General features: G+C 42.6%; 1 protein-coding gene across 1 annotated transcript; it reads left to right on the top strand.

Annotated features, from left to right (window-relative positions):
• The first annotated feature begins 14,430 nt into the window (after positions 1–14,430).
• KCTD8 (potassium channel tetramerization domain containing 8) lies at positions 14,431–57,246 on the top strand. The gene is made up of 2 exons (XM_028744733.2): positions 14,431–16,163; positions 55,995–57,246. Exons 1-2 carry the CDS (start codon positions 15,257–15,259, stop codon positions 56,453–56,455), a joined length of 1,368 nt encoding a protein of 455 aa, XP_028600566.2. The 5' UTR covers positions 14,431–15,256; the 3' UTR covers positions 56,456–57,246.
• The last annotated feature ends 14,843 nt before the right edge of the window (positions 57,247–72,089 follow it).

The following is a 72,089-nucleotide window of genomic DNA, read 5'->3' as shown; positions in this document are numbered from 1 at the left end:
GGAAGGTAATGGAGTTTCCATGTGCTCTGGTTTCTGTCATGGTATTCTGTTGCGCCAGAAGCATTTTAGTCATGCTGGCCACATGACCCAGGAAGCTGTCTGTTGACAAACGCCGCCTGCCTCAGCCTGAAGCAAGATGAGCGTTACAGCTCCATAGTCGACTTTGACTGGACTTTACCATCCAGGGGTCCTTTACCTTTTGACCCATATAGCTACCTTGAAGGTCCTGGCATGGCTGTACATGTGAAATGCATATGGACCTAAATCTGACATTGTCATGGATAAAAGGTCCGTACGTTGCCCTCCGCACATTTCTCCAAACTCCTTGGACTTGAAAAGGATGTGTGCAAACAGAGAGATGTGCAAACTGGGATGACTAATGCAACCTTTTACTGGTGTGAATGAAGACTGCTGCAGACATGACACATTGCCTTCTAATAAAATTTATGTTTAACCTAATGTGTGAAGTGACTAGTTTTTCAGACTGTGAGATCAAGCAGTTGTGTCAAACAAAAGAAAACAAACTTTCCTATTTACCAGTAGTTTTTTGGGGGGGGAGCGGAAGGAATGCAAAGGTCAGGAGGGTAGCAACACAAGGACAGGTTTTTTCTGCAGTGGCTCCCCATTTGTGGAATGCTCTCCCTAGGGAGGTTTGCCTGGGGCTTAAAAATATATTATGAAATATATCATGCAACATTCCATTTCAACCAGGCCTTGGGCTGATTTAATATTCTAGGGCTTTTTTTAACGTGTCTTTTATTGTTTTAATTATTTACTTGTGTTTTTATCTTGCATTTTATTCTGTGAACCGCTCTGAGTTCTTGTGATGAAGGACAGTATAAAAACTTAATTAATTAATTAATTAATTAATAATATTTGCTATGGACCAGAACACTTTTACTGTAATATCAACTCACCTTAATCTTAGGCAAGTTCAAATATAAGTTTTCACAGCCAATTGCCAATTGCCATAACTATATAGTTGAATATATTGAAAAGCCCATTTTCCTTTTATCTTAAAAGTGCTTCGCTAGTTTATCATCTCATTTAAACTTGCTAAGGGTAGGATTTTACTGTGTAGCCAGAGTGTCCTTTGTTACCTGTTCTCCTGGATCTGCGCTCAATGTAGCAAGTTCTGGGTAATTGTATGAAGATGTCCCCTCTTTTGTTTTGTGCAGATGCCATGACATTCATGTGAAAGGATGGCTTTTTAAGGCAGCTCTGGCTGAAGAGCTCAGGCAAAGTGGGCCAATTAGGACTCTCGGATTACATATCCCTGGAAACTCATTACTTCAGTTTCATTTAGCAGATCTTTGGGTTGATATCAGTGTATAAAGTATCCCCTGTTGGAAGCTGTTTCAGATGCCATAGCTTCCAGGGTTCAGGGCTATTTCTTTGTTCAGCTCAAGCTTGTTTATTTGGTCTTTTGAGAGACTATCTAGGTGGCTGAATAATGAGAGCCTTCCAGGTAGAAGGAAGCTTGATTGTTTCCCCCTTATTAAGCAGCTGCACTCCCAGCTGGGTTGTTTATAACAAATGAAAATGATGCCTTGACTTCCCAATCTTTGCATGATGACCAAGGTTGGCACCAAAACCGGCTTCCAGACGTCACAAAAGACGAATGCTGGCGGCTGTCTGAACTCTGGATCATAAAAGACCACGGATGCCATAATATAGCATAATGATACATCTCTAATCAGACTATTCAGTGCTACCAAAGGATCTCTTAAAAGTGAATCATAACTTGCTCATTTGAATTCAAATGAAGCCCGTCTTAGACAAATCACTTCCGTGTGAGAACATATTTGCAACAGACCATAGAAACAATGCCATTATTTCAGAAACACAGATGATAGTCAACAGCGGGGTGTTCACTGAACTATGAGGGGAATATGTCACGCTCTATAAAAGAAAACAAATACAGAGGAGCAAACCATTACTAATGTGCATCATTTGGTAACTTTGAGCCCCATTGGTTTCAACAAAGGTTCAACCTTTCTCAGATGGGGTAGCACTCCCTGCGAGGACTCAGGTTCACAGCTGGACCTGAGGAATTCTGGAATTCTATAGATGGTAGCTACCTTGAGCATCTCACTGAGGAAAGGTGGGGTAAATGTGCATTCCCACAGACACCTACTTGGAAGTAAGTTTATATTGTGATATTTTCAGCATCAGGTGAAGAACCTCCCCCCTGATGTTTTAAGACTAAATATTTTCAGAGCCTTTATTGGCTTTATATATTTATTTAGTTTTGTACTGTGGTTGGTTTTATTCTGGTTTTGTTTTTTTGAGCTTTTGTTGATTCTTTTTATGGGGTTCGTTGGTTTTGGGGTGTTTTTTTTTAAAGGTTTTTCTCATTCATTGTTCAGAAGACATTGTGAACTAAGTGGCATACAAAGTGGGAGGAAATAAGTGAATAGGTTCCACTGAAGTCAATTTGACTTACAGTGGTACCTCGGGTTAAGTACTTAATTCGTTCCGGAGGTCCGTTCTTAACCTGAAACTGTTCTTAACCTGAAGCACCACTTTAGCTAATGGGGCCTCCTGCTGCCGTCGCGCCGCCGGAGCACGATTTCTGTTCTCATCCTGAAGCAAAGTTCTTAACCCGAGGTAATATTTCTGGGTTAGCGGAGTCTGTAACCTGAAGCGTATGTAACCTGAAGCGTATGTAACCCGAGATACCACTGTATTTCTGAGGAAACACAGGTTATAAGGCTGAAATCTGAAGCACACTTTAACTGCATCTGTCTCCTTTTAAGTGTTGGACTTGCTTTTCTAACACACTTGTGTGATGCAGAAATGTTGACATTAATAGTAGTTTGTACTCTAGACTTATGACGAGTGTGCGCACGTGGTTTTCTACCTTTCACAACAATATTGTAGTATTTGTGGTCTTAAGAGTAGCTTAAACCCTACACCTTGTTCCCACTTTTCATGGGGGTATGCATTTCACTCGAGAAATCAGTCAACAATCCCTGTTTTGTCAAGGCAGATATGTGGGACTGATTATTTCAAACTCTTCCAGCTGAGTTGATTTCTACAAAGCTGGGACGTTTTGCAGGTGAGATTTTCATTTGTTTCTCTCTTGTGAATACATTCCACTTTCTTTTCTGAGTATTCCTTTTGTATTTCAGTCAATATGAGGCAGCAAGTAATCAGGAGACTGAAAGGCTGTTTTCTCTTTCCCTCTTCCTCTCAATATCTACATCTTTTGTGCTTCTGCGGCACCTTTTATATATGGGTTCAGATACATTTTCTGCTCAAGAGCCCATTTAAAGTCCTATGTGGCCTTGGCTATACAAGAATTCTTATGCAGGTCACTGGAAGCAGTGAAACACAAGCTTATCCTATCTTTGTCTTTCTCTCTTCATGGTAATCTATTTACGTCTCATGTTTCTGAGCTAAAATGAAAACTAACACGAAGAGGCACAAATCTTTATTCACACAAACGTGTGTGTTTAGCCTCAATTGTAATGATTGTCATTAAAATATAAAACACCCACAGTGAGGTCCAAGGAACATGCCATGTGGGTCATGCATGGCTTTAAGTGTTCTCAGTACTGTTTGCTCTATGGGGTGGGAAGGAATAAGGAGCTCATCTTAGGTCCAAACTATATGGTACCAGTATAGTTAAGGTCCGCATAGTTAAAGCTATGGTTTTCCCAGTAGTGATGTATGGAAGAGAGCTGGACCATAAAGAAGGCTGATCGCCGAAGAATTGATGCTTTTGAATTATGTTGCTGGAGGAGACTCTTGAGAGTCCCACGGACTGCAAGAAGATCAAATGCATCCATTCTTAAGGAAATCAGCCCTGAGTGCTCACTGGAAGGACAGATCGTGAAGCTGAGGCTCCAATACTTTGGCCACCTCATGAGAAGAGAAGACTCCCTGGAAAAGACCCTGATGTTGGGAAAGATGGAGGGCACAAGGAGAAGGGGCAACAGAGGACGAGATGGTTGGACAGTGTTCTTGAAGCTACAAACATGAGTCTGACCAAACTGCGGGAGGCAGTGGAAGACAGAAGTGCCTGGCGTGCTCTGGTCCAGGGGGTCACGAAGAGTCGGACATGACTAAATGACTAAACAACAACAACAATATGGTACCAGAGGCATAGGAAGGTCAGGTGGTACCTGGTGCAGAAAATTTCTTGTCACCACCCTCCCACATTTTATTTTATTTGGCCTGCAAAATTGGTTTTATGTTATTTTCTTACAAAGGAATAATAATATGTAATAATAATAAAAAACTTTTATTTATATCCCACCCTCCCCAGCCAAAGTTGGGCTCAGGGCGGCTAACATCTGATACATAACATTGGTATAAAATCAAACAATAATTAAATTACCTCCTAAAAACATGTCAAAATCAAATTAAAGTCTAATTATAGATGGCTTTCCGCAGGGTTAGGGTTGGGAACAGTAAGTGCTCCACTGAATTGAAATTTCAGCCTTCACGACATAGGGAAACGGCCAAGTAAACAGCTATTTTCGTGGAGGAGGGTCAAGATATTAACTGATATGCATGAAATTTCATGTATAGCTATATAATCCCTAGTGTAGGAAGATAAGACCTTTGGAACAGGCATTTTCAAAAAAAAAAAAAAGTTTTTTATGAACTGCCCTAGTAGGGCAGTAATTGTCCCTTGATAATTGGTCACCCCCCTCCATGATGGAACCTGGGGCGGACCGCCCCCCCTTCCTACGCCCCTGTATGGTACATGCAAATGTATGTGATGGTGGGGCTGGTGGGCTCTTTTGAATGGAAAAACTGTTGCCAGAGCATGAAATTTGAAATGGAGGAATTGTGGGAAGAGGCTGCAACACTTTCCCTACTTTGCATCTCCCCCCCACACACACACTCAGAGTCCAAAATGCAATATACAGTCAGATTTAAAATATTATGGGTGCGTGTGTGTGCAGCAATTTGGAGTGCGGAAATAACAGGCTGGGAAATGGTGAGGCCCTCCCTCCCACCTGCCCCCTCTCTGCTGCTGATCCCAGTCCTTGGAAGTGGCTTGTATTGGTCAAGATGGTCTGTCATTCTGCAGCTCGTCAGCGTATTTGCATGTAGCCCAAAGTTTTGTCAAGGCCAATAGCTAGCATCGTAAATCCGTTGAGGGAACAGCAAGATCAGGACAGTGTAGCATGTCGTTTGGGGCATCCTTTATTTACAGCCATTTACCGGCTTATCATCTTCAACTGGATTTCACCCTCCATGATATCCATCCTCCCATTTGATCGGCCCATTTGACTGGGGTGGCTGCATCAGGTTGCCTTTTAATTGTGGCTCTTCCATCTTAATTTATTTCTCCCGTCTGAAACCTTAGACCGAAGTAATCTCTGCATTCTGCCCTCCATGCATGTTTTGTTTGTAGGGGGTATGTCGCTCGCTCGACAATTACTCTTGCTCAGATTAGGATGAAACCTGAGCCGAAATGCAGCTCCGTGCCATATCTGTGTGCAGCCACACGGAGCCAGCTTCATTCTTGCCAGTTAATACTAGCACATCCATCACCAGGTGAAGAAATGCTCCCATTTACTGCTGTGACACCTCCGACCTTTTCATATGCCTTTCTCATTTATGCACTCATTTCACAGTTCAGCTGCTCTCTTTGAAGAAAGCGGGATACAAAATGCTCCCATGCCACGAAGTCCCTTTCAAATCCGGCCCATTACCGAATCAGCAATTATCACTTTCTCCACTGTCTTCCCTAGCAAAGAGCAAGGAAGCTGATGCTCACTCAATGTGATTAAGGCCCAAGATATAGTCAAACTTGGTGCTCAAATGCCACCACATTCAGCGGGGGACTGCTTGTGACACTGCACAGATGTGCAATTTTAATGGATGCTCCTGAATATGCATGGTTGGTTGGGTGGGTGGATCCCACACGTAGTAATAATAATAATAATAATAATAATAATAATAATAAAACAACAACACCACATTTTTCGCTCTATAAGACGCACCAGACCACAAGACGCACCTAGTTTTTGGAGGAGAAACACAAGAAAAAAAATATTCTGAATCCCAGAAGCCAGAACAGCAAGAGGGATCGCTGCACAGTGAAAGCAGTAATCCCTCTTGCTGTTCTGGCTTCTGTGATAGCTGTGGAGTCTGCATTCACTCCATAAGATGCACACACATTTCCCCTTACTTTTTAGGAGGGAAAAAGTGAGTCTTATAGAGCAAAAAATACGGTAATTTTATTTATACTCAGATCATCTGGCTGGGTTTCCCCAGCACCCTGGGTGGCTCCCAACAGAATATTAAAAACACGATAAAACATCAAACATTAAAAACTTCCCCAAACAGGGCTGCTTTCAGATGTCTTCTAAAAGTCAGATCATTGTTGCTGCAAAACATCCAGAGAAGTCTTGATTGACCGTCAGGCGTTAAAAGCTTAAAAATGTGCTACCAGAGTGCATTTTCACCAAATATCAATCTATAAAGTGTTGTGAGTTTGAAGTTGGTTGCTCTGGATGACCTCCTCGGATCCTTCCCATCACTGACTTTAAGATTTCTGTGAATGAGTCCTCTATCAGTGTAGGTTCCTGGGGATACCTGATCAGAGCACTGGAGTTCTTAATAACTGGTGACTGGGAGTGGCCACCAAGGCCATATAACACTGGTCCTGAAAGACCTACATTGGCTCCCGGTATGTTTCTGAGCACAATTCAAAGTGTTGGTGCTGACCTTTAAAGCCCTAAACAGCCTTGGCCCTGCATACCTGAAGGAGTGTCTCTACCCACATCGTTCAGCCTGGACACTGAGGTCCAGCTCCGAGGGCCTTCTGGCAGTTCCCTCACTGTGAGAAGTGAGGTTACAGGGAACCAGGCAGAGGGCCTTCTGGACAGTGGCATCCGCCCTGTGGAACGCCCTCTCACCAGATGCCAAGGAAATCAACAACTATCTGAGTTTTAGAAGACATCTGAAGGCAGCCCTGTTTAGGGAAGTTTTTAATGTTTGATCTTTTATTGTGTTTTTAATATCCTGTTGGAAGCCGCCCAGAGTGGCTGGGGAGGCCCGGCCAGATGGGCGGGATATAAATAATAAGTTGTTGTTGTTTGTTAGGCTTTGTTAGGGAAATTCATTGTTGATTTTCTATAGTTGGCCCACAAGGACTAGGGAATGGGCAGAGAGACTGGGTGGAATTTCACTTAGACTTATTCACAGTAGACCTATTGAAATTAATGGACCTAACTTAGACTTGTTCAGTGCCTAGCCTTGTATTTCAATGGGTCTGTTCTGAGTAAAACTTAGTTAAATATCATTCATGGTTCAGGAAAGGAGGATGGCTCATCTCCTCACTGAGGGATGTGGTTATCCAGGGAAAGGACTGCATAGGAGGCAGCGAAGAACCTTAGGTGCCACTAGCAATGGGAGCCACAGAGAGGTTACCCAACTGCGTCCAACCCAGCAAGAGAGGTTATTGCCCTTAGGCATGACCAAGATGGTACATTGCCTGATTGCTTTATCCATCAAACAATTGATCTGATCCTTTCACTGAGCTAGGATTCCCTAAATATTTTTTCCCCATCAGCATTTTAATTATTCGTCTAATTTGTCCAACCCTTCGCCCCCGCCCTGCTTTTTTTAGTTTACTAAATTTATCCCGCTTTTCCTTGAGACATATTGTCAACTGACCTTTTGCCACTTGTCTTATTTCATTAGGTCTTACTTATAGCTTTCGTCAACACGACTTTGTCTTGTGCTATTCTGACTTCATTCAGAACGTTATTTCACATCCACCTCACTCATAACATTATTGTCCTCCTCCAAAGCATCATTGCTGAGGTAATGTGTATGTGTTATTTGCTTCGCTTTGCACACTCTAAAGTGTTGATAACTGTCAGGGAACTGCCATCAGTGCCGGAGGGAGAGAGGAAGCTCCAAGGGGATCCCAGAGAGTGCCCCGGGAGTGGGAGGGGCAGCCCATCTTCTGGGGAAGGGAATCAGCGTAGCTCCAGTGGAGAAGGGGGGCAGATGGGGGAATCGGCGAGGCAGTCCCATGACTCCTTGCCGGGGACCAGCGGGGAGAGGAAGGGTCCTCCGCTGCCTACGCCCTCCTTGCGCAGAAGGCTTCCGTGCAGGGAGAGTAGGAGGAGACTGGGCGTCAAAGAACTTCTTTGCTGGAAGAAGTTTAAGAAACGCCCACTGACGGATTCTGCCAGCGATTGAGACAGCCACAGGTGAGTGGCTGTCCAGACAGGAAAGGTTCACTCAGGCAACCCCGCCAGGTGTTGGGACAGGCTTACGCACGAGCAACCCCTAGAACCATTACAATAACGTTGATAATAATAATTCCAGTAAATTAAATGATGTGGTTGATATCACAACTAGTCTAGTCCATTCAATCCAAACAAATGGGATTTCTTATTCTACAGTATATACAGCCACTCCCAGTATCTAATGAGTAAACTCATCTACAATCTTTTTCTGGCTGTAATCTGATCTTGCACAGACCCTTTATCATTTAATAGCCAAATTTATGTAATCTTCTAGCATGTTTTAAGTATAACCATACTACTTTTCTTTTTATTTCAAATCAGCTGCAACTTCTTTTCATTTTTTTTATGTAGCATTTTAACAGTGTTCTGTTACAGAGCTTGGAATCTTGGATATTAATGTTTATAAACCCCATATGAATCAATTATACGGCACGTTTTCACTTTTAAGATTGCATTTCCTTTTAATGTCTCCTTCACAAGCTCTTTTACATTTCCATTATTTTTATGTATCTATTTATAGAGATGCCACTCCATAAAGATTTGAGGATCCTTGGGGGGGGGGGGAGTCCTACTATGCCAATACATAGGTAAACAGCCTTATTTATCATGGAACGAGTTAGCTTTCTAAAAATGAAGTGATCTCATAGTGCAGGAAAAACGCTGAGCCGCTCATTGATTGATGTGGGTTCTAAAAATACATTTCCCCCCACTAAACATGCCAAACTTTGAAAGGTTGGCAAGAATCAAAGAAGTCATTCAGAACACAGAGCGAGAGAGCATTGTTGGGTGATTGGAAGTGTTTCTCGCATATTTTATCCTCACCTATGAATGGTTTCCCACTCCTTTTTTTTTTTAATAAAAAAAAATCCTTTGGAAATCAGTTCTCATGATTCCTTGGGGGAAGACCAATGCTGGATTTACATATAAGCTAAACAAGCTATAGCTTAGGGTCCTACTTTCTTGGGGGCTCCCCCACCAAATAAAGGAAAAAAACAACTGGATGTACATTTCCAAAATATGATAAAAAACAAATATAATAAACCTACGTACAGCAACAGTGTTTTGTGCTGTGTTGTATAGGCTCCTATGATGTAAGTAATGGGTACCGCCTGCTAGCCTGTTAGGTCCATAAATTACCATATAGCATATATTCAACACAAAAAAACAGTGACAATTTGTTATTCACAAAGGACAGCTGGACATATAAAGGGCCCCATTACCTTCAGTAGCTTAGGGCCTCATCAAACCTAAATCCGGCCCTGGGGAAGACATGTGCTTTAAATGTCAGTTCCCAGCCCATGATGTCCATACACGCTGACCAGGCTTGCATTCCTGTGGAGGTCACTTTGGTGCTGCTAATTAATTGCTTTTGCTAATAATTTTATTGGATTACAAAAGTACATAAAGGGTCCCATCGTGACCGACTCTGGGGTTGCAGCGCTCATCTCGCTTTATTGGCCAAGGGAGCCGGGGTACAGCTTCCGGGTCATGTGGCCAGCATGACTAAGCCGCTTCTGGCGAACCAGAGCAGCACACAGAAATGCCGTTTACCTTCCCGCTGGAGCGGTACCTATTTATCTACTTGCACTTTGACATGCTTTCGAAATGCTAGGTTGGCAGGAGCAGGGACCGAGCAATGGGAGCTCACCCCATCGTGGGGATTCAAACCGCCGACCTTCTGATCGGCAAGTCCTAGGCTCTGTGGTTTAACCCACAGCACCACCCGCGTCCCACAAAAGTACATACATCGCCTCTATTTTCAGATGATAAAGTCCTTTCTACGGATCAGTTCTATTCGGTGTGACACTTTAATGTGCAGCGGTTTGACTCCACCTCCAGAGCCGCACTCCGTAGTCTCTTGAGACTGATGGATGCCAGCGATTCCTTCCAACTTAAGATGTTAGGGACTGAAGCTGGAATGTGCAATATAACAAGCTTCTTTCACCTCCTCCCTATGCCAGGAGGACCACTGATCCCAAGGAAGGACACATACATGCAGACAGAAGTCACTAGACCCTGACATCTCCAGTTGAATTAGGGAGTGAGGAATCCATGACCTTCTAGATATCGCAAGACTACAACTCCCAGCATTCCTGACCACTGGCAATGCTGGTTGTGACCTATGGAAGCTGGAGTCCATGACATCGGAATAATGACAGGTTCCTCACCACTGAGTTACAAATCTCAGGCGAAGACAAAAGATCCTGCGGTGCAATCGCAAGTTATTATTGAGCTAAATTGACCAATAGTTTGACTCATTCCGAGTGTCATGTTCACAAGACTCTAGGGGTAAATCTCCTCTTGCAAATTTCTCTGAATTGCCTTTTCCTGTCATGTTTTTGATGCCAGTTTCCTCACTGGCAACCATGGACTGGATGGTAAAGTTAGATTTGCATTATTATGAGGAAGACGCCACTGAATTTTGCATTTACATATGTTAGCTTATTAAGCTGCTCCGTAGAGCTTGTCACCTTTAACCTTATTCATGTATTACAGCACTAACGTTAATTTATCCTTATGATGCATTTGGGAGACTGCTGCTTTTAAATGCAGCACCTTGCAATATGAAGGTGTTTTACATTCTGATTACATTGCTTCACTGCAGTATTACGATGGGGGGGGGGAGGAGTCATTGCTTATGATTCCTTTTCATACATAACTGTACTTGGGCAAAACCTATTGTGTTTATAATACCCATTTTTTACAAAACATTTGTGTGTGTGTGTGTGTGTGTGTGTGTAAGAGAGAGAAAGAGAGTATACATATAAATATAAACACATAATCTTCGAAAGGGCAGTTCTCATTGGTATCATTCTTAATAATGGGGTCTTCCTGCCAATAGCATTTCACTATGAAGCAGTCTGGTGGACAGTTGCCTATTTCCCCTTCTTGGGCAAGGGTCTTGACTGGGTGATCAGGGACTAGATCCAGGCACTCTGGGAGGAAACAGGTTTTCTAAATCCATTTCAATTGGTGTAGAGGTGGAGGTTTTGGCACAGAAACTGCTTTGGTAACCCTGTACGATGACCTCTGTCAGAAGAGAGGAGAAATATGTCCCTGTTAATTCTCTTTGACCTCCTAGATGCTTTCAATACCATCACCCATGGTATCCTTCTGGAGCAGCTATCCAAATTGGGAGTGGGTGGCACTGCTTTGCAGTGGTTCTGGTCCTTCTTGGATTATACCATTTCCAGAGAGTGATGCTTTCAACCCCATGGAGCCTAGAATGTGGAATTCCTCAGGAGTTTTGGGGTACATTGCCAGCATTATGCTGACGACACACAGCCTCCTTGGACTGGATGAGAGTCAACAAACTGAAGTGCAATCCAGTTAAGAATGAGGCACTGTTAGTGGCGGGTTCCCTAAACTGGATGGATGGAAGGCTGCCTGCTCTACACTCCCTCTGAAGGAGCAGGTGCATAGCTTGGGGGTCCTTCTGGATCCTTTGCTCTCGCTTGAGGCTTCCACCAGCTCTGACTAGTGGCCACGTTGTGCCCCTATCTGGAAATGGATAGCCTAACTTCTGTTGTCTATGTTCTGGCAAACCTCTAGGTTAGATTACTGCAATGCATTGTATGTAGGGCTGCCGCTGGAGATAGTTCATAAACTTTGGATAGCGAAGAATTTGGTGGCCAAGTTGCTCATCAGCGCAAGATGGTTTGTGCATATTACAGCAGTCCTGGCCCAACTGCTATGGCTGCCAATTAGTTTCCTGGCCCAATTCAAAGTGCCGGTTTTGACCTATAAAACTTTACACCGATATAGCTGACTCTTGCAGTAACAGTAGCCGTATAATACCTTATCTTGCACATAAGTGAATGGGAATACCGTATTTTTCGCCCTATAGGACACACTTTTCCCCCTCCAAAAATGAAGGGGAAATGTGTGTGCGTCCTATGGGGCGAATGCAGGCTTTCGCTGAAGCCTGTAGAGCGAGAGGGCTCCCGCTGGGCTCCCGCTGCTTGCGGAGAGTTGCCTGCATGCCGAAGCCTGCGCGCGCTCAGCTCAGCGCGTCCAGGCTTCGCGCACCTCTCCGCAAGCAGCGGGAGGGCTTGCAGAGAGCTGGCAGTTTGGGGGCTGGGGTCGGGGGAAGCTCGAGCTTCCCCCGCCCCAGCCCCGCGCCTGGGGGAAAAAATAATTCCCCCCCTTTATTTCCCCCCCAAAAAACTAGGTGCGCCTTATGGGACGGTGCGTCCTATAGGGCGAAAAATACGGTAATTTGTGCTCCATTGTTGCATGGAGTGTGGACAGTACAGGAAAGAGTAAATTATTTCTGTTTTAGAATGCAGCTATAAATGCAAGGCACCCAGAGCCAAGGCAGATAAATGGCTGAGAAAGCTATAGAATGCAGCTTTGTGGAAAATATGATAATAGATTCTGCAAGTATAGCCCCCTGTGGAGAAATATACAACCTGAATAATATATTTTTGAGGAAAGAAAAGGTTTTGAATGGGGATATGTTGATACTTGGAAGCCATTGAAGATTCTACTACGTGCAAACTCAAGATAACTCAACATAAACTGGAACTTAAAGTTCTAAAAGCAATGGTTCTACACCACCTCAAAGGGTATAAAAGCACCCAGTAATGCAATATCTCCCTTGAGTATTGATATATTGCAATGAAATTTGATATACACTTTTACATTTTTTTGGTTTGCAGTTCCGTCTTCAGCTTGAACTCCACACCTATATTTAAAAGAAGGGGAAGGAATATGCAGAAGATACCACAGTGTGATATCTGCCTTGATGAATGAGCTATCAGAATTAAAGTTGCCATGAAGTCAGTATAAAAGTTTTCACTTCAAGTTTGGATATCACGTCAATCATGCTTTTGGGTCAGGAAAACTGTAAAACATTTTAAAACAGTACTTTCCCTTGAACACTGAAAAATACCAGTGAAACTTCCAATGTATATAATTGCAACATAATCAAATGAAAGTCTGACTTCATTCCTCTAGCACCTCCCTGCTTCTATTTTCCAGTGTGGGGAAAATATGCAAAAATCGGTGTAATGTTATTATACGAGATTTAGCCTATACTTTAATTGCCACAGAAATAAAACTTAGCTACCTCTGCATCCTTATTGGTTTTGTGTTGCAACTGTGCCCAACTCTCTCAATGAACTTCCATTGATGTATTCAGTCACTTGGTTCTCATGCATCAGCTAGTTCTAGTCTGGCCATTAAGATTTATATACTGATTCGTTCATTAACATAACCCAACGGAAGGCAACTTTTTATTCCATGGACAGAAACTGTTCCAGTGTCTGCAAGTATGAGGCCTGTACTTGCAGGGCTATATATGTGCTGAGAATCTAATATGGTAATATGTATCACTTTCTCAAAGATGCATTTGTACTTTGCACAACGCTCCTCCGATGTCCTTCCATGACGTCGTCGTCATTGTCAACTCCTAGACACTGGCAAAATTCTATTGTGGCTGAAGGGAGGTATTAATGTTTCAATTTCAGTTCAAATTTCCTGCCAATAACTGAATGGGATTCCTCCTCCCCAAAACTAGAAAATGCCAACACTGCATGACTATTGAGGGCAAGTATCTGCACAGAATTGCACCCAACATTAAATACCACTTGATGCCCCAGCTCTGGTCGGAAACCTTAATTTAATAGTTCTTCTTCCTTGCAAAGTGCTCTAAATACTGTATACCAGTTGCATCCTAAGCGGTGCGTTTAACCCTCCCCTCGCCGGCCACTTTCACGCCCTGAAACATTTCCCCCAGCTGCTATTGGCTAAACCCTGGTCCCAAGCATGGGCAGAGTCAAAACACTCAGGGGCGCGCGCGCATGCGCACTAAGAGGTTGCCATCCTAAACCTTGCATTCTTATTATCCCGGGGCTCAGCGGACCTTATATTTCCGTATAAACCTGATTAGATTCGCAATGTGTTTCTACTTCACCTCTCCAATATCCTCTCACTCATAAACCGAGAGTTGGGGAGCCTAAACAAGACCCCAAAGCCACCTCTCTCCCCTTCCCAGCGCCCCGCTCCTTCATCCCAGCAACGAACCGCGCCTGCCCAGTCCTCCCGCCACTCCGCGCTTCCCGAGAAACACGACAGCTGTTCCGTTCGCAACGTCCCGGCAGCTTCTTTCGCGTGTCTTTTTTGCAGGCTGGGCTTGACGTCAGCGCGCTTTTCTCGAGTTGCCGTCGCGGCGGGTTGGGAGTTGGTGAGGCAGAGAGCGAGAGAGCGAGCGGACGACGCTGTTGCCTCACCAGAAGCTGCTTCCCGCGCTGCGCTCTCTCCCCCCCCCCCCCGCCCCGCGCTGCTGCTCGGTCCGGAAGGCGCCGCTGGTGGCACGCCGCTGCGCCAGAACCCGCGGAGTGGTGCATTTAGCTGACGGCAGAGGAGCGGGAGGAGTCCTCCTCCTCCTGCTCCTCCTCAGAGGGAGCCGAGGCGCCGGCAAGAGGGGAGAGCGGGGCGCGGGATGTCCAGGAGCGAGGCGCTCCCTCCTGAGGAGAAGATTCTCCTCAAGAGAAGATTCGAGCCCTCTAAGTGGGAAGTGGGGGGATAAAGGGGTCTTCTTCCTCCTCCACCACTCCTTCAGCGCTGAACGAAACGGGACTTGTCTTGTGGGGAGCCAACGAAGGAACCCGCTTCTCTCAGAAAAAGCCGCTTCTCCAAGAAAGGCGTCCCGCGGCAGGCGGCAAAACACCCTGTGAGGAGCAAAAAGGCGGGATAAGCGGACGAGCGCTCGAGAAGCCCCTTTCGTGAGAGGGAATCGCCCGAGGCGCATAGAGAGAGTTGGGGGGAGGCGCGCGCGCGCGCAATCGGGGTTGTGCCACCGAGTGGCCTCTTGGCCAACTGAGGAGAAAGCAGCCCGGCCGCTCGGGCGCGGGAAGGGGGAGACGAGCGCGCACGTGGCCACGGAGGAAGGCGAGTGGGTTGGGCGAGCCCGCCCGCCTTCCGCGGCTGCTGCGCGCGCGGCGTCCGGAGGCACTCGCGGAGCGGCGGGCGCCGCCGTCCCTTCCCGCTCTGCGCGCGGCTCGCTGAGGTAAAGCGCCTCAGCCATGGCCCTCAAGGACGGCGGAGGGGTGAGCGGCGGCGGCGGCGGCGGCGCCACCATCCTGCCCATCAGCGACATGGTGTCGTCGTGCTCCTCTCCGTCGGCGCCGGGGTCGGTGGGCGCCTTCCCTGAGGTGGTGGAGCTGAACGTGGGCGGGCAGGTGTACGTGACCAAGCACGCGACGCTGCTGAGCGTGCCGGACAGCACCTTGGCGCGCATGTTCTCGCCGCGGCGGAGCGCCCCGCGGGAGCTGCCCCGGGACAGCCGCGCGCGCTTCTTCATCGACCGCGACGGCTTCCTCTTCAGGTACGTGCTGGATTACCTGCGCGACAAGCAGCTGGCGCTGCCCGAGCACTTCCCGGAGAAGGAGCGGCTGCTCCGCGAAGCCGAGTACTTCCAGCTGGCCGAGCTGGTCAAGCTGCTGTCGCCCAAGGTGGCCAAGCAGAGCTCGCTCAACGACGAGGGCTGCCAGAGCGACCTGGAGGAGGCCAACTCGCCCGGCAGCGGCGGCGAGCTCCTGGTGGCGCAGCACCAGCAGCAGCAGCGCAGCGCCGGGGAGAAGCGCGCCGGCTTCATCACCGTGGGCTACCGCGGCTCCTACACCACGGTGCGCGAGAACCAGGCCGACGCCAAGTTCCGCCGCGTGGCGCGCATCATGGTGTGCGGCCGCATCGCCCTGGCCAAGGAGATCTTCGGCGAGACGCTCAACGAGAGCCGAGACCCGGACCGCCCGCCCGAGAAGTACACGTCGCGCTTCTACCTGAAGTTCACCTACCTGGAGCAGGCCTTCGACCGCCTCTCCGAAGCCGGCTTCCACATGGTGGCTTGCAACTCCACCGGCACCGCCGCCTTAATCAACCAGTACCGAGAGGACAAGATCTGGAGCAGCTACACCGAGTACATCTTCTACAGTAAGTCCCCGATGCTCTTCCTTCCCCGGTGGGGAGAAGCTGGAGGTGGAGGCTTAACGCTTAATAATAAAATTATTATTATTATTACTATTACTATTATTATTATTATTATTATTATTATTATTATTATTATTATGACTTGCCTGGAGAGCTCAGTTGGTTAGAGCATGGTGCTGATCCCGCCAAGGTTGCAGTTTTGATCCCCTTATGGGGCAGCTGTGTTTTCCTGCATTGCAGGGGGTCGGACTAGATGATGCTTAGAGCCCCTTCCGACTCTACAATTGTTGTTGTTCAGTCGTGTCCGACTCTTCGTGACCCCATGGACCAGAGCATGCCAGGCACTCCTGTCTTCCACTGCCTCCCGCAGTTTGGTCAAACTCATGCTGGTAGCTTCGAGAACACTGTCCAACCATCTCGTCCTCTGTCGTCCCCTTCTCCTTGTGCCCTCCATCTTTCCCAACATCAGGGTCTTTTCCAGGGAGTCTTCTCTTCTCATGAGGTGGCCAAAGCATTGGAGCCTCAGCTTCACGATCTGTCCTTCCAGTGAGCACTCAGGGCTGATTTCCTTAAGAATGGATAGGTTTGATCTTCTTGCAGTCCATGGGACTCTCAAGAGTCTCCTCCAGCACCATAATTCAAAAGCATCAATTCTTTGGCAATCAGCCTTCTTTATGGTCCAGCTCTCACTTCCATATATCACTACTGGGAAAACCATAGCTTTAACACTCTACAATTATATGACTCTGTTTATACCTTGCCCATCTGGCTGGGTTTCCCCAGCCACTCCAGGGTTCACAAAAGTGATTTATAAACTTTTTTTGGAAGGCTCCACAGTGAGAGATGGAGCTAAATCGGCGTCTAAACATGTGCAGAGTGTATTTTAGTCTCCCTCCTAAAGGACAAGGGGCAAGGATGGAAGAACAGAGGGAACCTGGCAGCTTTCCATGCAGTCCTGCATTCTCCTTCGAAGAGTTTCCAACCAGATGCTGCTGGGAACCCCCAAAGCCCTGTGTATCTAGTCAGGCTCGATCCCTGACAGTGCTGGCTTTAGTTGCTGGGATATGGAGGTTAGGGTGTTGCTAGGTAATTGAAAATATTTCCTTTATTTCATCACTTTAAAGATGTAGTTGGTCCCCTTTAGAATTCTGCATTAATTTGCCCAGTGCTGCGGGCACTCATGTGTAGAAATGTCTCATTGCAAAGAATCTCGTCTTGTAAAGCCCACTTAGGCTCATACATACTGCAAAGGAAGAGAAATTTCCATGTGGAAAGTAGCTAAATAAGTTACAACTTATCCATTAACTACCACTGCACCAAGTATACAACAAATCTTTATCCCTATACGTAGTATTTAAATGTGTGTGGCAGGAAAAAGAAGAGCCCCTAAGCCCTCAGTTTCTAATGTGTAATCTATTTCGACTTGAAACAGAACATAGTCCTGGAAACCCAGCCAGATGAGTGGGGTATAAATCCTAAAATTATTATTATTATTATTATTATTATTATTATTATTATTATTATTATTAACACTTTTTGAACAAATTCATTGAGATTTGCATGCCATTTATACATTGGGCACCTGTGCAGTGAAATACCAGTAGGAGGGCAAATTTGACTTTTTCAGGATGGGAAGGCTCTTCCCAGATAAGTTTAAGAACTCCTGACATTGTCTCATCCCAAGGCAGATGCACAAATTCATGTTCATCACCCACCTGCTCGCTATTCTTGGTAACTCAAAACCAAATATGTGAACTGTTTTCCTGGGAAAGTATTGCTTAACTTGAAACTGGGTGATACAAAAAAGTTCCATATGTGGTGATGTATACCACCACTTTGTACTTGAGTGTGTGAATATGCCTGTGTGAAGTGGAACTCAACCCGTATTTTTAGTCCTCCAATAAGTTGTCTTGACCTGATGCAAGTTGTTATCGATCATTTTACTTTGAACCAGTAACTTAAATCAAGAGGATCAAGTTGAAACTTACTGTGGTGGCACCAAGTCACTAATGGCTTATTAATATTATGGTTGTTGCAATTGTCAGTCTTTGGAAATGGGTGAATGGGTTCTTATATTTAAGGTTTTAATATTTTTCCATGCAAAAAGTTTGGAGCTCCCCTTTCCTGCCTATCGAAACTATTTGAAGCCCCCCAAAACCACAGCCTTTCTCCTTTTTTAAAGAAAGGTTTAGAGAGTGATGCTGTTTGACTTTGAAGGTTTCACAGAGTTTGTTGAAGGAAGCTTTGCACAAGATTAAAGCAGGCCATGCTAGAAGTAAGGAAGGGTTTTTAATATTTCATCACTACATTTCCTTCCATTCTCATTAACTACAAAGTAAACAGACTCCATCTGGACACATTTCAGTGGAGGACAGAACAGCAAGAAGAGTCTCAGTTTTCCAAAGGCTACTGAAAAGATAAACCTCAAAAAGAAAAAAAAGCAAGAAGCTTCTCAGTAGGAAAAATTCTTTAAATAACTCTCTCTTAGGTTTGGTGTGCATAAGTGTACTGTACAAACTTCAAGACATTTGGAAATGAAAAAAATAAACTGTAGCTGCATACTGCTAGACGGCATCCTTAAATCTCACAAAGTACATGTTGTGTTGAACGATAAGTAGGAAGTGATTTGAACTAAAGAAAAGCATAACTGGATTCCATACGCGAACGTCTGTTTGGCAGATTTTTCCTTCCCAAGTCTCAGTAAGCTTTAGGTCTTTTTAAAAATGTTTGAAAGGGTTTGAGTTAAGTCCTGTATATGAGAGACAGAGTGCAGTGAGTGTAATTTTTCCTATTCACTTGCTTTTGTGGAGTTGCCTGTCTGTTTATGCTTTAGCAAAGGAGGGAACTACGGATAGAGGAAATTGGAGCACTCTAGTGCAGTGGCTTTGTGACTAGGAAATGACTGCAATTTAGCACTTTTAAACAAATCAAACAAAATATAATGGGAAGTCATTTATGGATTTTCACTGATTGGCATATTAAGCAGCAGCTGAGGACAACTCATGCACCCATTAGGCTTTTTGAAATTGCTGCCAGCTTCCTACCTGTGACCATGTGCAGGAGAAAACATCTTGCAGGTCATTACACATCTGCCCCTTTTTTGCAGTGATATTGAAAAGGCTCCTCACATTCCATGTGGTGGCAGCTGCTGGGTGCAGTGATTTGAGGAGACCACCTTGAGCTTGGTGGTCATGCGAATCGACTTTGAGGGCCAAACTAGACACAAAGTTAATTGTATGAATGTAGTTAACATGCACTTAAAAATATTAGTATGTAAACAGCAGTCACAGAGAACTTGAGGTAGCATTGCAACCACAGGGAGTGGACAGGGAGAGTTTAACTCTTTCACGGTTCCCACAAAATACCCCCAGCTGCTACTTGTACTGGAAGGTAAAGGGACCCCTGACCATTAGGTCCAGTCGTGGCCGACTCTGGGGTTGCGGCGCTCATCTAGCTTTATTGGCCGAGAGAGCCAGCGTACAGCTTCCGGGGTCATGTGGCCAGCATGACTAAGCCGCTTCTGGCGAACCAGAGCAGCGCACGGAAACGCCGTTTACCTTCCCGCCGGAGCGGTACCTATTTATCTACTTGCACTTTGACGTGCTTTCGAACTGCTAGGTTGGCAGGAGCTGGGACCGAGCAATGGGAGCTCACCCTGTTGTGGGGATTCGAACCGCCGACCTACTGATTGGCAAGTCCTAGGCTCTGTGGTTTAACCCACAGCGCCACCCTGTCCCTGTACTGGAAGAGAAGCCTCAATTTTTGCCACTCCAGCACTAAGCATACCACTTACAGTCATGCAGCTCACAGCTCATTCTATTCTGCGCCCCTTCACCCTTCTTTTCTTGTCAGTGCCCTCCCTACCCCAGCCCACTTTTATCTTTCTAGTCTGTGCCCCTCCTTGTGGTTCATTTTGACCTTTAACCCCATTTCTTCCACTTTGGTGTCCCCGGTCAAATCCTGGGCTGCTTTCTGCCCTCCACCTATCTGGTTCCATCTCCTTGATGTCCAAAGGGTTCCCTGCAAATATGGACTACAAACATTAAACGAGCAGACTCTCCCTGGTACATCCAGTTATTATCAGTTTGGTTTGTGTCTCATGAAAACAGCTCCAGAGAGGTAGGCCAATGGAAGATGGTGGCATGATGGTGCTATTTGGTTTTGCCACTTGTTCCCAAAATCTGCATGCTTACAAATAAGTCTCCAAATCTATTATTCCAGCTTTTCTTATAGGTGTAAAAATAACTATCAGAATAATGTTTGTGTTGCAGAGTCCTGTTGAACACTGAGTGTGCAATTACTAAGTTTTTTCTCCACTTTGACTTCTGCTCTAACAGACTATCTAGACTTAATTACTCTCTTCCTTGCTACCTCCTGTATCAGGAACAGTATTTACAAGGACTCCTACCTGCCATATTAAGCTACTTGTAAATCCTGGCAAGACAGAGACTCTGTGTGTGATTGGTTCTTGCATCTGAGAACTTGGCCAACAGCCTGCCCTGGAGGGAATTGTACTCACTATGAAGGAGTAGGCAGGCAGCCTGGGTTTGCTCCTGGATCCAGCTTTGTAACGGAGGCCCAAGAGATTTCAGTGAGGCTGGTTTACTAGCTTCAGTTGGTACCACAGCTGTAATCATTCCTGAATCAGGAAAGGTTAACCACAGTAATTCAGACATTGGTAACTTGAAGACTGGATTACTGAAGTGCAGTCTGTTGTTGTTGTTGTTGTTGTTGTTGTTGTTGTTGTTGTTTTATTTATACCCCGCCCATCTGGCTGGGTTTCTCCAGCCACTCTGGGCGGCTTCCAACAGATTATTAAAATACAATAACCTATTAAGCATTAAAAGCTTCCCTAAACAGAACTGCCTTCAGATGTCTTCTATGAGTCTGGTAGTTGTTTTCCTCTTTGACATCTGGTGGGAGGGCGTTCCACAGGGCCAGTGCCACTACCAAGAAGGCCCTCTGCCTGGTTCCCTGTAACTTGGCTTCTCGCAGTGATGGAACCACCAGAAGGCCCTCGGCACTGTACCTCAGTGTCCGGGCAGAACGATGCGGGTGGAGACGCTCCTTCAGAATGTTCTACTGATTTTATCTGTGTTTTGTTGATAATTTATTTCCCCCCCCCCCCCAGTATTTTTATTCATTTTCAAATTTGTGGCTACTGTTCTATTTATTAAAATGGTTCAGTTTTATTTTGTATAGCACTTTGAGTTGAGGGAGGTGGTGCTCTGTAAGTCTTTCTAAATAAATACATGTATCTTCATGTCGATGGGGAAAGCCCTGCTGGGTAGCTCACTGATATCAGAGGCTCTTTTGGTGGGAACATTGGACATAGCCATCTTTGTTGTGGTGCCCTGGGTTTGGGTTACCCTCCTCAACAGATTGGTCTTATGCTTCTGCTTATGGCATTCTGTTCTGCGCTGGAGACTTAAAAAAATAAAAATCCAACGGGGTTTTGGATATGTGGCTTTGTTGACCCTAATACAGTGGTACCTCAGGTTAAATACTTAATTCATTCTGGAGGTCCGTTCTTAACCTGAAACTGTTCTTAACCTGAAGCACCACTTTAGCTAAAGGGGCCTCCTGCTGCCGCCGTGCCGCTGGAGCCCGATTTCTGTTCTTATCCTGAAGCAAAGTTCTTAACCTGAAGCACTGTTTCTGGGTTAGCAGAGTCTGTAACCTGAAGCGTATGTAACCTGAAGCATATGTAACCCGAGGTACCACTGTATTATGTTGTGTACCCAGAGTCCTTCTGCTGTAATATTTGTATCTCTTTGCTTTTTGTTTCTTTGATTATTTTTGTACTTTGGGGTTGTCTTAGACTTGTGAACCACCTTGAGTGTCTCATATTGAGGCAGAAGTTTGGGGTAGAAATGGTTTTAATAAATAAAATTCTCCCAGCAACTATAGTGCCTTTGGTTATACCACTCTGTGTTTCATGGGCAGTTGTTTTAAACTCAGCCTCTGTCTATGACTAGCAACCTTTTGGATGCTATGCTGGAGTCTGCAGGGGACGGGACACATATCTAACACTGAGGCACCTTACTGAACCAGACTTGCTTAGTTTCAGTTGCAGGCCTGCATTATGTGCAGTGAAACCATTATCTGGGTTACATGCTCTGCATTAATGTGTCAGTTAAGGACATAAGAAGAGCTTGCTGCCAATGTCCCATCTAATTCAGCACCCCATTCTCACAGTTGTTGACACAGCTCTTCAGCTAATGTGTTTACAAGGTCAGGGTTTCTTTTTTTAATGGTGAGAGGGGTGGTCAAATTCAGTTTGCTTCTCCACAAAATATTGTTTGCACATGGCTGTTAATGTCCTTCTTCATTTGAAAAACCCAGTGGATCTTAAGGGATTTCACATTTAACACGTGAAAGATTCTGGGGCTATCTGTTCTGTGCTACTGTGCTAAGCTTAGGTTTATTCTTGCAATAAATGCATTAAAAATATAACTTTTTTAAAAAAAATCTGTCCAAATAATGTTGCTTAGTTTTCCATCTGGAGTTACAATTCTCTGCTCCCTCTGCATTGGTGGTTGCGGAAATTGTCACAGCCAAGCAAAAGTATTTTATCGTCAGCCCTTTTGGGACATGAGCTCATCATATTCTTTTCTTAATATATACCTATAAAACATATGACACCTGTCCCAAAACTGTTGGAGGGCAGACTGTAAACGTAAATGCATCACTGGAAGAGATGAAATATTTTCTTTCTGAATCTGTTGACTTTATAATACCGCTGACTATCCTGAAGAAGTGAAGCACATTGATAGCACATTGATTATTGGATGTAACTTAAAGTTTGTTTAAAAATTAAAAGGGAAAGTGCCAGGACAGACTTTTCATAAGTCTACCTTTATCAAACAGTAGCATCAAAACTGTTCTATAATCACAAAGTTTGTTGGGTTTTTTTAATAACCTGATATTAAGGGGCAAACCCTCTGAAGGTGGCCAGCAAAAATATAATCAAACAACCATATAAAAAAAAAAGTTCAAGTTACCTGCAAACAAGTTGTAAAACAAGTTACTTGTGCATGGCTTAGAGACAACTGCATTTAAGCAGTATATAAATGATCGAAATAAATAATAAATAAAACAGCAGCAATTAAAACATGAAAGCCAGCATAAAGCCATAAGTCAAATGCCAAATCAAATAAAAGAGTGTTTACAATCCAATTAAAAGTCATTAGTGAGAGTGCCATAAGAACTCCCTCTCCAGGTAACTATGAGGCCACTACTGAAAAGTCCTTGTCCATGGTACCTGCCAACCTGATAGCACTTAGCATTGGGGACAGGACCTCTGAGTTCATCTCCAGGCCTGTGCTAGAGGCAATCCTTCTGGACCCCAACTATTTAAGGCCATTAAGAACTAAACTAGCAGTTGAAAGTGAGCCCAGAAGCAAACACAGAACCATTGCAACTGGTACATAAGTATCACATAGTTCAAACTTTCATCTGCCACAAGCATCTTAGCTGCTGCAATCTGTACCAGTGGAAGTTTTCAAATTCACTTTCATGGTCTAAAGTATTATAGGAATCTAGCATGGATGTAACCAGGGTGTGTATGACTGAAGCTAATAGTTAATCGTAAAAAGTTCTGAAGATACATATCTGAACTTTGCTCTATCCTCTGCATCTTACTACTTAGGAGAGTTGCTTTCTTACAGTATGTTTTGTGAAAAAAGTATTCAGCTGTTTGGACTGCTCTTGCATTCATTCTAGAATAGGAGCCTTCAACTTGTTCAGACCAGGAACCTTCCCTAAGACAAAATATGCAGCATAGGCACTATTTTGTACCATACTTGCCTCAGGGCTCAGCCACACTTCCACTTGTCTCATGCTTAGAAAGCATGGGTGTGAGTGGTTTTATGCTGGACCCACACTTTCTAGGCATGAAAAACCAAAACCCGATTGATGTTTGTTCTGATAGAGCTTGTGAGGCAAGCAAAGTCTAGGTGAGCCCTCAGTTCCTCTGCTCTCTTCTTCTGTTCTTTCCAACGCTCTCCTCTCTCTGTATTCTTTCATTCTCTTTCTTTTATGGCAACTCACCCTGGGAGGTGGGGAAGCGAATGTGAAACTCCCCTAGGTTGCATCATGTCCATGTTGTATTCCTGATCCACTTATTTAAAACCAGTGTTCTAGACATTCATGGACATTCTTCAGGCTTGCAGGATCTACTTTTTTTTACTAGAAGCCAGGTGCAGAACAGTGTTGAAGGAGGCAGAGCCAGATGCAAAATGGCACCTCAACTCATGAGCCATGTATTGAACCATGTGTTCCTCCAAATCAGGGATTCTAACTGCCCAAATTGGGTGGGCCAGTTTTGCAGCTTATTTACCTAGGGGCTGCCTCTGTTGTGTGCAATTTGAATACAAATTGCCTTTCTGAGGGGATAGGCACTTCGGTTAGGGAGTTATGGTGAATGAAAATAGTTTTGAGTCTCCTTGGAAACTAGAGTTGTTAGACACAAACTACAGATCATTGCCCCTTTCCATTTATATTGTGAGCTTTGGGGAAACGCAACATTTTGAATAGGCAACTTGCTCAAGACTGCCTGGCACTTCTGGAAGTCTGAAGCGGCCCTGAGGCTTCAGGAGCAGCCTAATTTTGTTTGGGGTGCCTCAGTGCACACCTGCTTAGCACCTTGGAAGACCCCCAAAATCTCTCTGAAGTGGCTTGATTCAGCTCAGGGGTTTGTATGAGCACAATGCACATTCTAATGCATACACTTACAGCCCTCACCTAAGGTGACTATAGACAAGTAAAGATGGGGAGGTTGGTTTGTTGATTAAATGTGTGCCAAAATGGAGGCAATAAAGTTTGCCTTGTACTATTCTGTGGTTTTTGTTGGTTGGTCCACTCTTAATTACTGATTCACTCTGTTGCTACAGAGTAAAGCATTAGTTCTACCTAACTCTTCATACAATAGTGCAGCATTTTGTCAAAGTTTCTAGTTTTGTTTTACGGTTCATATTTTGACTGTCAAAAGTCAAGTCATATCAATAACATATAGGTTACCAGTTATCAATATAGTGGTACCTCGGGTTAAGAACTTAATTCGTTCTGGAGGTCCGTTCTTAACCTGAAACTGTTCTTAACCTGAGGTACCACTTTAGCTAATGGGGTCTAAACCACTGAGCCTAGGGCTTGCCGATCAGAAGGTCGGCGGTTCAAATCCCCGTGATGGGGTGAGCTCCCGTTGCTCGGTCCCTGCTCCTGCCAACCTAGCAGTTTGAAAGCCCGTCAAAGTGCAAGTAGATAAATAGGTACCGCTCCAGCGGGAAGGTTTCTGTGTGCTGCTCTGGTTCACCAGAAGCAGCTTAGTCATGCTGGCCACATGACCCGGAAGCTGTATGCCGGCTCCCTTGGCCAGTAAAGCAAGATGAGTGCCGCAACCCCAGAGTCGTCCGCGACTGGACCTAACGGTCAGGGGTCCCTTTACCTTTTAACAATATGTCACTATAACAGCACAAAGTCTCATTTCTTGGCTCCAAGCCACAGAAGAATATGGGGCTTCTCTCATCACCCTCTGCCAGAGGGCAATAACTCATTTGACATGTCAAGGGTGGTGTTGATCCCATTACTATTCCACTGTTAATACAGTACTGGATACCTTCAGACAGCAAAACATTGCCATGGGTTTATCACTTCTGGTTTTACACACAGGAGGAAGTAACGCTGAATACTATAACTGTTGTCACTACAATTCAGAAGTGGAAACAAAGTAAAATCTTAGTGCATCTTTTCAAAATTATCTGCAGGGCAAAATATCATGCACATTTCTAGTGCTGGATAAAAAAAAGTATTTCAAATACCTAGGTGTCACTGTTCCCCCTTTTGAGTTCTGAAAATTACTGTGATTAGGTTTCTTGGAAATACACAGCTTTTTCTGGCAATTACAGCTTTTTCACTTAATATGTCCCATGTAGCAATCTTGAAGAGTGCGTGACAGAAGCCTAGTAGATGGAAGCAAGCAGCAAATATTAAATTCTACCAGCTCAAATTCTCAAAATAACATCAAGTAATTTAACTTTTTTTAAAAAAGTGCTGGAAACTAGTTTTGTTTTCAAATAATGCTAGTGGGGCTAGGCAGAGCTTATCCAAAAACATTTTGTTGTTGCTTTCAGAATGACAAAATAAAATGGTTAAATGTTACAAAGAGTTTTACATAATTTTCAGGGTAGATATTTCATTGTGGCACAGCTCTCTTTGAATTAATGAAGGGGTCAAATGCGAGCCCATGGCTGAATACCTGAATTACTCTCCTGAGACACATCCATTTGCCTTATTCTCCACTCGGCAGTGGTTAGGGTTTGAGTTGTGCCCCAAGACAAATGCTTCTATTGACTATGAGATAGAAAATATGTAAAAAAATAATAATGTAGCAGTATTTACATCAAAGAAAGTAATATGACCATGATTTCCATCCTTTTAAAGCCCCCTTCATTTCAAATGCTAATTGATCTTCTAATGATCTTAAATGACATTTAAAACTTAGATTTTGCCTGATGTGGATCTTGAAAATACATTAACTACCAGCTTATTTTGGTATGGATATGAGTTAGATAATCATTTATGTGGAGACTGTACTCCTTCCATCATTTAAAATACATGGTTGGATGTGATTATCATTATTGCTTTTTTTGGGAACATACATTCTGCCCATGCTCAGAAGCAGTCTTGTTTTAATATTTCGCATGTTTAGAACGTGAGGTGCCTCTTACTTAGATGGCAACGTATTTGGATTATTTTCATTAGAGCTAAAATGCAAATCAATTAATAAAACTTTCAGTTTAACATGTTGTGTTAAAAGCTGTTCATGTTCTGTCAAGCTCCAAAATGCTGCAAAATTACAGCTGTTAAAGATTACACCTTTAACAGACATGCTATTTAGGCAATATAGATATGATATGGTTTGGTACCCTATCCTATGGTTAGTTGCGGCTTCACCAGTACCTTGGAAGGTGGCTGGCTGTCAGGGACAGAGTGGTGGACCTAACCCTTCAACCTTGCCTCTCCTACACTGCCAAGTTTCACATCAAACATTTTCTAGGTATAAACTATAGAACCTTCTTCTCTCCCCCCCCCCCCCCGGAGTTTCTCATAATAATGGCAGAATGCAGTTCTGCTTACTATTCTTAACACAGGACCACAAGTGTGGCCCTATAATATTTAGTTTTTCACATGCACACTGGGCATTTTAGACTTGAAGGATGAAAGAATGCCTCGCATCCAGCAAAAGAGGTCTGATTGTGTGAACTAACTCCTTGCTTCCTCAAGAAAAGATGAACACACTAAACAAGGCAGAGCGTGCAGCCCCAATTTTGTGTGGTTGTCTGCTCTTCGTTGACACTTTGTTGACATAATTCATGAGGGAGACTCTTCCTGAGTGAAAATAGTGCTAGTATTACCCTTCCTGGTGCTGCTCAATTTTTTTTTTAAAAAAATGTCAGCACCAGTTTTTCTCTCCCATCTTCTCCCTGCTATCTGAGTCTCCTACCTTATAGACCAAGTGGGCAGCAAAGAAGAGGAGAGATCTTTAATTCCCTCTCACAATAGCTCCGCCTATTGGCGGCTGATACCTGGCAGTGTAGAGTAAACACAGGATGGAATTATCTGTAGCTTGTGCTATATTTGTTCTACACTTGCTCTCCCATTTCATTTAGGCAATAGGGGCAAGCTGCACTTGCTCATAGCTGTCAACTTTTCCCTTTTCTTGCGAGGAATCCTATTCGGAATAAGGGAATTTCCCTTAAAAAAAGGGAAAAGTTGACAGCTATGCACTTGCTTGCTGCTGCGAAGTTGGAGTATATCGCAAGTGTCACAACAATTATGTAGTTCAGAATGGTGTTTGGGCAGCCGTGCCAACTTCAGGTACAAAGCTTGTCTGGAACTATACAAAGTGCAACCATCAACACATGAAATCTGGTGCCTTTTATGTGTGTAAAAATTTCAGTTCCAAGTACACTTATTAGGGAGTAAGCCAGCCAGACTTCTGTGACTTACTTCCTTGTAATTACCATCTAATTGCCCTGCATATATTTGAATTAATATACATATCTGGCAACATTCTCTTAGTAAAATGTTTTACTACCTATTCTGTTCCTAGCCTGCAAACTTTCACGGCAAAAAAATATATCTCTGGACCTAAATCTTATTTTTAAAAATTGTACTATGCTTAACAGAACAAAACCTACTTGCACTACTGCTAAAAAAAAGTAACCTAGAAGACCAGGAGAGGGATTTTAGCATCATAGTAATGAGCTCTTTAGAATGTTCTGAATAGATGGGATGCACTTATTGATACTGCTCTATAAAGATGTCTGAATTTATGCTGTGATGCTTCCTTTAGTGGAAAAGCTACAGGGCTTATATCATCATTGTAAAAGAGGTCTTTGCTCAACAAGAAACAGATGCTGCAGAGTAAACATCATGCATAGTAATAAGGTTTCATTGCTGGAAATTCAGTAACTGATACTACTCTTACCTTCTGGCACCTTAAAGATTCCCCCCCCCCCCTTTGATCACTTCATGGGGAATCTGTTGATAAAAAGCTGCAGTGACTCAATTGAGGAAATGCTAAAGATATTTGAAATGTATGAACTATATTGTTACTTGGATCAGACTGCATGTCCAATTCCCGCCCCCGCCCCCCACACGACAAAGGCTTCACTTGTTTAATATTAGCATGTGAGTCCAGAAGAATTTTGCAAACTTTGCAGCGCTTGGCTGTTCCCAATCAGTGGCAAAAAAGACTGAAGGAAATAGCAACATGGCTGGAACACACTATTTTTTTCATGAGTTACCAGTCTAGTTTCTTGGATTGAGAACTTTGAGCAGTTCCTTGTTGGCTGTTGTGAAGCTCTGAATAGTATGAATCTTAATGAAGGCAGCCTATGATGCATGCAGCTGGTTTGTGCCTGGGGACTAATTCTTGACAATACGGCAGAATAATCTGCCCTAATCAGTCTTTTGCCATGAAGCCGCTAGGTAGCCTTACACAAGCAACTCACTCTCAGTTGCTCCCTCCTGATAACATTGCAGAATAGTGCTGAGAGACATTTTTTTTAGCTCCACAGCATTCCCACCTCACCACCCTTTCCAGGATAAGGTTAGGGAGCTTGAACAGAGGTCGTTCCTCCACTGTCTCCCTCTGCCCTGATTTTCACCATATCATTCCATGGATAAACTGGGCTGAAACTCAGGGGGAGAGCATATACTTTGTATGCAAGAATCCCAGATAAATTCCCTGGCAGCTCCCTAGGTATCAGAAACTGGCTAGATGAGAAGTGGTGGAAACCGTAGGGCTGAGAGCCTTGCCCCCTGGGGAAAGCAGAGGTAGAGGATTTGGATTCTCAGTCCTGATGGTGGTCAAATGGACACACCCGGGAGGAGGGGAAGAGCTGGGAAGTACTGGAGATTGGGAGCTTGGAGGATGAGGAAAAGGAGGAAACAGGTGCCCCAGCAGAGAGCAAAGACAGGAATCAGCAGCTTCACCACAGAGCCACCCTGACAGTTTTTCTGCTGACAGCATGCAAGCCTCCCCCCCCAACCCCCCCCCAAGGCGTCTGATTCCTATCACAGAGCAGAGAGCAAGGCAGAAACAGAGAGGGTCCACTGGGGCTCCCTGCCAGTGGTGTCCAAACTTTTTTCAAAGAGGGCCAGATTTGATGAAGTGAAGGGCCATGAGGACCAACCAAAGGGCCGACCAAAGTTGTTGACCTTTTTAGCATTTCACCCCAAAGTTGTTGAGCTTCTTTTAGGCCCCCCCCCCCCCCGAAATGGGCTTTGGACATGCCTGCACAGAGGGAGGGACCTGACACATAGGGAATGGGGTGAAGTGGGTGGTACAAGTAGCCCAAGCAACTGCAAAGGCCAAAGTGGGAGCATATCTCCGAGGTCTCTGTATGTTCTCTGTTCTGCTTCCTTACTAAAGAAACTTACGTAACTGCAAGTTAGCTGGTGTTTCCCTGACTTTCTCTGATCTGCGAATGAGATGTTCTCTTTTTCAGCTCCCTGACACCAGGTAGGGTTGGGAAATACTCCTGCATGAAACTGCAGAGAGTGAGTAGGTAGACCATGGTTTGACTTTTTGTAAGGTGCCTTCCTGTGTTTCTATGCTTTCAATATCCCCCAGGTCAGTGTTCCCTCGCTAGCAAGACCAGTGGTCAAGGATGATGGGAATTGTAGTCCAAAAACAGCTGGAGGCCCAAGGTTGGGGAACACTGCCCTAAGTTATATAGGCATGTAGTTCCATGCCAGGCCATTTGTGGCTTTTCCTTTTTTAAAACAAACAAACAAACAAACAAAATTTAAAGTTATCCATTTCTGCATACTTAGGGAGTTCCCCAAGTATGTAAAACTGTAAACCATCCCTTGTTTTTGGATATCCCACTTGGCCCATCTGAGTTTGGTATTGGAGGGAATGACAGTTACCTTTTTGGATTGGATGACAATACAAAATAAAAACGCTAATTTTTCTTCTTTCATCTCATTTTTTAAAAAGGGGATTTTCTGAAAATCAGTTAAACAAGATCCAAACTTGTACATGTAGTTCACTTAGCCGTTCTGTTTCTTTTTTGAGACTGGAGAAGCTATTATACTGTTGTACCTTGGAAATCAAACAGAATCCGTTCTGGAAGTCTGTTTGACTTTGAAAACCAAATCTCAGCTTCTGATTGGCTGCAGGAAGCTCCTGCAGCCAGTCAGAAGCCACGGAAGCCCCATCGGATGTTCGGGTTCCAAAAGAACGTTCGTAAACTGGAACAATCACTTCCGGGTTTGTGGTGTTTGGGAGCCAAAACGTCCGAGTTCCAGGGCGTTTGACAACCAAGGTACGACTGTAGTAGCTATGGTAGACAACATAACTATAGAGTGGTTTTGGGGTGTCATGTTCAGCGCAAATAGGATTAGAAATTTACAAAATCTTCCAGGGTTATAAAGAACTCACAAGTGTATTGAAATATGTACTCTTTTGGACATCGTTTAATAATTAACAACAATTTTCAATTATTTAATTAATTTAAGGATTGTTATTCCACTCTTGGGAAAAGAAATTGCTATAGCAATTTACATAAAACAGGAAAAGCAATAATACAATCGTGGCATACAGATAGCATATTTTTAAACAAAAATGGCAGTGGCAAAACAGCATAAGAAACTTCAGAGATAATGAACAAGGAAATCCTGGTTTCCACATTCCTGTTCCACTCAGCAGTGCTTTACTCTCCTATTTGGCGATTTGTTGTTACCCGAATCCTAGCTTATCAAGTTTTGTTGTCAAAGAAAAAGTAGCTATGGATCTTTCCATAGCAAGCCAAGAGACAAACGTGGTAAAACTCTTGTCAGGACTGTGCCGTTTAAGCCCTTTGATTGTACAGCACCCTGTATTTGATTGATTAACCCATGTAAAAAACCCAGTGCACCTAGAAAGCTAAGCCATCAGGAAGAGAGCTAAGTTCTAGTGCCTTTACAATGCAGAGTGCACATAGTTTACAGAAGTGGTTGAGTTGCCATACAGTTACTTTCTGGCTCAGATTTTTCTTTAGTCGTCCTTTTTCCTGCGTAGTTTTACAGAGTGGTTTTGATCTACACTAGATGGCAGTACACCGGTAGGATGGTTTGGTAATCTGGAATGGTTTAATAACCAGCTTTCTCAAGGTTAAGGGAGAAATCATCTCATTTACTGTTTTCCTTTGCATACAAAGAACTGAAGAACTGCAGTTTGGTCTTGACTATAATGAAAGCACGTAAATCAGAAGTACACTGCAAATGATCTTTCTCTCTCATGCTTGTGAGAACTAGTCACATTCCTTCCAGAGAGACTCAATTCAGACTCGATTACTGTACTCTCTTCTCTTTTTGCCAAATACAAATTCACGGGCATTTGAGTCATGCATTTCTGACGTTTTGCCTTCTCAGCTTCCCTTGTGCATCAAACCAAGGGTCTGTTTAGTCTGGTATCCTCCTCTCTGACCTATAGCTAGCTCATCGCTGGGTCACAAGCCTCAGACTGACCACATTGCTGGAAAAAAGCCTGGTCCCATGAAGATTGCGATTCCTCCTTCTTTTCTTTCTCAGAAGCCCAGACGACATTCAGCTTGTACAATTTGCTCATTTCTTAATAAGCAAATAATAAAGCAAATAGCAATAGTTGTTTCATGCTTTGGTGCTATTGTATCTAAACCAGCTTATCTTTACTGGAAAGATTTAGAAGAACATTGTGTGTTTTACTTTAAGAAACAGAAATGTCTTAAATGCTCTCTGCTCTCAAAGTTTTATTATTCATTAGATGCAGTTCTGAACCTCAAAAGCTACTTATCATAGGTTGCATAGAAGTTGAAATTACAGCTGACTCAAATATTACAGCCACCAAAGAAAGTCCAATAGAAATACGTGGTGTGTGTGTGTGTGAGAGAGAGAGCGAGAAGGGGGAGGGAAAAATATATCCAAGTTTCTCACAAAGTGGAGAATCATATGGAGAACTTCTGCATCAGTGGCTGCAAATGGTGGTGCTGAAACCCTCCACGTGATCATCCGCGTCCATGTAATGAATAACCTAAAAGCAAAAGATTTATAGAACTTTCCATATGGCTGTTCTAATGTTTGATCCAAGGCTTAGAACTTCTTGAAAGTAGGGTCACCAGTAATCTATTTTACTGAGGAAGAACCAGTAATCTATTTTACTGAGGAAGAGCAAACTGAATGGCCTTCCTTAAATAAGACCACATTTTAAAATACTATCTACCGGTTTGCATTATTTTCTTTGATCCTTAAGAGTACAGTGGTATCTCGGGTTAAGAACTTAATTCGTTCCGGTTTCTTAACCTGAAACTGTTCTTAACCTGAGGTACCGCTTTAGCTAATGGGGCCGCCGCCACACGATTTCTGTTCTCATCCTGAAGCAAAGTTCTTAACCCGAGGTACTATTTCTAGGTTAGCGGAGTCTGTAACCTGAAACATCTGTAACCACAAGCGTCTGTAACCCGAGGTACCACTGTAAATATGTTTTTACCCATTGAGCTACAGGGCTAAATTAGACATTTTTAAAATGAGAAATTGGCTGGGAAAAGTTGAAGTTACACACAAGCTGATTTTCACTGCATGAGAACAAATATACATATGTTAGGCAGGATTGTAGACTTCTCAGGCTGCTTTTCAGTTAAACAACAACACTGTTGAGGAACTTGGTCTCACATTTAATTTGGCCCCTGGATAACCTTACCATCTGTGTTGGCAAAGTATCTTACATAATTCTGGGATGAATCCCATGGTGCCTTGGCAATTAGTGGCCAGGTTTCTCAGATGGCACTTTTAATCTAGTGTCTGCCATAAACTGAAAAATATCCCCAATTGCTTGGACCTGGCACACACCAAGTGCCATCAGTTTATACTTGAAGGGTTTCTCAATTTCTGCTCATAAATAAATGCCTACTGTTTATACATTGTGCTTCTTCTAATCTTGTAATTTGTGCACCTTTTAAACTCCTAATGGATTTTAAATTACAGTGGTACCTCGGGTTACAGATGTTTCAGGTTACAGACTCTGCTAAGCCAGAAATAGTACCTCGGGTTAAGAACTTTGCTTCAGGATGAGAACAGAAATCACGTGGCAGCGTCACGGCAGCAGCGGGAGGCCCCATTAGTGGTGCTTCAGGTTAAGAACAGTTTCAGGTTAAGAACGCACCTCCGGAACGAATTAAGTTCTTAACCCGAGGTACCACTGTATACTGTTACATGCCACCCCAATCTCTGAGTGGTGTGAGATTCCAGGGGTTCCAGACACTATCTCAGGCTTCGTGTTTCCTTCAGGAATGAGGCACAGTGGAGACTGTGGTGTCTTTATGATATATGGTTTATTTGCACATATATACAACCTTAGCCTGCAATAGTGGGGTTCTCAGCATTAACACACCAAGTGCGTCTTCCATAGCCACAGCCTCAAACAGAAATTGTCAATGTCCTCCTTACAGTATGGTTAACAAAGCTCAGTACTTTTCTCCAAATATGATTTTATCAGCACAGAATAGAGCAGAATTATTATTTCAAAGTTACTAGGTAGTTTCTTTTTTTTATCCTTTAATTGATTATGCTCTACATTTGCCCTTCTGTTACTTGCAATCAGCATTGTCCATTTATAAAGAATAGTGAATTTCCAAGCTAAATCAAGCAACAATTTCAATACCTGCTGCGAGTTTTCAGAACACTGGACCCCAGCTGTGCTTATTAATATTGCATTGTTTATTAGGAAAGTAACTTGGTGATTTCTCTCTCTCTCAAGCTAAAGGCCAAGGTTGTACCCCACTGAGATTGTAATGGTGTATTTCCTTCTACAAAAGTATTGGTCTAATTATTTTTAACTGTATGAAGGAAACCCATTTGACTGCATGTAGTACAGTTGAGGTCTTCTCCTTCTTCAAGCTATAAGATGTCAAATACTTTTATTAGAGAAACAGTCATGAATTTTAATAGGAGAAAGAAGAGAAATAATGAGTTAAAAATACAGGTTTATATGCGTAGATCAATATTTTTATGATTAACTATTGTATACCTTTTCCTTTTAAGTGTGCATTGCATATAGGCATTTAAATTTAATCTGCAGTGTCACTTGGGAGCAGGAATTGGGCAATCATAATGAGTAGTCAGGACCAGAACTGCTGAATCACAGGAGCATAGGAAGGTGCTTTTCATCAGGTGAGGCCATTGGCCCATTTAGGTCAGTACTCTTGATACGGGGCAGCAGTGGCCTTTCAGGTTTCATGCAGGTATCTGTCCTAGCTCTGCCTGCAAACGCCAGGGGTTGAACCCTGGATCTTTTGCTTGTGGAGTATGTGCTTTGCCACTGAGCTACAAGTCTTTGTCTCAGAGTTTGAGGGGTGTGTTTCTTGTTATTCTAAGTCAGTCTTGCAACTGGGTGTTTGGCTTGGGCAAGTAGCAAGTTAAATGAGATTTAGGTAGAGGAGTAGAAAACTGCTCCTGATTTAGGTAGAGGAGTAGAAAACTGCTCCTGTCCAATAAGGCCAGGCAATCTCTCGTTCAGGCTCACATATTCTTTCACTACTACTTACTTGGTACTTGCAATGTAACCTGGGAATAAGCCCCATGTAATTTAATGGGACTTACTTTTGGGCCAACCTGTATAGAGTTGCATCTAACTATTCATTTTGAATATAAAAATGTATGCCCCCATTTCAGCATGTACTTCATTTTTCTTCACAAAAAATACTCACAGAATGCTAATTCTTAACACATACTGTTCTCTTACATTGGATAAGTAAAACTTTTCAAAACTCTCACTTGAAAACCCTGATGCTTTAGTTTGATTACATATTCCCTTAGTTGCAGATATTCAGATCGTGAAAGATTAATGTTATCTGGCAATATTTTTAGATCTAAAGTTATACAAAATGTTCATGGCTTAACAATACTTTATAAGTATGAGAAAGCACTGGTTTGCATGACTAAAGTGCTCCTATATATTATTTAAATAAAATTCTGGATCACCTTTTACAAACCCTCTAGGTAATTTACTCAGATTTATTATTTCCTTATATCTATCCCATATTTCTAGCAATGATTTCATAAAATTTGGGGCCTTATAATTCTTCTTTCTGCCTTTATTTAGTCATAAAATGTCTTGTAACTTTGGAAGTACAATGTTCTAACTTTTTGTAACACCCAGTTTTAAGCGATTCATCAACCCACTCCAGGGTAAACAATTGATGTGTTAATATACCGGTAATCTAAAACAAGGAAAATTCAAGTTGCATTTTTTCCAGTAACTCCGCGTGGTAATATTATTTTCTAATTTGATACTGTTTTGCCTGCCCACAAAAAACTGGCAAATAATGCTGCTCCCCATTTTAAAAATGATACAATTCTTCTGATTTAATAGCTAAACTTTCAAATAAAAAAATAGAATAGGAAGAACTACATTTACGTAGCTGACATCCTTCCTGAAAGGATTTATTATGAAAATAATTAAACATTGTTCCTTCTATGGTAGAAGTATAACCAAAGTTGTATAGATAATTGCAATTGCAAAGAAGAATCAAGTAGCCTGGTTCAGATGATCATCAAAAGCCATCATTTGGGTGATAATGAGCCACCTGCAGTGAGCCTTCTTGCATTCTTGCTTTTCTGCACATGAAGAGAAGGGTGAAAGTTGCATTTCTCACTTTTGACTGTATCACAGTTGGATCAAACTTTGGATTGGTACACTGGCTTGTTTGCTCATTGGGGTTACAATATGCAACAGTTACACAAATTTGTAATTAATGGGAACCTGTTTTCGTTAAAACTGAAAGAGAAAGCTACAACTTTCCTTCTATCAAGAGCAAACAGTGAGAGTGTAAATATTTATTTAAAAAATTTATACGCTGGACCATGCCCACCTTTTAATTTATATATATATGGTAAAAAATATTTTGTTGAGAAAACTTTTCATCTTTCCACATTCCTGAACTTGTTTGAAAGCTCAGCTTTTTAAAAAGCAGCTGTTAGCTTTCATTTGTATCCAGAATTAGGACAGCAGCCTGTGTTAGTAACAAAAAGTCTCTTTTACCACTATCTTGGAAATTTTGCTTGCCTGGGGTCTTTTGGAGCAAAGTGAATTTAAATTATTACTGTAAAGTAATTCTGTAGAAAATGGATAAGGCAGTGTATTTCAGAATGCCATGCAGAATAACTCCACTTTGCAGTGCACAAGAAGAAGCATGAGCTTTTTGATTTCACACATTTTTACAAGATGCCTTCCTCAGCTAAGTATTAATGGGTGCTATAAAATGATACTGGCACAAAAGTTGAAAGTCCTGAGCAGTTGTCCTGAATTGATGTTGCTCCTTGTATAATAAATTCTATACGTTAAGGAGATGACTACATTCAGGAAGCAGAAGCAAACTTTTTTTTTTTTTTGGCTTGGAGAAATTATGTTGGAAAAGCAATAAGGAAGTAAGACCAATAAAATATTCCTTGCCAATTGGCAGTACAATACAGATGAGCAGTTGATTACATGTACATATTGGTAAATTGCCATCTGAAACTTTGCCATCTGAATCCAAGTTCTTGAGTTTTGGTTGTAGCAGGACAGGATGAGAGTTATGTTTCTCAAAGTGATTAGAATGCAAAATTTGGACTTGGACTCTGGAGGGTTTGGAACAGTTCCTTTATTTCTCTCACCCTGCAGGGTTATGTGGGGGTGGGGGAAGAAATGAATCAGATCAGATACACTCCAGATACTCCTTAGAGAAAGGGTGTAATGCATATTCTACATAATAAGTAAAATGATAAAATTACTTCAGCCTATATGCTATATAAAGTTTTCTACTTCTGGTGGAATAGAGTTGGACTATGTGGTTTTAAGCAGTGACCATAGGTAACACTCCATCCATAGATACAGACTGGACCTTTCTGGAAACAAGCAATTCAGCAGCTGAGGGGAATTGAGATTTCTGCTGTCATTGTTAGAGCTTAGCAATAGATTTTTTTATTGATTGATTGATTGATTGATTTGCATACCACCCTCTTGCAAAACTTCAGGGCAATGTACATAAAACATTTAGAGGCAATTAAAAAAAAATCATTGAAATGACTGGATACTCGAGAAACATTTTAAACAACTGCATAGGCCTGTTCATAAAAAAAAAAGTCTTCTGAACGTCAAAAGCGAGAGTGCCTTCCAAATTTCTGCTGGAAATGCTCCACAACTTGGGAGCAGCAGCACTAAATGCCAAACTTCTGGCTGAGGTCAGTTGGGCCTTGGTTACACGGGGGCAACTAACAACATTCTTCTATATGATATAAGTTGGGATATTAAAGCTCAGGTGGTCCTTAAGATATCCTGGACCCAAAATGTTCAGGGCTTTGTATATCAGCTCTTCTGAAAGCCATAGCATAGGTGCCAGGGAGTCAAAGATCACTCTTCCAATGCTGTTCTCTGGACCTGACCATGCAGGCAGGATGGAGTACAATGCCTCCATTACCATCCCACACAGTTAACTTTGAAGGATACCATGCTCTGTGGTGTCAAAAGCCACTGAGTAGTAGAAGCAGCGTCACATTCCCCATGTTGTCTCTTGATATAGGTCATCCATCAGGGCGACTAAAGCTATTTCAGTCCCAAAACCAGGCCCAAACCCAGACTGAAGTGGATCCAGATAATTAGTGCCACCCAGGAACACTCAAACCAGGGTATTTTTTATTATTAATGCTTGCAAAACATTGAATGCTTTTTATGTGGTTGGAAATCACTCTGAATGTGATGTGTGGCACAGAAATGCAACTGTAAATGCCTTAATTTCATAAAAGCAACACTTCGCTGTAGAAGCTCCCTAAACTCAAGCCAGACTTTCTGGATCCAGTTTTCAGCACAAAATAGCCTCACACACTTGACAATTTGCTACACCTAAAACATAGAAATAATACTATTTCTAAAAAATGCGGGCTAAAACTGTATTTACATGAAAAAGAAACCACTGAGGCAGTGTGAGGAATCCCGCAACTGAAATAAAAGACAGAATAGAAGAAGTGAGGATAAAATAGGAAATAAACTGTTGTGAATCAATTATTTATAGCTTTCTTTCTTGCAGCTAAAAACCTTCTGGTTGAAAAACACTGACAGTTTGAGGTAGCTGATAAGAAAGCAAAGGTAGAGAAATATTAATATCCAACAGCTTTATGTATTGGATTCAGAACAATAATGTTTATATTCAGCGTTTTATAATTGGTGACAGAAAAGAATGTGTAAGACTTCTATACAGTGCATATTTCAGCTGTAGTCACTGCCCAGAATTGGGTTTTTTTTTAAAATTAAAATTAAAATTGAGAGTATTCATGTACTAATAAGTGTATAAAAATAATTTCCCCATTGGGAAATTTGCGTCTGTTGGTGGGCTAGTTAGTTATTCATTTCCGTGCCTCCCATGTGTCGCGAGAGTGTGCCAGAAATTTTAAAAGCAACACTAAGGATGCTCTGCCAGTTCCAGGCTGGTGTATAGCTCATTGGGGGTTTCAGGTTGTTGTAGCATGAGTCAAAACTATGGACATTGCTTGGAATTGTGGAAGACAGTGAATCAGGGAGCCATTAACAGCTCTCTGACAGCTTCCCCTAGACACACGTCAAGCTTCCGCTTTAAATCCTTCTGACAGGTGTGCGTGCAGGAGCCAGGCCCTGTGAACAATAGGACTTTGCAGGACTGGGGCCTTCCTGAGTTTGTTCTGAAGAGGCAAGGTGCGGCCTCACAGGTGAGGCCGATTGGTAGCTCACAGCACCTGGTGGCTAGAGCTGGGAAGGGATATAAGGTCAGCACTTTCCCTTCGTCTTCCTGCCTTGCTGGGTTTGGCTTCTTGCTTCCTGATCCTTGAACCTCGGCTTCTTGACTCCCTGCTTCTTGATCCTCGGACCCCTGACTTCGTGGCTTCTTGCTTCCTGATCTCCGGACCCTTGGCTTCTTGACTCCCGGCTCTCTGACCCTCGGACTCTTGGCTTCCTGACTCCTGGCTTCTGGACCCCCGTTCCTGCTCCCACCCTGCCATCTTGCCCCCAGTCCTGACGTCCTCTGCCGTGACTTCGATTGCCCATGAACCGGACCATGACACCTTCTCACTTGTTCAAGTCAGCTTGCCCACAAGACTAATATGTGCAAGAGCTACATGATGATAACTTAGACACTAACATACTTTAGTAAATTTTGTGCGATTACATGGCATCGTATACCAGATTCACTCACATGGCAGCAGGATAGCCTCGAAAGTTGTTAGCCATGAGACAGTGGCCAATGACCAGTTTGTTTTTGCCAGACCAAGGCACCCTGAAGTTCTGTTCTCTTACCTAGTGTCCCTGAGTTTGTTCTAGAGCTGATATATTGAGCTGGAAGGAATCTGAGCTAGAGGGCTATCTTAGCTGGAGCCCAAAGAAAGGCTGTGTTGAAACTTGAAGCATAGCAAGTAGGTAGACATCTCTGTGGATCAGACAAGGGCAGAAAGCCAACCTTGTATGAGTTATAGTAGTCCTGGCTATTCCAGAGGCATCATCATGCCTACCAAGTGAAGCAAGCAATGTTGCATACACATCTACCTTTCTATGCCTAAAGTGGATTCACTAGACCAGGGGCCACCTGTTGACACATTTGCAACTTGGTGAAACTGTTGTGCGCATGTAACCATGCACACAACCATGCACGCATGCACAGCACACCCACCTCGCCCCCTGCCTTGTCCAGCAATTAGTTCAGAGAGGAATGACATGAATCGCCCACATTCTTTAGTTTGGAGCTCTATGGATAGAGCAATGTAAAAATGAAACCACCTGAGATATAGACATCTAACAGAACCGGAAATTTCTGATAAAATTCATCTGTTCTATATATTTTAATATACACTCTGCATATTTTCCCCATAGGAACTTGTGCATAAGCAACAGCACAAGAATGTGTCTTACCCACCCACAAACATAACACCTTAAAGAATAAAAACGAAGCATTAGTAATTTCAGTATGAAAAAATCATACTTCTCACCATTTTCTTTTCGGATAATAATATATTTATTTCTGGTGTAAGTATTTGAAAATTTAACCTTGGATGTCAGTGGCAAACCTTCCAGTTGCCTCATCAGGTGTTACGTGTACCTAAAATTTCTCCGTTTCAGCAGTATTATATAAACAATTTATGATGATCTTGTTATTCATTCCTATGCAGGTGCAGAATGTGAATTTTCAGTTCTAAAGCTCCATAAGAATGAATTTAATTTGCATATTCTGGTGTAAAGTTAGTTCTTTCCATAGACATATTTACTAGTTGCCTCAAAGCTGAAAAGTGAAAAAAAGATAAACTAGGCAAGATTAATATATAATTTCACATGAATTCACATTTCACGTGATAACTCTTATACTTTTTATGTGTATAACACATTATCCATAGATGCAATACAGAGTTAAACAAGTCTGGAGACAGTTATGCACATGCTTAATGTGCCTATTTCAATTAATGGAATTTAAAAGTGCCTAACTTTGTCTAAACATCTGCTTATTGCAGTAGACTTAAAGAAGACATGTATAACTGGGAGATTAGTCTCTTGAATTGGCACAGACTCCCAAGTCATAAAAAATTAGCCTTTAAAAAATGCATAGGAAATACTACTATTTCAAACTAAAAATATTAGGCATTAACAAAAACAAAAAAGAGTTCCTTGAAAGAATTGTCATGGTTAAAAGCAAAACCGAACTTGCAAGAAGTCCCCCCTCTCCAAGATGAAAGGAGGCAGGAGTGGGGGTGAGCTGGCACTGCTTGACTTCATGGAGGCTCATGTACACTATGCTAAACCATGGTTAAGCATTAGGTATGAACTGGGTCATTACTAGTTTGCACAGCACAGTAAATCAAACTGTGGCTTGCTCGGACTACAGAAATGTGTGGGCTCCTGGAGAGGAACTAACAACTTGCGTTGCTCCTTTCTGGTCCTTTTTACTGCCACACTGCATTGAGTAAAGGAAAGGTTTGGCTTAGCACGTTGTCTGAATTTTTGGTTAATTTCTCACCTCACTAACCCTGAGCCAACATCTGTTAACACCTACATATTGCAGCGCTTTCCAGATTGTGTGTTGCGACACGTTAGTGTGTCGGCTGCAGTGTGCAGGTGTGTTGCGCAAACTCTCCCTGCACTCCTCCCAGGGCTGGAAAGGAGTTAGTTTAATCTCTGGTTTGCTAGGAAAACAGAAGTACTGTGTCACAAAACAGTGCATATCTAAAAAGTGTCACCAACATGAAAAGTTTGGAAAGCTCTGCCATGTTGTTTCTCTTTCTCAAACTTGTTTCATTCATCTTTCTTTGTTTGTTTTGTATACTGCCCTTCATCTGTAGATCTTAGGGCGGTTCACATCACAACATCAAATACAATATAAAAATACATGATAAAAACAAGAACACAAACCAATAACCAATAACCTCCCTCCCTTCCACAAACAGGAATGCAGTGTAGACTGATTAAATTACTCTGTCAACTGTTTTTACCATTTTCATGTTCCTTCATTGTCCTTTCCTTCACAGCAAGCTAATAGTAGAAAATATCATATACTAGGCGTTCTTGAGTCATCATAAATTTGCTTTTGCCAGTTTTTATTTCTTAGTTTGCTCTGCTTAAACCCTGCTGTTCTTTATATCATGCATTGTTTTATGTCATACGTAATCTATTTAAAATTTTCGGGGTGGATTTCCTTCACTTTCCCCTATGAATTAATTTGTAATACTGTTTCAAAACTGCTGAGCATGGAGAAGCATAATGCAAATTGGTAAATGCAGCTCAGATCAGCTAGAACTCTTAACGCTGATGGGTTTCAAACCAAACTATCTGGATTATTCCCCTGAAAATAAGAATCTCACCACGTGAAGTCAAGTGAAGTGTAGAATCTGATGAAAATTTCATCTCCTGTTTAAGAAAGTAATTGGTGTCTGCTGTAAAACCATATTTTATAAAATTAGGAAAAAGTTAGATGATGTTAAGAATGCTTTCTTTCTTGCCCACCCCCCTCCAAGAATTATCTAAAATTGGGGGGGGGGGGCTGAACCAAGTAAAATTTTGTTTCCACCTTACACCACTCATTAATTTTACTTGGCATTCGTGCATTCTGTTTGTAGGTTATTGTTGTTGTTTTACTCACAGAACTGTTTCAAAACTTTTTGTTTCTTGTAAAAGTAACAGTTTTGTGGCATGTTAACCACTGACAACTTATTATGGCATAAGCTTTTGAGTTAATTGTTATTTCTTGTGGGTGGGTGGTATTATAAACAGTGAGGTCAGTTGGAAACAAAATGCAAAAATGTTTGGCATGTGATTAATCCCTCAGACCAAAATATTCAATGGCACAGACTTGCTGCTATCAATAAAGCCAGTTAACACATGCAGTGTGATAAAATCCATTGTGCCAATTCTACCTGTATTGAACCTCTTGATATATTCTAATTCAGTGGTTTCACAGTTCATGCTCCCTTTGAAGTTCCTTTGTTTAAGGACTTAAGCTTTAAGTTTTTGGAGGCTGAAACATTCATCTATGGCTTCTCTATGTTGCCAGACTTGTGACTGACCTGTTTGCCCTATGTAGAATGCAGAGGGCACTGATAGCAGATGGTGGCGTATGGTACCTTGAGAGATGTGTATTGTTGGTTGATGAAGGAAGTGAATGAACCCCTGATGCTTTGGGTGGCATTTTTAAGTCCTGTAATACTGCTGTCAGAGTAAATATGGGGACAGAGTTAGCATCTGGGTCTGCCCCAGGGTCTGTTGGGTTTGTGTGTGTGTGTGTGTGTGTGTGTGTGTGTGTCTGTAAGCAAGTGCAGGCCTGCCACCCAAGGCCTGTGTGAGAGAAGTGTCTTTGTCCAGGATGAACTGTAGATAATTGATGATATAGTTTTGTGTCATTTTCTTATCTAGTGCTGTCCTGTAGTACATTGTTATTGGCCTTTTGTTCTGGTTTTCTCCATTTTGTTGAGTAAGTATAATAATCTAAAGAATGCTTGATTTAACTTGTCTAAGTGTGAGTCTATGTCCGATGAATCTGAATGGAGGCAGTTGCTGGAAGCTATTCATAACTACATACTTCCAGCTTCCACCCAGAAACATCACAAATTCCACAAGCCCTGGCTATAACCACATAAGTGAAGAATTGAATCAAAGCCAGATTGGTAGGAAGTGGCTAGCAAACACTGCTGCCATGATAATTGAAAGTGGAACTGCAATTCCCCAGGGAGTGATGGGTCGCAATGATGTGATTACATGGGAAAGTTAATATAAACAAACCAGGATCAAAGTGTATTTTACGATCCTGGTTTGCTTAAACCAGGGTTTCCCAAACTTGGGTCTCCAGCTGTTGTTGGGCAACAACTCCCACCATCCTTAACTAGCAGGACCAGTGGTCAGGGATGATGGGAATTGTCCAAAAACAGCTGAAGATCCAAAGTCTGGAAAAAATTAGCTTAAACTAACTTTGGTTTGAATAAACCTAACTCTCTGAATTTTAAGTAGGGACGCGGGTGGCACTGTGGGTAAAAGCCTCAGCACCTAGGGCTTGCTGATCGAAAAGGTCGGCGTTTCGAATCCCCGCGGCGGGGTGCGCTCCCGTTGCTCGGTCCCAGCGCCTGCCAACCTAGCAGTTCGAAAGCATGTCAAAGTGCAAGTAGATAAATAGGGACCGCTTTCTAGCGGGAAGGTAAATGGCGTTTCCGTGTGCGGCTCTGGCTCACCAGAGCAGCGATGTCACACTGGCCACGTGACCCGGAAGTGTCTTCGGACAGCGCTGGCCCCCGGCCTCTTGAGTGAGATGGGCGCACAACCCCAGAGTCTGGCAAGACTGGCCCGTACGGGCAGGGGTACCTTTACCTTTTTAACTCTCTGAATTTGGTCATTTTAAGGAATTGTGCTTTCATTCTCACCTGTCCAAAAATAGATGGAATTTTAAAATCCAATCTAGACAAGAAATTATTACTTGGTGAAGACAGGGCTGGAAGAGTATGGTGGAAACAGAAGGACTGTTTCACAAAAAAATGGAAAGAATAGTCAATAACAGAATTACAGGAGCCATCAAAAATTGAAAGAAATATAAGCCTTTGAAGAATTAGTACAGTATAACAATAAATATAGATTAATACTTTCAGTACAATAATTCTCCAAATTTTAATTAATCTGGGGAGCATTGAAGGCTGTGATCAAAGAGGTATTAATACAAAAGACTTCTTTATTAAGGAAGAACAGAAAGAAAAAGGTGCAAGATATTACTTTGCAAATATGCCAGTTGGAGGAAGAACATAAAAGGATAAGCTGAAAGGCTGTATATAGAAAATTGGAAGCAGTGTGGAACCAATTAGATATATCTAAATTGCTTCCAGGTAAAAAACAACAACTCTTATGTTTTCTAAAACTGTGTTGTTGAAAAAGGCAACAAACTGGATAGACTATTAGCAGCATAATTAAGAAAGAAGCAACAGCAACATTTCGTGAGGTACGTAGATTATAGTTGTACACCCGAGAGATATAGTAAGTAAATTCAAAAAGATTTTCATTAAACTTTATTCATCTGAGAACGCTTGTGAGGAAAGTATTAAATCTTTTATGCGGAAGGTATATTTACCTCATTTATTGAAGGACAAAGCTGAGAGTCTTGAAGCTCTGATGGCAATGGAACAAACGCTGAATGAGCTTTTTTTAAAAAAGGGACAATAAAACTCCAGGACTTGAAAGTATTTACGGATTAAAATTATAAAATCATATTTTACTCTGTCGCTTCCCCACTATTAAAAAAAAAGACATTTATCAAAACGTGTTCAGTTGACCCCAAACAGGGCAAAGATTTTTCTAAACTTGAGTCTTGCAAGCTTGTAGCATAGCAGTAAGGAACCGCCAACCCATAGGCTTCAATTTGGCCTGCAGCGCTATACAGTGGTACCTCTGGTTAAGAACTTAATTCATTCCAGCGGTCCGTTCTTAACCTGAAACCGTTCTTAATCTGAGGTATCACTTTAGTTAATGGGGCCTCCCACTGCCGCCACCGTGCAATTTCTGTTCTCATCCTGAGGTACAGTTCTTAACCCCAGGTACTACTTCCGGGTTAGCGGAGTCTGTAGCCCAAAGTGTTTGTAACCCAAGGTACCACTGTAACTCAAAATCCACACCTACATGCCCCCTGCACTTGTGGGGTAGGTATGCAACACTGGAAACTGCCCAGTGCAGCCAAGGGAGAACTTTCACCGGGAACTGCCTATTGCAGAGCAATCCATACCCCAGTCTGCCATGATTGTCTCTGTGTGGCAGAGATCCCCTTCCATTTGGCTCTGCAGCAGAGGTGGAGCTGGCCAGCCAAGGATCCATGGGATCCAGCTACTGACAGTGTGACTGACCCACAAGGGAGAATAACCACTTCCCACCCTGGTCAGCATAAGGAGGAGAACTTTGGATGTGGAGGTGGCTCCCCACTGGATGGAGATTCAGCCCCACTATTGCCAGATGGGAATTAAGACTAGAGGTGCAATCCTATCACCTCCTACAGCTAAGCCCATTAATTTCAGTGGGTCTGCCCTGAGTGTGATGCAATGGAGTATCAACCTTTATAATTATTATGTGAAACTATGGGTGAGATTCAACTAAGATTCATGTGTGGCAGAGATCTCCTTCCATTTGAATGAGGGTCACTTGCTCAATGGGACCTTCCCCCCACTCTCTTCCACCTGCACCCACTAAATCTATTCTGAAGAGTTGGGGGGAAATGCAGAACAGGTTTAGAGGGCATGTGGGGTGAGGAAAATCTCATTGTGCTAGCAGACCTCGTTCCCCATATGAATATGCCACTTAGCACTACATTGAATTCTACTTTCTGTTTTTGTCATACATACATACATACATACAACATACATACATACATACATACATGAGTGTGTGTGTGTGTATCTCTTCCTTGAAAAAATATGAATCATTCATTAGTACTTACCACATTTAAAGAACATCAACACCAAGGCAGAATCCGTTTAGAGGCTACATTTTCATTTCATTTTAAGGATTAAGAGATTCCATTTCAGGCCATCTGCTTCTTGTCTCCCTGATTTTCATTGTACATATCAAGACTTGTCCCTCCCTTGTAATTAGGCTTCTATAACCAATTTTGTTTTCCGTAGATAGAGACATAGGCTGGCTCAAAATAATTCTGATTTTTCAAGGGCAATTCATACATTTTCCTTTGTAAAATGCAAAGGAACTCTATTAATATAAACCTTTATATGTCAGCTGTTTCTACAATCAAGACGCCTTTTTCTCTTGTTCTGCTCTGCTGAAAATGCTCTTCCGACATTCTAGCACAAGCAATACATTCTTTTACATTCGGGAAATGTTCATGGTTCAGCTTACTGATTTAATGGGGAATTTGTTCTAGACTGGTGAAAAGGTTCCTTAGCCTCTGAGACTTTTGTACATAGGTGAGCATTTGAAATTGAAATATTTAATTTCATTTTCAAGTCCAGAAATTTCACTTGCATGCTTGGACCAAAGCTCAGTGTAATATATTTGCAGTATTTGTAAATTTAAAAAGTATTAGGTTCTCCAGTCTCCTACGAGGGGGTGTAAAAGGGTAGTGTAATTCATAGTATTAGTGAGAAATATTCTTCAGAAATACAGGTGTTTTAAAGCAAGAAGTGGTATTTGGGGGGAGTTTTATATTGTAATTTTATTTCCCCCCCCCATTGTTTTCTGTGCATATGGCTACGGGTCTATTTCTATGTTATATTCATTCTTAAGCTTGAAAAATATATATTATTCATTTAGAGCAGCCATTTCATTAGAAGGTTTTTATGTTTGGAGGAAGGCTTGCCTCTCCCCAGTAGTATCATCAGATAAAACATTATTCATATTCAATGTGCAATCATACACATATTTACCTGGAAGTAAGCCCCACTGAACGTAGTGGGACTCACTTCTGAAAAGACATGTATAGAACTGCAACCACACAGAGCTCCCATGCCTGTGGAATAAAGAAGAAATGGTTCTCTATCAGAAGGAACATCTATATAAATATCTGCTTGCGGTAGCCTAGTTCTTAGTACAGTGCAGCAGATGAATCCAATGGGTACCTTGTACTTTCAAAAGCTGTTGTTGTTGTTGTTGTTCTCCATGGCATTGGTACACAAATTAATCAACAGCAACTCCCAGATTTCTTTCACTAAAATTACATATGCTGCTTGGAAATATTTTGCTTGGAAGCTCTATTGCATTCAAATGGTATCTACATTTTGTGAAATAAATAAAAAATAAAATTCGAATCAAAGTTGCCAACTTTTTTTCTGATAAGGCTTATGTACCTTCAACAACAGCATGCCCGAAAGACATTTAGAACTGGGATACTTTTAGAAAGAAATTTTGAACTGGGAGAAACTGTTTCACACAGCTGTTAAAAGCTTTGGAATCATGCCAGGAAAAGAGGATCTTCATATATGCTTAATATGTTAATTTTAATACATTAAATGGGTTGGAGCAGCAGAACAGCACAGTGGGCAGGGAGGGGAGATCATTCCATTGGGCAAGCCAAAATGCTGGTGCATAAGGAGAACTATCTTCTTAGCTCTAGGCTGAATTCCATCCCATCTGTTTAAAAGGTAGATTTACTTTCATATGCCCTTTTAAGCACCTTCCTTTTTTTCAAAGGCCGTAAGATGCAAGATGTAAAGCTCTAATAGACATTTCCTTGTCTTAATATGAAGTTGGTTTGGACTGGCTTTATACAATTTGCCTGTACTCATAGTGGGGTCTATCATAAATAAAAATCCTCTGATGACTCTTAAGGCTGGCATTTTTCCCCAGGCTCTCAGCAGTCCGAAATGAAGATAAGTGTAAAGCTCCATTTTGCTTCTCCTGCTGGTTTTTGCACAGCGCTGCTTCCTGTCGTTAGTCTTGAGACAGTCTACCATCTCCTGAATTCTGCACTGCCTCTTTAAAATGCTTTTAACACCTCTTCTAGAGAGTAAGAGTGGTTTGAATCACTTCTGACTTCTACCGTAAAGTGCAATTTGTTCTCAGTGATATTGTGGACTCATGAGAGTTTAGCAAAGGAATATGATACACTACTTGTCCCTGTTTCTACTTACTGTTGAGTGTGGGGGAAGTGGTACCAAAGAGGTTTAAGTGAATGGGTGAACATCATTGTGTGTGCTGTTCAGCTTTTACAGTAGCTAAAGGCCTTTAACACACTTTGCTGTACCAATAATCAAGGCCATATCATATAAGCTTTAAAATATAACAATTTGATTCCCTGTCAACTGCATAAATGAAATAGAATATGAGTGCTGCAAGCTTTAATCAATAGATGGACCTAAGTAGGAGTGGAGAACCTCTGGCTCATGAGTCTAATAAGGTCTGCCAGGTCTTCGAGATTGATCCACCCATTTTGGACTAACCTTTCCCTGGCCTGGTATCAGGCGCAGGATAGTTCAAGATGTGGCTTGAAGCTTGCAACTAAACGAAAAAGATTTCAGAGTGTATTCCTAAATGTGCTGCTTATTGGATGACTAGTATTGGGGGCTCTTGGAGCCAAGCCTGGGCAGACCCTCCAAAGTCTCTTTGGTACTTAACCAGGTACTTTTCAGGTAGCAGCTTCTCTTTAGCAGCCCACATGTTTTTGTGTTCTCGCTAAGCCATAGTTTGGCTTACTGTATCATGAAAAACAGCTCACATTGGGACATTACCAATCTAAGTTCATTTTCCACTTTTGAGTTCAGTTTCTCTTCAACAGCAATTTAACATTGTTTTCCAAAAGCCTTACTATGAAATCATATCTAATAGTTCAATTCACATTATCATTGAACTAAGAAGAATTGGACAGTTTAAATAAATAATCACACGTAGTATTAAATATAACTATGCCATCAAATGAAGATGCTTAGCATGTTTCCCATATATCTTCTGAATGTGTTATTCACTGATTAATTGGGAATCATGCTGACTGGTGCTGATGAGACTTGGGGTCTAACACCTTCTGGAGATAGAACCTCACCCTGCCTCCAGCAATATATGGTTGTTTCACATCAGACAGATGATTTCCATTGCAATTTGTCTCTTTCCTGATTTATGGCTGGGAGAGAGGGAGGGAGCCTATTAAATCAAATGGACTTCTGGTACACGTTTATTGGGATATTGATGTTTTATCACCAATTAGACTGTGTTCCTCATCTCATTATCATGTTAGCTTCGCTTTTTTAATCACTTTACCGTATTGGACGGAGAAAGCTTTCTCTGGCATTTTAATTTTTGTGTGTGTGGTTTGGAGAGAGAGGGGAGCAAGGGGGCAGGGAAAGCATGCATAAAAGAAGTAATAATTAACCTTAGAACGAGATGTTGGACATGTGAACCATTCAAAGGCAGAGTTTGCCAATGTGGTTCCCTCCAGATGTTGTTGGACTACAACTCCCATCATCCTTATCCACTAGACATGCACGGAGGTGTTGACAGGAATAGGCATCTGAAAGATGCCACTCTGGATATCCCAGATTTAAAATATAGGTCTAGTAAATGCTAAGCGGTCTAGCGGTCTATATTTTACCTGTGTTGTGTGGTAAAAGAATGTCTTGTGGCATAAGAGAAGTTTTGTTTGCATTATGTGAGCATCACACTTTGCTTAATTTGAGTACATGATAATTTAGGCCCAGACTGCACAAATGGCTGACTACATTGCACCTGGTCTGCACCACTTTAGATTACAAGTGAAGGGTTAAATTATACAGCGCTCCACTATTTAGAAAACAAGATATCAATGAGGATAGTTTGAACATATCCTTCTTCCTGATTGTGCTGTATTTCAGTATTTCTGTGCCCCTTTGTTTCAATGGAGAATCACTCAAGCATACAGCACTAATTGTTGTCTCCAGTCATGCTGTCCCAAAATAATTTGACTATGTGATCACCCGTGTGGCTAGATCAGGCTAAAGACAAGAATTGGAACTTGAAACAGCTTTAAATGCCTACTCCATCTTTGTTTATATGAGTACAGATGGCAATATTAAGATCATTTGACTTTTGCTATAGCTGGCACAACATATCTGAAACTGTGAAGAACTTCTATGAATCCAGTGTGAGTGGCCATTAGGTGATTTAAAAACCCAGTGTTATTAGTATGCTGATGATGATACCCACTTTGTTTCTCTATAATACATCAAAATTAAGGGTGAACAGATTATTCTGGAAGTAGAAAGCAGGCAAACTTCCTTCTTTCAATCAGATCACAAGAAAAGCACAAGAGACCTCACAATGGCATGGTCCTTGGTTTACCAACAAGAGTAGACTTGAGACTGAGTATGGAGAACATGTCAGTAAAGGTAAAGGTAAAGGGACCCCTGACCATTAGGTCCAGTCGTCACTGACTCTGGGGTCGCGGCGCTCATCTTGCTTTATTGGCTGAGGGAGCCGGCATACAGCTTCCAGGTCATGTGGCCAGCATGACTAAGCCACTTCTGGTGAACCAGAGCAGCACATGGAAACGCTGTTTACCTTCCTGCCGGAACGGTACCTATTTATCTACTTGGACTTTGACGTGCTTTCAAACTGCTAGGTTGGCAGGAGCAGAGACTGAGCAACCCCGTCGCAGGGATTCGAACCACCGACCTTCTGATCGGCAAGTCCTAGGCTCTGTGGTTTAACCCACAGCGCCACCCGCGTCCCAACATGTTGGTAGCAGCAACATAATGTACTCACGGAGTGAGCCATTCACCTGTCCTTTGCTGAATCAGGGTGGTTGTCTTTATAGTCAGCTTTTCTCCATAAGTGGTTAAAAATACATATATTCTTGGTATCTCTGTACCTTATGGCAACACCAGTATTCTTCATTATTTTAAAATCAAGATAAGATTACTTTTTCTCAATGACAATTGTTTACATCTTCAGGCTGTTTTAGGATTTTCGGCTTATCATAGAGCTAAAACTTAAAAAGTAAGAAAGAAAAAATACCCACGTGGTATGGAATGAAGATCCTTTCGAGAAGAAGGAATATTTTCCTGAATGAGTTTCCATTAATTCTAAATGGCTGCTTAGAAGTACTCAGCTGGGGAGTGCTGCTTTACTGCCCTGGCAATATATCTGTGGCAATATTCCCAGGCAATTATAACTTTCCACTGGCCTGACCTCCAATGTGACTGTCCAAGCTGTGAGAGGAAAATAAGGCCAAGTAAATGGAATCGGACTTAACAAAACTAGAGTGAAGTCAGTTTTTGCCTGTTTCTTTTAGTCCAATTTGCTTGGGATAATTAAAGTAGTAGCAATAACCATTCAATCTGTTTTCATTAGTAGAAGGATTAAATGTGGTCGTTGGAGGGAGGGGGAAGCTGGTTCTCTTTGTGTATGAAGATCTGAGATACTCATATACAAGTTCTATTGGAATGTGCTGTGTTCTTTAAGGATTGGATTTCTGCTGCTTCCCCTGTTTTTGCATGTTATTTTCATCCAATGCCCATGGAATCTCCTACTATAAATAATGCTATATCTGTGCCTTCTCATGCACAATTATACATCTGATTTTTTTTCAGCTCATGGGAAAACAAACATTCACAAACTCTTTTTTATAAAAAACAGAAAATTCATTATTTTGACACAAATGTGTTTTCAGGTGCTGAGTGACTGCACCTCAGGCCGAACTAGTTCCTACCCCACCCCATCCTTATTTATATCTGATTATGTGTTCAGTGCTCATGTTCAATATGAAATGTGCCCCATATTGAGCTTAATGTGGTTCACTTGAGCATGCTGCTGTTAAATCACCTAGAATGTGTCTCTAAGGGTGTGTTTTCTAGGCTACATCTTGAGTGGGGCAGGGGGAGGGGAGCTAACGCTGTCAGGATCACATCCCTGATTAGTGCTCCACTTAATAGTTTTGTTCTGGGACAGCCAAAGGGTATTTGCTTTCTCCCTGTGATGTTGGAAGAGACATCACACAACGGATATTGCCCCGTTCCCTCTGGAGCTAGTCCATTGGCTGAAAAGAGCTTTATTCCGCCATTTAAGTTGCAAGTCCAAGCCCTCTTCCACCCCCACCTCCCCTCAAGGCAGTGGATCTGCTTTTGAGTTTGCCATGAGTGAGCAGCTGCAAGGAATGTGGAATGAGAGTTTGGAGACACATGAAATGATGGTTGGCTGCCATGCAGTAAATGCTTCTGAACACGATGGCCTGGGTGGTGATCAGTCACCACAGAGAGATAGTTTCCAGTGGCAATGTCTCTACAGGGGCTCTAATGTGTGCTCCAATCCTTGGACCGGGCTCCTATCTGGAAAACTGATAAATAGGAAGTAAAGAGAAGCTAGGGATTTTTCTCCATAGTAAGAGTTTCTATTGAATTCTTATGGTGTTAAGTTGTGTCAATAGGTGGGTGCTGTTGTGTAGATAGGGAGAGGAGAAATTCAGGAAACTGTAATCACTGCACCGCAACTGGGAAATCCCTCTCACTTATCATAAAAGTTGTGTGGGTCAGTCTAGCTCAGGTCCCTTGTTAAATCAGGAAGAATCCACGATTCCCAGAAGTTTGGAAGCATTGTTTTAGATGAATGGCTTATCACTTAGAGACATGGAGTCCTGTTCTGAATGATAAATTGCTTCATTCATTTCAAGTCACTACATAACCAGTCACACACCATTGAGCTCAATGCTATTAAAGGGTAATTTCCCTTATGGGAATTGCACTCACCACAACATAATTCTACACAGCAAAATCCTTTTATCCCCAAGTAGATAAAGGAATTTAAAATCAAAGGCATCTTCCAGTTTCAACTACAATCACACAGCTGGCCCTCATTTTAAAATGCCCACAGTCCCAAGAACATAATCATATGCCTGAAAAACTTTAGCATTTACACAAAACTGCCAAATCTAATTATGAAAGTCATCTGTTTTCCACTCAAGGAAGTGAGATGGCACCACCACCAATGCTAATACCACCAGAGAACTGTAATTATTCTGAGAAACAGCTTTTTTTGTTGTTGTTGCCCACTTAACATTATTTGTAGTCAAACCTAATGAAATAAATCAAGACAGTATTTTGCCTTCGTTAGCCCTGGACAGACTCGTCACTATGTCTGATTTTCTCAGTTTCCCTTTGTTTTTGTTCTCAAACCTATTAAACAGCTAATTATCACTACAGCAACATTTGTCTTGTAACCTACATTATAGAAAGGGTTACTTTGAGGTTTCTCTTACAACTCCCAATTATTCTGTGCAGTCCTCCTTCAGTCATATGCCTTCCGAGTGGAAACCCCTGCATGTTCATCCAGAGTTGAACATGTTTCAAAAGATGTAGCAAGCTCCAGGTATTTAGGACACCCTCGTTCCCTGTAGAAGAATGTATGGAGGGATCCCCATAGGGCTCCGTGGACTGACACTTCTTCAGTCGTATCACCTGGCAGGTAACAGGAGGTCTGTACTGGCCTCCCATGTCCCCATCCAGTTCTCCCCCTCTGTGTTGCTCAAGTTGCTCAAGATCTAGATCGTAGCAGCTCTGCACTTCTCCTACAGAGAAGGCAGACTGGGTGGGAATACAGAAAGCATGCGTAGACCTCCCAGTTCCTGGAATGTTCTTCCTTATGATGCTTCTGCACAGGCTGAGGCAGGGAGAAGGAAGAAACTTTTGAGCCTCACTGAATTTAGTAGGGCTTTCTTGTGAGTATACAGCATTTTATTGTTGTTAGCTGCCCTGAGCCCGGCTTCAGCTGGGGAGGGCGGGATATAAATAAAAAAATATTATTATTATTATTATTTGCTTGCACTGCTTACTGAAAAACACCCTCCCCATCATTCTCACTTGGTACCCAACCTCCCATTTCAGCATAAGGTAGCCAGCAAGTCTTCTCACCTCCATTCCCACCCCTCCTCAGCAAAGCTCTCTCTCCCTTTCTATCAAAGGGAGGGAGCAAGGGCAAGCAAGCAAAAAGATAGCCCAGGCATCCCCAGACTCAGCCCTCCAGATGTTTTGGGACTACAATTCCCATCATCCCTGACCACTGGTCCTGTTAGGGATGATGGGCGTTGTAGTCCCAAAACATCTGGAGGGCCGAGTTTGGGGGTGCCTGAGATAGTCTCAAATAAATCAACCAACCAACCTACCAACCCTTCCTTTTTGATATGGAGGAAAGCTCTTTAGGGGGAACCAACAACATAAACACCACCAGAAAATAAAAACAAAACCTCTTCCCCCTCTTTTTTCACTGGTGGGGGAGTGTGTGAGGAAAGAAAGAAGTGCTATCCAGTTCTTTGTTTACACTCTTTGTTTAATTTACTTTCTTTGTCTATCTTCCTGGATTGTTAGCAGGCTCTAAGTGGAAAGATACTGGTGAAACTGAAAGAGTTTGCTGGTTTGTGTGAGGGCTTATCATCATTTCTTATTGGTTAGGAGGGAGGAGGGAGAGAGCAAACAAAGCTGGCGATACAGTGCCTGCAAATTATCTGCAAATTATCTGTGAAGTATCAGTTCAGCTGAGCTACCCCCCCCCCCCCCGGGAAGCTGTCAAAGTCTTCACCTTTTGTTCATGGTATATAAGGATGCTATTTCAATAGCGGTATTCAACAATATGGTGATTTATCGCACAACCCTAGTAGCTAGTGGTCAGCTTCAGATATTGTTGGAGGAAAGGGGTTATCTGAACCCATTTTAGTCTGACTTCAGGCCTAAATTCAGAGCCAAAGGGGCCTTGGTGCACTGAGTGCTGACCTGTAGGACTGTTACCAGAGAAAGGCATTAGTTCAAGGAAGGATCAGAGAGATGAGTATTCAAAGTCTCACAGTCACAGTGCTCACTGGGTGACTAACCACTTTGAGAGTTGCTATAAAAATAACATTGGGAGCAGTGCTATTTTTCTAGAAAAAGAGGTGTATGAACTCACCATGAACACCTCCCTTGTTCTCTTATAATGGCAATGGCGCCCACCTGAAAGGTGCCAGAACTCTCTTCCGGTGATTTCCGGATGGGAAAAAAGCCCTGATTGGAAGGAGAACTGTGTTCACTCTGAACTCTTTGGCTAAAGGCAGGAAATTTTTAAAATATATAATGGGTAGTCAACGTTAAATTTTACCCAGAGTAGACAAATCGAAATTAATCAACAGGCTGAGTTAGGCCCATTAATTTCAGTGGGTATACTGTGAATACCGCTCAATGTAATATTAAGGAGTATGGTTTCCTCCCTAAATCTTCACCCTTCTTTTTGGCCCAACAAGCCTACAAGTTAGCTCACAGTAAGAAAACACAAGTCAGTCTGTAAACAGTCCTATTGTTTATGGATTAATTATTTAGTTAATTCATTGCCTACTCATACTTTCTCTCCCCCTCTCCTTTTATTAGGACCACCACAGAGGACAGTGTCTCCCAAACAAGACCACGAAGATAAGAAACATGAAAAAGTTGCAGACAAAGGAAGTGAGAGTGGGACGTCCTGCAATGAGTTGTCCACCTCTAGTTGCGACAGCCACTCTGAGGCCAGCACTCCCCAAGAAAACGCTGCCAGCACTCAGCAGTCTACAGGGCACCAACCAAATACTCTAACGTTGGATCGGCCCTCTAAGAAAGGCGGGGCACAGTGGATGCCTCCACCAGACAAACGCAGGAACAGCGAACTTTTTCAGACACTCATTAGCAAGTCCAGAGAAACAAACCTGTCCAAAAGGAAGGTATGTGAGAAGCTAAGTGTTGAAGAAGAGATGAAAAAGTGTATTCAGGATTTTAAACAAATCCATATTCCGGATTATTTTCCTGAACGGAAACGCCCATGGCAATCTGAACTGTTACAAAAATATGGGCTATAGTTTTTTCAGTATTTTATGACTTGTCGGTGGTGCATTTGATGTATATTAAGTTGCCAGTTTCTACTGATGTAGTTCTTTTTGATCTACTCATTGGAGTGATTCCTGCTGCTTATTTCTTTCTGTGAACTGGATGTTGGGTAGGATGGTAGGACATGGGTTGACCTTTTTTTTTCCCCCTTTTTCAAAAAGGAAGTAATAAAACGAAACTAAAGCATTATGGATTCTTTTATAATAGTTTAAAATGTGCATGATCAGGAGATTTTGGTTTTCAAACTTCTCATTTGTGAAAGAACTATATCATGAGAGCATTCATCATCCACAATAGCAGTGATACAAAATTCCACTGGATGAAGAAGAATGGGGCTTATGATAACAGAATTAAACATGAACACTATTTAAAATGTTAATGCAATAAAGCAAATGTCTATTTTGCATGAGCACAATAGTTGACAAGTAGATCACAAAAGAGCAAGAGGTTTGTCTGCTTGGATAAATATTTTGTTCAATGCCAAGACGATCAATGTAAAATGTCTTTGGAATTGAACTTTGTGAGGATTTGTGTGTGGCTGTGTGTTCGTTTTGTAAGGATGGTGTAAATATGCCTTATACTGTTCTATGATTGCACCAACACTCATCTATTAATGTTTGTCAGGACTATTTCTGTGAAATGCAAAACCAGATTGTGAAAACTGGTTTCATGGTCTGAAAAGTTTCTGTTTTCATGTTAGCCAACAAAGCTGGAAAAATAAAAAAAAAACTAAACATATTTATTAAAAGGGGCCTACTGTTAAGATTTTTTTTATTTATTACTCTTATGTTATTATTAGTCTTTTCTCTGCATCTTCAAGTAATTTTAAGGAGAGTTTCTGCCCTGTTCTCATTATGCTCCTACTCTGCTTCCAAATTGCAAGCAACACATTTCAGCCGAAAATGAATAATGCTTGGGGTATGTGAGTTTTAATTAAAATGTTCAATAGAGATTCAACGTGATGGGGGAAAAACAATATTATTGATTACTGCTCAGTACAGTAGTGATAAAATCTCAACCAAGAGCACACAATGAGAATTTGAGTTGACAAGGAAAATAATACTTCTGACAACTGTTGTGAAATTACTGTTAAAATACTAAATTTAAGATGTCGTTAACAAGGTACACCAGACCAAAGGAACTATTTTCCCAGTACACAAAAGCTAATATTCATCCATAATGACACAAAAATAATCTGATCAAAAGCAGACGTGCTTGGGATGAATGAAGAATTTGCAGAGACTTATGAAATATTGTTGAGTATTAGATTTTTATATATACCAGCAATTTGTCTTCTTTTGTCTGATGCTTTTCTTTACAGTAGTAACAGCATCTCGGCTAATTTGACAAAGTGGATCACATCTGTAAGGGTTGCTTGGTGCCCCAGGTCTATACTGAATAATCTTCAGGCATTCAAATCTTGTAACTCAATTCATTCGCTGAATAAATTTGTTTCAAAGCGTGTTGTTTCTATTTGGGTCAGTTCACACATCACAGTGACTCCCATGTGCTTATTTCAGGAACATGTTTGTTGGTCAGTGTTGTTTGTGTGATTTCCAGGGACTGATTATGCAGGATCCTATCTACAGAGAGATGCTAGAAATCACGAGCAGGGGCTAGCTGCATGCTGGTGGTCTTGTTTGGTCTCAAGTTGGTTGGGTGGGTCCACTATGATGTGTGAACTAGCCTATTCATTTTATTCATTGACTTCTGATATTTTTGCACCACCTTTCCATATAAGGTGATGGGAGGGAAAACTTTATGTAGAAAAAGCTCCACATTTGTTAAGATGGATGTGATTGAAGTGTGTGTGTGTGTGTGTGTGTGTGTGTGTGTGTGTGTGTGTAGGCAAGTGAGCACAGGATGCTGGAAAATAGGTCTTTGCAATGTGAGAATAAGGATGGTGGAGCAGCTTCCCTCATGGCTCTTTTAAGGCAGAAGGTTTTTGGTTTTTTGCTAGTGTTGGGCGCAACCTCACAACCCACCTGGAGCTAGTCGTGATCGTAATGCAAATGGCTGCTAGTCCAAAGAACCATCAGTGATCGGTGTTGTCTTTTTTTATATATATAAAATATTTATTAAAGGTTTTAAACATTTATAGTCACCAAACACATATAAAACCATCACCATAATAGAATAAACAAAGAAAAACACAAAAGAATAAGAAGAATAACACATAATACAAAAAACATACAACAACAAAATCAAGTAGTTCATAACCATATTTTCTTTGCTTTTGGACTTCCTCACATCTCTCGTTCCTGCATTCCCAGTTTCTAAAGTTTTGAACAGCAAATTATCACCTTGTTTCAAATCTTATTTTGTGATTTTCCAATATTATGTCTCTAACTTTAAATATTTTTATCATAAGCTTAAATACTTAATTTAGACATGATATTAATCTGAAATTTATCTTCTTCTCAAATTTCACTTATTCTCATATTCAGCTAGTTTGCTGGTGCCCTGTTCTTCTCAATCCTGCATCCTTCTTAACACTCATACAGTTTACAATGTTTTTGTAAATAGTCCTTAAATTTCTTCCAATCCTCTTCTGCAGCTTCTTCTCCCAGGTTGCGGATTCTGCCAGTCATTTCTGCCAGTTCCATATAGTCTATCAGTTGCGTCTGCCATTCTTCCAGCGTGGGCAAATCTTGAGTTTTCCAATGCTTAGCGATAAGTATCCTTGCTGCTGTTGTTGCATACATAAAGAATGTTCGGTCCTTCTTTAACACCCTCTGGCCAACAATGCCCAAAAGGAAGGCCTCTGGTTTCTTAGGGAAGGTATACTTAAATACCTTTTTCAACTCATTATATATCATTTCCCAGAAAGCCTTGACCTTAGGGCAGGTCCACCAGAGGTGAAAAAACGTTCCTTCAGTTTCTTTACATTTCCAACATTTATTGTCAGGCAAATGATATATTTTTGCAAGCTTGACTGGGGTCATGTACCACCTATATATCATTTTCATAATATTTTCTTTTAAGGCATTACATACCGTGAACTTCACACCGGTGGTCCATAACCTTTCCCAGTCAGCAAACATGATATTGTACCCAATGTCCTGTGCCCATTTTATCATAGCTGATTTAACCGTTTCATCTTGTGTATTCCATTTTAACAGCAAGTTGTACATTTTGAAAGTACCTTGGTCTTAGGTTCTAACAGTTCTGTTTCTAGCTTCGATTTTTCCACCTGGAATCCTATCTTTTTATCCGAATTAAAAACCTCTTTAATCTGAGCATAATGTAGCCAATCTCGCACTTTATCTTTAAGTTTCTCCATACTCTGCAACCTCCAAGTATCTCCATCCTTTTCTAGTATTTCCCAATATTTCGGCCATTTGGCCTCCATATTGAGTCTTTTCCGGGCCTTAGCTTCCATTGGTGACAGCCACCTTGGGGTCTTATTTTCTAATAAGTCTTTGTATTTCATCCAGACACTAAACACTGCTTTCCTGACAATATGGTTCTTGAAAGCCTTGTGGATTTTAACCTTGTCGTACCACAAATATGCATGCCATCCATAGGCATTGTTAAATCCTTCCAGATCTAAAACATCAGTGTTTTCAAGAAGCAGCCAATCTTTCAACCAGCAGAAAGCTGCTGATTCATAATACAACCTTAAGTCTGGCAGGGCAAACCCCCCTCTTTCTTTAGCATCAGTTAATATTTTAAACTTAATTCTGGGCTTTTTGCCCTGCCAGACAAATTTAGAGATATTTCTCTGCCACTTCCTGAAACAGTCCACTTTGTCCACAATCTGTAAAGTCTGGAACAAAAACAACATTTTTGGCAATACATTCATCTTTATAGCAGCAATTCGGCCCAACAAGGAAAGTTTCAATCTTGACCAACCTTCTAAATCCCTTTTAATTTCTGACCAGCACTTTTCGTAATTATCCTTAAATAAACTCAGATTCTTGGCTGTTATGTTTACCCCTAGGTATCTCACTTTTTTAACCACATTCAAATCTGTCTCTTTCTGAAACCTTTCTGATTCTGAAGGTGTCAAATTTTTTTCCAATACCTTGGTTTTTTGCTTGTTTAATTTACAGTGATCGGTGTTGTCAAGCTGAGATGGATGCTGAGATCGACATAATGGGAGGGTGACCATGATGCCCAACCTCCATTGTGGTAAATACTTTTTCCTCGAAGCATTTCTTCCTCCAACTTTGTGTGGCTGTTCAGTCACTAGGAAAAGAAAATTCTCAAAGCACCCCATTGTAGAAAACGGAAGAAAGCAATGAAAAATGAAGCACACGGTTAATTTTCTTCCCCTTCCCATTTTTCTAAGCTTTCATGGGATGATTCTTTAAAGTGGACAGTTCATTTAATATATATATATATATATATATATATATATATATATATATATATATATTAGTAGCTTTTCCACTAAAATAAGTTCTCAAAAAGTGACTTTACAACATGTTAAAAACCCAAAGAACCTGACATAAAGCTATGAGAAAACAACTAAAGAGACATCTACGAAAATAGCACAATGAAGATGCTTTGCATATAGAAATGTTTCTTCTTGGCAGCAGAAAGAAAACTGGCAAACATTCTTGGCAAGCAGCTCTGGGGGAGGGACAGCACAGAACAGGATTACAGTACACTCTGTGTTCAAACCAATATCTGTCACCTCTGAAAGAGAATCAGGAGCTTTCTCTCAGGACTTGGGAAAAGATGTACAGGAAGTAGCATTCTGGAAGGTAGGAGTGGGAAACATGCACAACTCTTGGTTTTTTGGGAGTCCCATCCAGCAGGGTAAATGGTCAAGGGTTATGGGGGGCAGCAGTCCATCAAATTCTGGAGGGATACAGGTTCCCATTTCTGTCCTAAGATATGCAAGGAATCCAGCTTTTAAAGGCGACAACCAGCGCCCAGAAGCTAAGAAGCAGCAAGTAACAAGTGTGTGTCCTCCAAGGGCACAGTCATAGCGTTCTGCAGAATATGGAAGCATTTCTGCTACCACCCTGAAAATAAATAAATACACACACTTACAATTTTAGTCATAGAAATATATGCTTGCCTTATTAAAACCTCTTCACACAGTTAATGTTACCGAAAGGAGATGAAAAGTCTGCCTCTGTATCAAACTATATTGCAATCCATCAGTCATTATACCTGTAGGTCCTCTGAAGTAGCAATGCTTGATCTGCTAATCTTTTCTCCTTCCTAGCAGTCTTATCTATTGCTTTGAGCCTTATGCTCCTATATCATTTCCTAACCACTGGGATATTTATGGAAGTCTCTGGCATCCAACCGTATCATGGAGGAATTTCAAACAGCAAGCCAACAGACTGCTTCCAAAACGCCACACATGTCTCTTTCAGCTGCTTTTCCTGTCCCGATGAAACTAGGGGGTTTCGTTCATTTCGGCAGCGGATGCTGCCAAATAGTAGCTCTGCATCTGAAGATGAAACCTGCCCCATGAGGGCTTGCTGAGGTCTTTAAAAAACCCATTTCCACCGGATTTGCTTTGCGCTAAAATTCACACCCACAAAAATGCTGTTTGATGTGAAAGCCCTGCCTTTGTTGCTTGCAGTGAAGAGACCCAAGTCCCCCAATGCTCAAAGAAGCAGTGCCCAGCTCTTGCCAAAGTTGACAGCATGGTAAGCTACGAGTCAGAAAATCATCCATATATAATTAAGGGTTGGGTTTTGAAACTTGCATCTTTTTATCTCAATGAACAGCAAGAGTCTGCTCAGGACATTATTGGTTCATAATGTGTTGCCATCACTGTTTCCTAGCTTAAATTACCTTTATAATGGCTACTGACTTCCAGCAGCTTAACTCATTGCAACATGGCACAAGGGAAGCACTGTCTATGGGATGCAGCATTTTTAAAAAATGCCTCATAACAGGCATAAAGCCCCAAAGAGTGCATACAATATTGGGCATACTTTGAAGGCAAAGTCTGCACCCATTGCAACAGATGTTTTCTTTCCTGGTGACCAGCGAGCACAAACCCAGTACTTATATTATAAATTTATTGTTTGTCATGGGATGTATCTGTGCTTTTACTCTGTGCCAGCCTCAGCTTAACCTACCTAACAGTCTTGTCATAAGGATAAAATGAGGCCGAAAACCATGGAGGAATGGTGGAATGTAAATGCAAAAAATAAAATTTGCCCAGTATAATACCTGTCTGTTCATTAAAAGATATTGCTTGCATGTAAAGGTAAAGGACCCCTGACAGTTAAGTCCAGTCGTGAACGACTCTGGGGTTGTAACGCTCATCTCGCTTTGCTGGCCGAGGGAGCCGACATTTGCCTGCAGACAGTTTTTCCGGGTCATGTGGCCAGCATGACTAAGCTGCTTCTTGCAAAACCAGAGCCGTGCACGCAACGCCATTTACCTTCCTGCTGGAGCAGTACCTATTTATCTACTTGCACTGGCATGCTTTTGAACTTCTAGGTTGGCAGGAGCTGGGACAGAGGAACGGGAGCTCACTCCGTTGCGGGGATTTGAACCACCGACCTTCTGATCGGCAAGCCCAAGAGGCTCAGTGGTTTAGACCACAGCACCACCCGCATCCCTATTGCTTGAATGTATTGAGCTATTATTAAGAGAGCACCTGATGCACACACACACACACACACACACACACACACACACACACACACAACCCCAGCTGTCATTAATAGCATTTGTCACACAAAACCCCAAATGGGTGCACTTTAAGACAACCAGTTACTGTATGTCCATGTTGATAATAAGTTATGCTCTCTTTGGTCTCAACTATGCACAAATAAGCCTAAAGTGGCTGGCTCTTTGCATACGCAGAGATGTGCTATGATAAAGGATTGCTAAAATCTGGATAATTTTACATGAAGAAGAAGAAGAAGAAGAGTTTGGATTTGATATCCCGCCTTTCACTCCCCTTCAGGAGTCTCAAAGCGGCTAACAATCTCCTTTCCCTTCCTCCCCCACAACAAACACTCTGTGAGGTGAGTGGGGCTGAGAGACTTCAAAGAAGTGTGACTGGCCCAAGGTCACCCAGCAGCTGCATGTGGAGGAGCGGAGACGCGAACCCGGTTCCCCAGATTACGTGACTACCGCTCTTAACCACTACACCACACTGGCTCACAAGCCATTATGTTCCATAGTCAAGATCATGGGTAGGCAAACGAAGGCCCAGGGGATGGATCTGGCCCAATTGCCTTCTAAATCTGGCCCACAGACGGTCTGGGAATCAGCGTGTTTTTACATGAGTAGAATGTGTCCTTTTATTTAAAATGCATCTCTGGGTTATTTGTGGGGCATAGGAATTCATTCATTATTATTATTATTATTTCAAAATATAGTCCGGCCTCCCACAAGGTCTGAGGGACAGTGGACCGGCCCCCTGCTGAAAACGTTTGCTGACCCCTGGTCAAGATTGAAGCCCATAAGAGATCATCTATGGAATGTCAGGGGTGACTGTGCAGAAACCTGTCAAGGAAGCACTATTAGATCACAGAAAGTCAATTGACACTTACTTACTCTCTAAAAGGCAATCTCCTGCATTTGACTTCCTACCTGGTCTGTGTAGCGGGGAGACCTGATATTGCACATTTTTTGTTCTTCTTGTATACATTTGACCCTCAGTTGCCCAATAGGCGGATATGATGTTTATACAGAACTGCCTACTCAAGACTGATAGCAGTTCTCCAAGCTGGCAATTTCCCCTTGACTTGCTCAGATTAAACTTCTGTTTGTTCTCGTCCATCCTAGAACTGCCTTTGGGCATTGATTCAGATCTTCAGCAGTCTTCTTGGAACCCGAAGATGAAAATGAAAGGTAGAACTGAGTGTCATCCATCCACCCATTGGCAACGCCACAGCCCAGACTCTTAAATTACTTCTCCTAGTGGTTTCATGTAGATATTGAATAGCATCTCGGACAACACAAAGCCCTGTGGAACCCCAACAACATGAACACCCCAACAGATCCTCCTTCTCCATTAGGTTTTCAGAGAAGCCCCAAAGTCCATCTTAGGTTCAGCACAGAACAAGGCATGTCTCTCTAGCTTTGTCTCCCTCACACAACAGCTCTGGCTATTGTTCTTCTACCTACCAGTCAGGTGAGAGGGGTGAGGGAAAGACTCACCCATTTGCTCTTTTGAGGTGCAGATGTGGGGTACTTGAGCTGCATGTTTTTGTTTTCTTAACGTTTGGGAAAATGTAATTAAAAAATGCATTTGAAAAATATCAAAAGGAGATAAATTCCAGTTACACCGAGACAACCAGCCCTCCTCCCCAATAACCTAATCTCACAATCTGATTGGGAGCTAAACTGCTCTGCCTGAGGGATTTTCTAGCTCCAATATTTGTGTAAAGCACCAGAGTGCTAAGTTTGGAGATAAAGCCTACCTACTCTTTAAGAGTGAAATGCAACCCTTATTCCCACCTCAGTACTTAAGTGGTAGGTAAAAGTAAAGGGGCCCCTGACCATTAGGTCCAGTTGTGACCGACTCTGGGGTTGCGGCGCTCATCTCGCTTTATTGGCCGAGGGAGCCGGCGTACAGCTTCCGGGTCATGAGGCCAGCATGACTAAGCTGCTTCTGGCGAACCAGAGCAGCGCACGGAAACGCTGTTTACCTTCCCGCCGGAGTGGTACCTATTTATCTACTTGCACTTTGACGTGCTTTCGAACTGCTAGGTTGGCAGGAGCAGGGACCAAGCAACAGGAGCTCACCTCGTCGCGGGGATTCGAACCGCCAACCTTCTGATCAGCAAGTCCTAGGCTCTGTGGTTTAACCCACAGCGCCACCAGCACCTGATCCTTTGCGCAGAATAATTGTACAAAGTTAATTCAGCATTTCCAGCCCCCCCCCCCCAGCCTGCTGCTAGAGTAGGACTGCGAGGAGAAATGCTGACTTTTACTTTTCCCAGAATAATCTGTACAAAGTAAAGGCAACCTACACCAGCAGTGGGGCGAGGAAGGCCGGAAATGCTAATTGCGAGTGTTTCCATTTGTTTTTGTGTGTGTGTGCACTTTGGCCCAAAACTCAAAATTGTGTGGAGACCTCTTCAAAGTGTTTACAGTACAGTGGTACCTCGGGTTAAGTACTTAATTCGTTCCGGAGGTCCGTTCTTAACCTGAAACTGTTCTTAACTTGAAGCACCACTTTAGCTAATGGGGCCTCCTGCTGCAGCAGCGCTGCCTGAGCACGATTTCTGTTCTTATCCTGAAGCAAAGTTCTTAACCCGAGGTAATATTTCTGGGTTAGCAGAGTCTGTAACCTGAAGCGTATGTAACCTGAAGCTTATGTAACTCGAGGTACCACTGTATTTCTAAAACATTTTAAGATTTAATAAATAAATATGTAATTTTTTGAAAGTATTGCTCATGGGTTTGCAAATCCCATTAAAGCTAACCCAAGCTTGGAATTTTTTTTCTGTACCTTACATCCTAAGGAGAAAGACTCTGGATATGTTTTATCACCAGACAAAAGTTATTACATTAAAGTTTGATCGCGGAGCCCTTACAAGAAGATGTACAACTTGGAAGGCTGCCCACGATACCTGCCCTTCATAGCAGCAAACAGAGAATTCAGGTGTTAATGATGGCCCCAAAGTGAGTCAAATGAGGCCTCCATGGGTGCAAAATTGTTTTCATTTCTGTGACGGTAGTAGTGCTTTGAGAATCAGGTTTATTACAGTATTAAAAGGGAGAGAAATAACTTTTCCTTGTATAAAGTCTTTTTGTCAGTATTTTTTTAAATCCAGCATTAAATATGCTTTTGCCAGCCATTTCTTTGACACATGCAATTATTTCAGCATGGAAAACTATCTCAGCTTTCATATTTCCTATTATGTTAGGCAACAAGGAACTGTCTGAAAGTGCCCATTTCCTTTTTTTTTTTAACATCAAGTAATTAATTATATTTTAGATTCAGATAAGAGTATCAGTGAAGAATTGCCCAGCTAGTGCTGTGTATTGGAATAACCAGAATGCAAAATGAAAATGACACAGACACGGGGAAGACCACAAACAATCAATTTTTCTAAAAGAGCAAATGATTGTTTTGCAGAAACACTGATCTGGAATTTAAATTAGATTTCAGATGAGATATCCAAATCATCACATTACAAATATATATATAAAGACTAGACTTGGAAGAGCATCCAGGGAAACACGAGCCCTCTTTTCAGTGGCCGATGGATTTATTTTTAATTCTTTGTAATTAACACAAGATTATGATTTGATATGAATCTGATTATTGCTTCCCTCCATTTTAGAAGTTTGAATAAGTCATGGCTGGGGAACCTTTGCTTCTCCAGATGTTGCTGGAATGCTACTCTCATCATCCCTTGGCCATTGGCCATGCTGCCTAGGGCTGATGGGAGTTGGAGTTCAACAACATCTGACGGACCACAGTTTCCCCATCCTTGGTATAAGTCCTCCGATGGGCTTGTTGTGTACATTGATGTACGTTTCCCAGTACATTTTCAAGCACAAGTGTTGGTGCTGCCCTAAATGGTCTCGGCCTGGTATCCCTAAAGGAGCGTCTCCACCCCCATCATTCAGCCTAGACACTGTGGTCCAGCTCCGAGGGCCTTCTGGTGGTTCCCTGTTTGTGAGAAGTGAGGGTACAGGGAACCAGGCACAGGGCTTTCGCAGTAGTGGGGCCTGAGGAATGCCCTACCATCAGATGTCAAGGAAATAGGCAGCCCTATGTAGGGAAGTTTTTAATGTTTGATGCTTTATTATGCTTTTATATTTGTTGGAAGCTGCTGGGGCAACCCAGACAGATGGGCGGGATACAAATAATAAAATTGTTGTGGTGGTGGTGGTTTCCTTCAGTTTTGGTCTAAATACAGGGGCAATATGTAGGTTGAAATGTGCCGTTTAAACAGTCATCACAGCAGATCTATCATCTATGGTATGAGTCTAGCTCACACTCTGCATTGTGGTCGTGGGGTTGATGAAGTGTTCCCCATGAGACAGACACCAGCTTTTTGAAATGAAATAAATCTTCATTCCTGGGTACATTAATACATCTCAAGAAACACCAAGAGCCATCTTAAGGACTGTGGCAGATTTAGGAAGGAACACTGAAACACAGGAAGCTGTCTTATGACAAGTCAGGTCATTGGTCCATTTAGTTACTGCCTACGCAGACTGGTGGCAGCTCTCCAATGGGAGACATGCCCAACCCTACCTTGAGATGCTGAGAAGAGAACCTGGGACCTTTTGTATGCAAATCAGATTACCTACTATGGCCCCTCCTCCAAATTTTTGTTGTTGTTGTTGTTTAGTCGTTTAGTCGTGTCCGACTCTTCGTGACCCCATGGACCAGAGCACGCCAGGCACCTCTGTCCTCCACTGCCTCCCACAGTTTGGTCAAACTCATGCTGGTAACCTCGAAAACACTATCCAACCATCTTGTTCTCTGTCGTCCCCTTCTCCTTGTGCCCTCAATCTTTCCCAACATCAGTGTCTTCTCCAGGGAGTCTTCTCTTCTCATGAGGTGGCCAAAGTACTGGAGCCTCAGCTTCACGATCTGTCCTCCAAATACTATCTTCCAATTCACCAGTAGGCTTGGCTGTACAGAACGATTGCTTATTATTAGAGGCTGGGAGGCTTGTTAGTTCCATGGCTTCTAGCTAATACCCAGTCCCTTGGACAGTGGCAGATCTACATTTTTGAGTCCTTGAAGCTTGAACTGTGATGGGGGCCCCTTGTCAACCAACAACAAGGCCTGAGGAACCACTGTTCTCTTCTTCAGTGGTGTTGTTTACAACAACCTTTACAACACCTGTGCTACCAACTCTCAAACTTTGGGATTGTTGAAATATGTTGTTGTTGTTTAGTCGTTTCATCGTATCCGACTCTTCATGAAACCATGGACCAGAGCACACCAGGCACTCCTGTCTTCCACTGCCTCCCACAGTTTGGTCAAACTCATGCTGGTAGCTTCGAGAACACTGTCCAACCATCTCGTCTTCTGTTGTCTCCTTCTCCTTGTGCCCCCCATCTTTCCCAACATCAGGGTCTTTTCCAGGGAGTCTTCTCTTCTCATGAGGTGGCCAAAGTACTGGAGCCTCAACTTCAGGATCTGTCCTTCCAGTGAGCACTCAGGTCTGATTTCCTTAAGAATGGAGAGGTTTGATCTTCTTGCAGTCCATGGGACTCTCAAGAGTCTCCTCCAGCACCGTAATTCAAAAGCATCAATTCTTCGGCAATCAGCCTTCTTTATGGTCCAGCTCTCACTTCCATACATCACTACTGGGAAAACCATGGCTTTAACTATACGGACCTTTGTTGGCAAGGTGATGTCTCTGCTTTTTAAGATGCTGTGTTGAAATATATACAACAAAAAAATGATCAATTTGAATCATGCCACTCAAATTGGGTCTGCTAAAGTCCCTTCTGGGGCCCCTCTGGAATTAAGGGCCCTGATGCTTAAGCTTCATTGGTTTCATAGGAGATGCCCTTATAGCAGCCCCGTGCCTTGTTGGTGAGGGGGTAGCGAGAATCCCCAGTACCACCAGAGCTGGCATGTTAAGCAGGTCTTGCCCAGGATCTCTGATCCTTGCTCTCACAAGCCTGCCTTCAACCACATATGGTTGAAATGTTGGGTGATAATGCCAAGGCCGGTGTCTCCCCCGCAACGCAGAGTCACCCGGGATTCATCACTCCGGTGTCCTGTCACACTGATGTGACCCATATCCAAGGACATGAGCACACGACTAAAAGGTAAAGGGACCCCTGACCATTAGGTCCAGTCGTGGCCGACTCTGGGGTTGCGGCCCTCATCTCACTTTGGCCGAGGGAGCCGGCGTACAGCTTCCGGGTCATGTGGCCAGCATGACTAAGATGCTTCTGGCGAACCAGAACAGCACACGGAAACGCCGTTTACCTTCCCGCTGGAGCGGTACCTATTTATCTACTTTCACTTTGACGTGCTTTTGAACTGCTAGGTTGGCAGGAGAGTTCTACTATTAAAGGTAAAGGGACCCCTGACCATTAGGTCCAGTTGTGGCTGACTCTGGGGTTGCGGCACTCATCTTGCTTTATTGGCCGAGGGAGCCGGCGTACAGCTTCCGGTTCATGTGGCCAGCATGATGAAGCCGCTTCTGGCGAACCAGAGCAGTGCACGGAAATGCCGTTTACCTTCCTGCCGGAGCGGTACCTATTTATCTACCTGCACTTTGACGTGCTTTCAAACTGCTAGGTGGGCAGGAGCAGGGACCGAGCAATGGGAGCTCACCCCGTTGCAGGGATTCCAACTGCTGACCTTCTGATCAGCAAGTCCTAGGCTCTGTGGTTTAACCCACAGCGCCACCCACGTCCCTTGAGCACACGACTAGCAAAGTCCAAACAGAAGTTGAGCCATGAGGTGTAACATCTAAGCCTAATTTATTGCGCATAAAATCAAACATAAAAGAACAAAGAAAACATGGCTTCTCCCTCTGTCTTTCGTCCTGGGAGAGAGAACTGCTAAAACAATAGCTATACAGAGAGGAAACAGCATATCTCCCTTTCCGCTCACAAGACTCCAATAATCAGTGCTGGAATGTAAACAGACATGTGACATGTAACAATCCCACACATCTGCAGCACGGGAGGAATGGAATTCTCAACATGAAATTGTGCAAGTCAAATGTGCATGACATACATTAGGAGGATGGCTGAAATAATGTTTACGATGTTCTCTGAACACTCAAAAAAAAAAAAAAAAAAAAAAAGACCCTAGAAGGGCTAAGCGCCGTGGTTCTCCTGGTATTCATGGGCAATGCTTTTGCCTCTAATAAGAAAATTTGCCATCTGGGATTCAGCACAGCTAGAAAAGGGCTGGAAGACACCAATTAAACCTGAACTAATCTCCTAAGACCAGCGGGCTTCAAATTAACCCTTTGCCTCCATGCATGCCCTGATGTGGCACTGTGCTGCCCCCCCACCTCCATCCAAACAAACCCAACTATTTCATGCCAAAGCAAACAAACACAGAGCAAAAGGAACCCACACAGCTGTATTATGCGTCCACTAAATCCTTCCCTGCAGAAGGAAGATAAATAAGAGAGCTGGAGAAAACAAAAAGTAATTCAGGCAGAGGGCTCAGGAAGCTTAAATACTATCTTGGCTGCGCTCAGCAGTCCTTGTTGGAATCAATTCACGTAACACCTCAGGCCATAACCTCTGGTGAACCAAACATGCTCCAAACAAGCAATAGCTAACAGTTTTAATTTCTCTCCCAAGCAAGGCAAACAACGGCTAGATCGTGCACATCCTATATTTAAAATATATCCCCCAAAGAATCCTGGGAAGTGTAGTTTCACACCACAGAGCTACAATTTCCAGCACCATTAAACTACAGGTCCCATGATTCTTTTTTGGTGGGGAGGGGGAGAATGTGCTTTAGATGCACAAGGTGTGCACAGAGATCACAAAAGAGCATGTCCTCCAAGTGTCCCGATTTTCCAGGGACAGTCCTTGAATTACCAAAGCCTTCCTGGTAATGTCCCTATCATTTGATCATGTCTCTCTGATAAGCACATTACCCCTCCTTCCTTGGAGGTTTCTAAGCAGAAGTTGGATGTGCATCTGTCATGGATGTTTTAGTTGAGATTCTTGCATTGCAGGAGGTTGGACAAGATAACCCTCAGGGTCCCTTCCAACTCTACAATTCCATGAATCTATGGTATAAAAGGTAAAGGTAAAGGTACCCCTGCCCGTATGGGCCAGTCTTGACAGACTCTGGGGTTGTGCGCCCATCTCACTCAAGAGGCCGGGGGCCAGCGCTGTCCGGAGACACTTCCGGGTCACGTGGCCAGCGTGACAAGCTGCATCTGGCGAGTCAGCGCAGCACACGGAACGCCATTTACCTTCCCGCTGGTAAGCGGTCCCTATTTATCTACTTGCACCTGGGGGTGCTTTCGAACTGCTAGGTTGGCAGGCGCTGGGACCGAGCAATGGGAGCGCACCCCGCTACGGGGATTCGAACCGCCAACCTTTTGATCGGCAAGTCCTAGTCGCTGAGGCTTTAACCCACAGCGCCACCCGCGTCCCATGGCACCAACAGCTTGACCATCAGAGGTAGAGGGACGTTCTGAGATGAGAGTCACCATTGGCACTGAGTGTCTCAATGACTCAGGCCATTTCTGGCTAACCATTTGCGAATTGACAGCTCTGCCATATCAATAAAGTAGAAGGACCAGCGGAAAACGATGGCAGTGGATTTTATGTTCTCACCTTGATGGGCAGTGCATCAAGAATGACTGCCAAGACTTCATCAGCATTTTAAGGAATAATGCATAGATGTGCATCTAATAAATTTCCAAAAATTCTTAATATTGCTGACACATTTATTAAAATATTGTCTTATTTTTCATCTACAGTCATACCTCGGGATGAATACGCTTCAGGTTAAGCATTTTCGGGTCGCGCTCCGCGGCGACCCAGAAGTAACGGAGCGCGTTACTTCCGGGTTTCGCCGCTCACGCATGCAAAGATGCGCAAAATGACGTCACGCGCATGCGTGGAAGTGGTGAAACGCGACCCGCACACACACAGTCATGTGTTACATTCGCTTCAGGGTGTGAACAGGGCTCCGGAATGGATCTTGTTTGCATCCAGAGGTACCACTATACTGCTAATGACTGTTTCATCTAT

The sequence above is a fragment of the Podarcis muralis genome, chromosome 9 (assembly GCF_964188315.1).
Source record: "Podarcis muralis chromosome 9, rPodMur119.hap1.1, whole genome shotgun sequence".
Classification (NCBI taxonomy): domain Eukaryota; kingdom Metazoa; phylum Chordata; class Lepidosauria; order Squamata; family Lacertidae; genus Podarcis; species Podarcis muralis.
Note: the sequence above shows the minus strand (reverse complement) of the source record. Positions and strands in the feature narration are given on the sequence as shown.

Excerpts from the sequence above, each read along its gene's own strand:
- KCTD8 (XM_028744733.2), top strand. The coding sequence starts at position 15,257 with ATGGCCCTCAAGGACGGCGGAGGGGTGAGCGGCGGCGGCGGCGGCGGC. Across the intron at positions 16,164-55,994 it reads CACCGAGTACATCTTCTACA|GACCACCACAGAGGACAGTG; the intron begins GTAAGTCCCCGA and ends TCCTTTTATTAG.